This window comes from Callospermophilus lateralis, chromosome 2 (genome assembly GCF_048772815.1).
Source record: "Callospermophilus lateralis isolate mCalLat2 chromosome 2, mCalLat2.hap1, whole genome shotgun sequence".
NCBI classification, from domain to species: Eukaryota; Metazoa; Chordata; class Mammalia; order Rodentia; family Sciuridae; genus Callospermophilus; species Callospermophilus lateralis.
This window is the reverse complement of record NC_135306.1, coordinates 37,688,447-37,750,950: the sequence shown is the minus strand read 5'-3', so window position 1 is coordinate 37,750,950 and position 62,504 is coordinate 37,688,447. Positions and strand designations below refer to the sequence as shown.

The 62,504-nt window shown below is 40.7% G+C and overlaps 1 protein-coding gene across 1 annotated transcript; it reads right to left on the bottom strand.

Annotated features, from left to right (window-relative positions):
* Positions 1-6,025: 6,025 nt before the first annotated feature.
* Dcaf12 (DDB1 and CUL4 associated factor 12) lies at positions 6,026-40,446 on the bottom strand. The gene is made up of 9 exons (XM_076845900.2): positions 40,056-40,446; positions 38,707-38,961; positions 19,841-20,047; positions 18,868-18,928; positions 15,389-15,582; positions 13,611-13,676; positions 12,311-12,473; positions 8,610-8,788; positions 6,026-8,079 (listed from the first exon to the last, which is right to left on the bottom strand). The coding sequence occupies exons 1-9, from the start codon at positions 40,131-40,133 to the stop codon at positions 7,921-7,923; spliced, it is 1,362 nt and encodes a 453-aa protein (XP_076702015.1). The 5' UTR covers positions 40,134-40,446; the 3' UTR covers positions 6,026-7,920.
* Between the last annotated feature and the right edge of the window lie 22,058 nt (positions 40,447-62,504).

The following is a 62,504-nucleotide window of genomic DNA, read 5'->3' as shown; positions in this document are numbered from 1 at the left end:
TCCTTGAACTTGAAATCCTTCTGCCTTGGCCTCTTGAGTCGTTGAGATTACAGCCATTTGCCACTTGCCTAGCACCCACACATTTTTGAGAAAGTGTATATGTGTGTAAATCAAACTCACACATAAATTCTTAAGGAGGCTTTGTTCAAGTACTACTACTCTGAAAACTTCATTAAAGGAAAAACCAAACCAAACAAACAACAAAAACTTCTTCAAAGATTCATACCACAGCTCTGCCTGCCACCCCCTACATCAAATAAAAATATGCTGTATGGGATGAGGGTGTAGCTCATTGGGAGAGCACTTGTCTGCACGTATAAGGTCCTGGGTTCAATCCCCATTGAGAGAGAGAGAGAGAGAGAGAGAGAGAGAGAGAGAGAGAGAGAGAGAGAGAGAAGTGTTTTGTGTACATTTTTGTTTTTTTGCATTCCATTTGGAGATTTTGATGCGTGTCAGGTGGGGTACCACCAGTTTGGCAACTAAGTGGCTCCCCCTACTGGGTATATAATGGATTAGTCATCTCTATGACAGGCTCTCCCAACAACCCTGCCTGGCCTGTTTGGAAAGCACCTGGAAGGCAGGGCTTCCTGAGGAGACATGTTGCCATCCATGTAAGACTTTCCAGAAGAGTTGGAACCTAAACTACACCTTGAAAGATTTTGACAGTGATACCAGGAAGGAATGACTTCACCACTACTTGTGCTCCACTAAAGTTCAGGGACATATTGGAGATGGAAAAGCAGGATTTACTCAGGGCCACTTTACCACTGAGCTACATCTCCATACTTTCATTTATTGATTGATTTAAGCACTGAGGACTGAGCCCAGGGAAGCTCTACCACTGAATTATATCTCCAGTCCCTTTTGAGACAGGTTCTCTCTAAATTGCTGAGGCTGCACTTCTCCTGCCTCAACTTCCCAAGTTGTTGTTTTTCTTTTGGGTCCTGGGGATTCAACCCAGAGCCCTGGACATGCTAGGCCCACGCTTTACCACTGACACATGCCCCCAGCTCTGATGGTTACATTCTGAATTTATGGGGGGATGTGAATTTGGGAGGAAACACATTCAAACTACTACAATTCCCAATGTTTTCTTGGAAGGGAAAATAAGATTCACATAAAAATTTTAACAAGTCCTATTATAATGTTTATCTGAGGACAGGGATCATTTCCTATTTTTAGATTTCCCTGCACCAACTGGACACCACTGTGCCCATCTGTAATCTCAGTGACTCAGGAGGATAGAGGATAGCAAGGCCAGCCTCAGCAACTTAGTGAGACCCTAGATGAAGATAAAAAGGACTGGATTTGTGTCTGAATGGTAAAATACCCCTGGGTTCAATTCTGGGGGATTGATTGGAAAAACAAAACAATAACAACAAAACATGTTGCTTAAAGCTAGTCTCAACCTTGCAATCCTTTGGCCTCAGCTCCTGAATTGTTGCTTCAGTATTGTTAAAAACCACCTTCAACTGAAAACAACAATACAACAACAACAACAACAAAAACAAACAAACAAACAAACAAAAACAAGATCTAACAGTGGAATCCTAAGTATGGTGATTGTGGGCAATTATTTTGTATTCTTAGCATAACCATCTAAAAGGTCAAAGGGCTTGGTGTAAAGATGAATGTTTTTTCAGGCAAGCAACATGCTAGTGCTCAAACCTCCACACATTATGTCAAGGTACCCAATTTTTTTGGGGGGTGGGTCTTTGTTGTTGACAAATGCCTTGACCCTGAAATGCTAGTCAGCTTTCATTTGCCATGACAAAATATCAGAGATAAAATGTAAAGGAGGAAAGGTTTATTTAGCTCACAGTTTCAGAGGATTCAGTCCAAGGTTGGCTTGGCTCATTGCTTTTGGGCTTGTGATAGAACATCATGATGGGGAGTGCATGGCAGGAGCAAAGCTGCTTACCTCATTGCAGCCAGGAATCAAAGACAGAGAAAAGGGTTGGATCCCAATATGTCCTTCAAGTGCATGCCCCTGATGACCCAATTACCTCCTAGTAGGCCCCCTCCTAAACAATTCTATTAGCTCCCAATAATACCATTAGTTGTGGACCAAGCTTGTAACCCATGAGTATTTGGAAGATACTTAAGATCCAAACCATACATCTGGAGAACAAAGAGTCCTCACTGCTATTTTCAGTCTTCTGTCCATATTGCCACTAGCTTAAAAAAAGAAAACTGGGTGTGGTGGCAGCACACCTGTAATCCCAGAGAAAAGGAAGGCTGAGGCAGGTGGATCCCAAGTTCAAGGCCACCCTCAGCAATTTATCAAGGTCCTAAGCAACTTTTTTTTTTTGGTATCAGGGATTGAACCAAGGGGCACTTAACTGCTGAGCCATATACCCAGTCCTTCCTGTTTTATTTTGAGGTCTCCCTACTTTCTTCAGGGAGTCATTAAATTGCTGAGCCTGCTTTGAACTCAAAATCCTCCTGCCTCAGCCTCCCAAATCACTGGGATTACAGGCTTGTGCCACCATGCCCAGTGGCCCTAGGCAATTTAACAAGACCCTGTTTCAAAATAAAAGGGCTGGGGATGTGGCTTAGTGGTAAAGTAAGTGCCCCTGGGTTAAATATCCAGTGTATCTCTCTCTCTCTCTCTCACACACAAACACACACACACACACACACACACACACACACACACACACACACACAATATCCAGTGTATCTCTCTCTCTCTCTCACACACACACACACACACACACAAAAAAAAAAAAGTTAGAAGTGAAGGAAGTTTAAGACAGTAGTTGATCATTTTCTTCCTGTCCATAACATGCTAATTACAGTGCTCTGAGTATAGTTAACAAGAACAGTAAACAAGTGACTCTGAGCTCAGTTAATGAATATCATTATCCTTTAAAAATTCTGACTTCAGCAATTACACATTAATCAAAGGGAGTGGTTACATGTGAGGCCCTACCCTGGGAGAATTTGAGAGGACAGCTCACACTTGCAAAGCTGAATCATTTTTGAGTTCAACTTATACTTTTATCTCTGTGGTAGTGTTCTTCTCATAATTTTTCCTTGAGACAGGATCTTGATCTTCCACATCCCATTGCACCCAGCTTCTGTATTATTATTGTGTGTGTGTGTGTGTATAAAACTGGGGATTGAACCCAGGGGAGCTCAACCACTAAGCCACATCCCTAGCTTTTTTTATACTTTAGAGACAGGGTTTCTTTTGGTTGCTTAGGGCCTTGCCAAATTGCTGATGCTAGCTTTGAATCTGTCATCCTCTTGCCACAGCCTCCCAAACTGCTGGGATTATAGGCCTGTACCACCATGCCCAGCTCTGCATTATTCTTCTTTGGAAGAGTAGAGGTAAGGGGAAATCCCTGGTACTGAACCCAGGTGCTTAATGGCTGAGACACATCGCCAGTCCTTTATTATATTATTTTGGGTATCAGGGATTGAACTCAGGGGTACTTGGCCACTAAGCCACATCCTCATCCTTATTTGATATTTTTATTTAAAGACAGGGTTCTCACCTAGTTGCTTAGTGCCTTGCTTTTGCTGAGACTGGCTTTGAACCTGTGATCCTTTTGCCTCAGCCTCTGGGGTCCCTGGGGTTACAGATGTGCACCACGGCACCCAGCCCTTTTTATTTTTTAAAACAGGGTCTCATTAATTTATTATGGTCTTGCTAAATTGCTGAGGCTAGCCTCAAACTTGCTCTCCTCCTTCTTCAGCCTTCTGAATCATTGGGACTACAAGTGTGTGCTATCATGCATGGAGAGCATGGAGTCTTTTTGACATGCAGCCTCACTGTGTTGCTTGGACTGGGCTTGAACTTGCGATCTTCCACCTGTCAGTGTCCTGAATAGCTGTGATTATAGGTGTGTCACTGTGTTCCCCATAAAGTGAACCAGCATGAAACAAATAGCTTTGAGTAATCCCTCTTTGTCTACCCTTTCTTCTATTGTTGTCTTCCAGATGTGATCCAACTGAAAGGTATACAAATACTGGTATCACAGGTTGACTCCTATGAGACTGACCCTCAATACTAATTCAAGGGTCTTGACATCCTGACTTGCTATTTCTGGGTACCTGCATTAGGAATTGTCTGATGATAGCTGGGTCCACGAGGCTTGGACTGGGAGTAGTCTTTAGTTTTACTAGGAAGGAGAAACAGATCAATGATCACCTCTTAAGAGTGGCAAGGAGTTATTGCCACCCAATTTATGGATTCTGGGCTATTACTATATAGAAGTGCATGTTCAATTTTTTATTTTCCAAAGAAAACAGAACCAAAGCGTATGCATTACAATATTTTATCATTATTCATGTTACTTAATCCAATAATCTGTTTAACTACGTGAGCTTTTTTTGGAAGGGGGGAAGGTTACCGGGGATTGAACTCAGGGGCACTCAACCACTGAGCCACATCCCCAGTCCTATTTTGAATTTTATTTAGAGACAGGGTCTCACTGAATTGCTTAGAGCTTTGCTTTTACCGAGGCTGACTTTGAACTGAGATCCTCCTGTCTCAGCCTCCCACGTGGCTGGGATTACAGGTGTGTGCCATTGTATCCAGCTTAGACCCAGCTATTCTAGAGGGTGAGGCAGTGGGATCATGTGCCCATGAGTTCAAGATCAGTGTGAGGAACACAGCTAAACCTGCAAACAAAGAATGGTAGGGAACCTAAAACATAAATGAGGCTTGAAGTGTTAGGAATTCACTTCTGTTCCACAGCCCTCTGTAAAAAGACTCAAAGAATGATGGGAGGAGTTATTTGAAATGAAGCATGTGGTATGTGACTTGACAATGAACAAGAAAGTTCTTTCATGGCCTCCATAAAGGGACTGCTGGCAGGAGGGGACACTATAAAGTTCACAAAGCCATTCTGTGATACATGTTTTGCTGGAAAATGGGAGCAGAGCCGAGATTCCATGGAGGCCAGAAACCCTACCAGGTCCACCCCACATACTCTATAGCAATTTTTTGAGTATGTCCCATGTAACATGAGTTCCATAATAACATATCAAAAACCCGAGAGTAGGGCTGGGGATGTGGCTCAAGCGGTAGCGCGCTCGCCTGGCATGCGTGCGGCCCGGGTTTGATCCTCAGTACCACATACAAAGATGTTGTGTCCGCCAAATACTAAAAATTAATATTAAAAAATTCTCTCTCTCTCTTTAAAAAAAAAAAAAAGAAAAGAAAACCTGAGAGTAAAGGTAATTTTTGTTTTTGCATTTCCCCCAAATCATTAGGATTTGGTATTCTATACTCATTTTAGGAAAGGCTAGTTTCAGTCCCTGTCCAACTGTAACTCTTCTCCTCCTCTAGGAAGCCCTCTTTGACTCAAGTCATTTCCCCTTCCTGTAATCTTTGATCATAGAGGTCCCCACGTAAGTCATGTTTTGAATCAGTCTCTATGGCAGGAGTGAAAAGCAGCTGTAGTCAGCTTGTTCTGGAAAGGAACAAGTGCCATGTGGCAGAGGAATAGGCACTTCCTTGCCAGGTTCAGTGACCCAGTCCTGGTGGGCTGTATGGGGAAGGTGGTGTAACTCAGCAGCCTGCTTTTCTCTCAGCTACAGGGTCATATAGGCTCTGAGAAGCTCTTCACTCAGTGTGGTTACCCTATTCTCTCCAAATAAAGAATAGCAAGGATCTGTGAGTTCAACTGCAAAAAAAGTGCCAGGCTCTTCCTAGGGCATTGTGCAGCCTTTCATGGTCAACCTCTGTGAACCAACCAATAAGGCAGACAGGACCTGTCACTAACCCTGATTTAAAAGGAGCTTGTCACCATGCTCAGATCCACAATCACAATAAAAACTAACATCCTCCGCCCCCTCCCCCCATCTTCAGCCAGCAGCTTTTTTATGCACTACACTACTTTCCCTGGACACAGCCACCCTCAAATGGACCTCAGAGCAACCAATCTTGGGTCAGAAACAACCAGATCTTAGTATTTGTATCCCTGCCACTAACTTGAGGCACATCTTCCAACAAATCATAATGCCTTTTCCCTGCATCTTTTGACTATACATACTCACTCAAAACACTCTGCACTGGAATAATATTTATTTTTTCCTTGGCAAAAAGTGCTACATTTTTAAAAACAGAAAATCTCAAACAATCAAACGTATTACCCGTCACAGAAGAGGGTCTGGCAACAGTACAAAACATCCTACTTAAGATTTTTTTTCTTAAATACACAAGTCAGTTTAAAATGATAGAAGTTCTGTGAGAACTAAGAAATCTACAGCCTGTAGTTTAATAGAAAAAAAAATTAAGACAAAAGATTTATAGCATCCAGCATTTTGCTTAATTCCCTGTAATATAGCACCTATTTCTCTAGGTTAGAAGATGAGAATTATAGAACCCGTGGTGTATGCTGCATACCACCAAGACATGGTAGACTTTGTTTCTTTTCATAGCACCCCCACCATTATGAGGAGGTACTCGTTCCAATCTCCCCACTTATACCCAGAGAAGAAGGGGATAAGAAATTGGGGTGCAGGAATAAATGTGACTTTTCCTTTCCCCAGGATGGGATTTTTGACAGAGAAGCATTGTATGTGCCAGAGAAAGAATCTGTGGGTGAGAACAGCGGTTACTTTCGACATGATGCGTAAAAAGCAGGAACAACTGGACATCACAGTCAGTTGCCTGCAAGTTTAAAAACCTTAGACTAAACAGACAGTTCAAGGGAGGAACAGATAAATTACTAATCACATCGATGCTGTTACATGCACAATGATGCTGGCTACAGGCCATCCCATCACCATCCCAGGGCTGAGCCAACTGAGCAAAAAACGTGGCTTTAATCCTAAATTCCACTGCACTGACAAAACAAATATTCCACACATGAAGCACTCATTACACACAGATAAACCTACTGCTGACCCTTACCCTCCTGGACTGAACCTAATTTAGAAAACAGCAGGAAAATCCACTGGGGAGACTGGAAGAACGACAAAGGAGAAGTTTCTTTCAAAGCCAAAGGGACTATGTATGGGAACCTTAGCAGACTTGTGAGCCCCAGCCCTAGGTTCCTAAAATATCAGATGAGGTTTTGTTTGAGAATAAGGAAAGGGAGGTTGGGATGCAGTTCCCTTTACCAAGTCCTATGATGTTTTAGGAAAGTTGCCACTAGCTAAATAGATGGGAGGTTGGGAAGCGGCAGTGACACATGCACCAGTATTCTCACTTGGGGGACATGAAGGTGAAAAGAAAGGTAAGGCTGGATTACTTTGGAGTCCTGGCATAGAAGGACCCAAGCTATTTGAAATCTCAACTCAAAAGATGTTCCCTGTGGTAATTTTCTTTGTGTTTTTACTTCCTACAATCATGTTGTTAGACTTTAAAAAACAAGATACAGACCAGTTCCAAAGCTGGACTCTGTGAATAAAGTTTTTTTTTTTTTTATAAATATTTTAATTAAAAGTAATCCTCACTTCAGGTAATTTCAGCGACACACACTACCTACAGGCACACAAGTTCACATGCATTCACACATACATACGGCTCCCAAACTTTCACAGAAAGTCTGACAGCTACCACATAAACATAAAGGAGCCCTACCTCTGAAAAGTGAAGGGTGAGAATGACTATGTCATTTCAGCCTAAAGAAGCCAGAGAGGGAAAGAGTGTGTGCCACTTTAAGAAAAAATACAAATAGGGATTTGCAACAATGTTTGGTTGAGAAGCTAGAGAAAGAGAAAAAAAGATAGTAAAATTCTGATTACCAAAAAACAAAGAAAATAAAAAACAAAACAAAAACACCCTTTGATTTCTATACAGAGCTTCTTCCTATTAAGTGCCTAAACCATGGGCAAACTGGTATTCCCATGAAAATAGGAGAGCTTCACACAATTGGGGGAGGAAAAAAATCAAAAGAAGAAACAAGGAAACTGAAAGTGGAAGTTAGTGTAAATCTGCATTTTGGGAGAGAGTTGTCATTAACTCCAGAGCCCAGCATAGTTCCCATGGAGCCCTGAAGGGAGGGGACCTCCTGCCACAAAGAGTTTCGTTCCGGACGAGTCGTAGCAGTGGGTGTAAACAGCATTAGGGAAGAAATCAATGTCCGAAAAGTAATTCCTCCAGGTTTCATCATGATTCTACAGGAAAACAAAGAGACTGTTAGCACATTTAAGTCAGAAGGCAGAAAAGGGAGGAGGACAGGAATGCTTTCTGGTCTCTGTAAGAGGAAGGTGGTCCTATACCTTAGCCTTATGTCAGGAAACATGTTTTCATAGCAATTGGACCCATATTTCCAACTAAACATTAGAGAAGAATTGAGTAGGATGAAGAATTGATATACAAAGCTCAGGTCTTTTCAAGAGGACAGTTGAAACCAAATTACATAATTCACTGGTAGTTGCAGCAGAAGGTTCCTTATTCTTCCTGCTCTCTTCTCATTTGTGGGAGAATCCCCAGTCAACCAGTGTATTTTACTCGGCCTCTGTTTTCCCAGAGGCAATATACAGAACAAAAGCAAACCCAGGAGAAAGTACTTCTCTTCATGCCAAGGATTGCCTCTTACTAGGTAAAAAAGTTTGAGCAGGTCTTGTGTCAGCAGGGGTTGGGGTGAGGGAAGATAATCTTTCTGTCACTGTCCAACAACCATTTCATGTGGGGGCTTACTTACCAGCCAGCCTTTGCCAGTAGTTAGTTTCAGATTTTCCCCTGCTAGCCTGGGTTTGGACCCGTAACAAGCTGAAAGCCTCTCTTCCAGAAATCTCTGAGCTCGGATGTCATAGAACAGCAGGGAGCCCTGCCCTGTGCCCACAGTGATTATGTGTTCATAGAAGCTCACTGACCGGATCCCTGAAAGAGAAAAGTAAATGGCAATGAGAAGAGAGAGTACATGCTTAGCAGTCTGCTAGGCTGAATTTCTTCAATATTGAGTTTTCGCTGCATCCCGTAATATTAGAAAATACTACTCTAAGGCAAACATAGCTCATATTCACTAACAGGAACCCTCTGATCATCCTCTCATAAAGCCAGATTTCTGATGATGCTTAAGATGATTCTGGCCAAAGAACATGTGTTTGGGATCTTCTTTGCCCCCCTGAGTCACTCTGGAGTCATCTTTCAAAAAGCTCTTTTCCACTATGATACCAACCTATACCGCAACTTAAGATAATGTGAATATTTACAAATCATTACATCAAAAAGAATTTTCGGGCTGGGGATGTGGCTGAAGCGGTAGCATGTTCGCCTGGCATGTGTAGGGCGCTGGGTTCTATCCTCAACACCACATAAAAATAAAAAATAAAGATATTGTGTCCATCTAAAAAAACCTATAAAACATAAATATTTAAAAAAAAAAATAAGAATTTTCTTGTACTTGACCTAAAACCATTAACATGGCACTGCAAGACAACCTTATCTGGTACTAAGTGTGTTATGAGGGGTGGCAATGAGTTCAGCACCACAAAGAGTACCGCCTTTCACTCACAGTGTGCATTTCAGACATGTTACCTACTCCCTCTGGGTATTAGGGAAAATATATCTACTGTATCTGTGGATCAAATATCAAATAAGTTCATGGGATATGAAGATATTTCTTGGGCCGGGTGCGGTGGTGGCACGTGCCTATAACCCGTACAGCGCGGGAGGCAATGGCAGGAGGATCTTGAGTTCAAGGCCGGCCTCAGAAATTTAGCGAGTAGCTAAGCAACTCAGTGAGACCCTGTTTCTAATAAAATATAAAATAGGGCTGGGGATATGGCTCAGTGGTCAAGTGCCCTTGAGTTCAATCTCTGGTGTATACATACACACGCACACACAAAGATATCTCTTGGCAGGGTAGATTGTAGCTCAGTGGTAGAATACTTGCCTAGCATGTGTGAGGCACTGAGTTCAATTCTCAGCCCCACATAAAAAAATAAAGATATTGTGTCCATCCATAGCTAAAAATACTAGAAAGAAAAATATCTTTTGGTATATATGAAGAACTCAATATTTGTGGAATCAGTATTCCCTTAATCTCTTAAAAATTTTCACTGCAGTTGGTCATGGTGGCGCATGTCTGTAATCCCAGTGGCTCGGGAGTCAGAGGCAGGAGGATAACAAATTCGAAGCCAGCCTCAGCAATGGTGAGGTACTAAGTATCTCAGTGAGACCCTGTCTCTAAATAAATAAAATACAAAAAAGGGCTGGGGAGTGGCTCAGTGGTCGAGTGCCCCCAAGTTCAGTCCCTGGTACCAAAAAAATAAATAAATCACCTCATACATTATTTCAGCTAAGCCTATTTACTCCTTCCCTCCTACTCCCATTATTATTGTTTTCTGACTTCTACTAATGAACATCTTACCTATATTAAAAACAAACTGCAAACAAAAGCAACTTTGGAAAAATTTAGAGGAATAAATGCTACTTGAAGGAAACAAGTTAAAACTGTAATCCATACTGTGCCTTTTAGGTTTTCAGAATTAAGTAGCCAATGTTTTTTTCTTTTTAAATTTTTTTTTTTAGTTGTCAATGGACCTTTATTTTATTTATTTAAATGCAGTGCTGAGAATCTTTGGCCCAATTAACCACTTTTTTTTTTTTTGCAAAAGAAAGGGGACAAAGTGAGAAGAAAATACTACATTACTTTGTTTCTGATCCCTGGCTCTTCCCACATCAAGCTGTGTGATGCTGGGCATTGCTTTTTAAAAATTTTTTATAGACCCAGGGTCTAGCACATGCAAGGCAAATGCTCTGACACTGAGCGATACCCCAGTCCCCTCCCACCTTCTTTGGTGTGTCTATGGTACTAGGGATTGAACTCAGAGGTGCCTAAGCACTCTGTACATCCCCATCCCTTTTTTAGACAGGGTCTCACTAAATTGCTAAGGCTCACCTCAAACTTGTGATTCTCATGCCTCAGTCTCCCGAGTCTCTGGGATTTCAGAGACCACATCTGTTTCATTTTTTATTTTTGTACCAAGGATTGAATCCAGGGGTAGTGCTTAACCACTGAGCCACATCCCCAACTCTTTTTTGTATTTTACTTAGAGACAGGGTCTTGCCGAGTTGCTTAGGGCCTTGCTAATTTGCTGAGATGGCTTTGAACTCACAATTCTCCTACCTCAGCACCCGGCAGTATAGGCATGTGCCACCATGTCAGGCACCACACCTGGTTTGGGCAAGTTATTTAGCCACTCTGATCTCAGACTTATCTAAACAATGCTATTAACACTTAAAACTTTTAACACTCTTCTTTTATCTGCTTTCCATGAGGTACTTGGTAGAATGAAATATGCCAGAAAAGATATTCTGAAACAATGTATAGTATAAACCTAAGTCTTTTCCTCCAATACAGAACACAGGTGCTCTTAGAATATGCTAAAAAATATTGGAGGCTATATACTCTAACGTCATGTACATCTAAAAAGAACAAAGATTGGAGTCTGAAGATAAACTCAACTACTGGTTAGAATTCAAAAATTTTCTTTAGTTTCATTAAGGTGGAATTGTCACATAACATACAATAATATGTACAAATGCATATATTTGAAGTATACAATTTGAGAGTCTAATAATATTGTATATCCATAACACTATCATCACATTCAAAACAATGGACATATTTATTTATGCCCTTTGAAAACTTCTCCTTACCCCACCATGCCATTCCTTATTTTAAACTGGTGGTGCATGCCCATAGTCCTAGTGGCTCAGGAAACTAAGGTAGGAGAATCACAAGTTTAAAGCAGAGCTCAGCTACTTAGTGAAGCCTTGTCTCTAAATAAAAAAATAAAATGGGGGGCTGGGGATGTGGCTCAAGCGGTAGCGCACTTGTCTGGCATGTGTGCGGCCCGGGTTTGATCCTCAGCACCACATACAATGATGTTGTGTCCGCCGAAGAAAACTAAATAAAAAATAAATATTAAAATTCTCTCTCTAAAAAAAAATTAAAAAATAAAATGGGCAGGGGATGTGGCTCAATGGTTAAGCACCCCAGGGTTCAAGACTCGGCACAACAAACCAACCAACCAACCTGAAAATGGCCAGGTGTGTGAAGCACACCAGTAATCCCAGAGACTAAAAAGGCTGAGACAGGAGGAATTCAAGTTTTGAGACCAGCCTTAGCAACTTAGCAGAGACCTTAATTAAAAATAAAAAAGGGATGGAGATGTAGCTTACTGGTTGAGTGCATCTTGTGGGCTGGTTTAGAATGTGGGGACTGGACCGGCAAAACTGCTAAAATCCTGACTGGTGGTTTCTATCAAAGGGTTTAGTGGCCTCACATTTGTCTGTGGTGTTTGAAACTACTGTGATATGCAGGCATTTAAGTTCCTCTTTTTTTTTTCACCAATACTTCCATGTTTTGAGCCCAAAGGGCACACCAGGTCTTACCACTGCCTCGCTCCCTGGAGCAGACAGACTTGACGTTATATGATGGTTGTCGTGGATCCAAAAAGGAGACATGAGCTTGAGAGCCCACTGCATACACTGACCACTCACTACCATAGGCCAGACACACATTCTCACGGCAATATGGCAGTTTGGTAGAGAGGAGCTGAAAAGACAGAGGAGAGGTGCCACCACAGCACCATCAGAGAGCATAAGGTGTTGTTCTTCCATTCCCACCTAAGTGGGCTTCCCTCATACGCTAGCCACATAGTCAGAGATTAAGGCAAACCCTGATTAAGGAAATAATACTTTGGTTTGGTAAAACATTTAACCTGGAATTAAAATATCAGAAGTGGCAGGAAAGGCCAGGATGCATAGGTTGTTTCCAGAAATAATACCACAGCACTAAAATAAAGGTACCACCTTGTTCCGTCTCCAGAAAGAGCTACCACCCTTCCCACTGCTCTTTGAGAAAGGGGCTGACTTCTGACTCTTCAATTGAATGGGAATTGTACTCCACAGAAAGCACACCCTTAGGACTGGCTTAATCCCAGATAACCCAAATTGGCTTTAACCCTGGATCCTTATACTAGCAATTCTCAATGGGTGCCTACTGCATGTTAGACACCATGCAGAACAGAGGAGATCAAAGGAATCAATAATTCCCAGAGTTCTGCTTCCTCTTGAGAAAGAGCCTATTATAGAAATAATAAGCAGCAAACGCCTCTGGAACTTGACAAGGGCAAATAATCTACATGTTGGTTTAAAGTAATGATCAAGTTGCTTGCAAATACTGCAAATTAAGTCCATTTTCGCTTTATCTTACATGATTACTTCAGAGATGATTTATCTTAATTTAATCTTCAATTGCCAATGGTTCCTAACATTTAGATTTTTTTGCCTTTATTATATGCCAAGTAGTCTATAAACAACTGTTAATTGCATTGTGAACTGGAGAACTGGTGGTAAAAGAGCCTCTCAGGAAACCCCTGTAATCTCAAAAGAATCACCCCACACCTCCATCTTTTTTTTTTTCCTTCAATAGGCATGCCAGATGCTGACATGCATGTACTACGCAATAACATGCCCAGCGCATCAGAGAAAGAGTGCTTTAGACAAGAATGAAAAGGCTCAGGGAGAATTATAATTATTATTTATTATTTTGTGTGCTGGGGGTCAAACCTAGGGCCTTGGGCATATTAGGCAAGTACTCTACCACTGAGCTATATCCTCAGGTCCAAGAACTCGAGTATTTTAATCATAAGGTGAATTATTAGGTAAAACTAAGTTATGTTCATCACACCTTAGACAATGTATTTTCAGCTTTCCAGAGATGAAAGTAGCCATCCAGGGATACTGCTCCCAATTCCTACAACAGCAATGAAAAACAGATTACGGTACAATCTGTAGCAACAAAAGTATGATAGGCATGCAGGGAAAGACCCCCAAAGTCAGGGTCCTCTTGTTCTCTACCTTGATGATGCCAACAAGTGCCAATAATTAATTATCAGCCCATCACTTCACCCTATGAACTGCAACTAGACAACATGATAAACTGCAAGAAGCAAGTCCAGGTCCTGGCAATAACATAGGCACCTATAGTTCAAAGAGTCCTTCCTAATAAACATATGCCTAAAACATGATTGAAGATTTGGGCCAAAACTTTACAAATTTAAGAATGTTTTGCTAAAAGCAATTGGTACTGTTAATTAGCAGTTATTTTTTTGTTTTCCCCTGGATTGGTAAACCTTTCTGTCTGAATAGCAAAAGGTACTACTGGAAAAAATACACATAAAAAGTAGAGATTTTTAAAAACATTTTTATTTTTGCTTTAAAAATTAATGTATATTTCACCTTTTGGCTTTGGAGGACTTCAAGTTACCACGAACTTAAAAAAAAAAAAAAAATTGGATTTACTCCAACTTGAACACTAATATTTCTTTTGTCCACAAATCTCAGGAATGTCTTAGGCAGAAAACTGGTTTTACCCTGTTAATCCAAAAGAGTATGCTTTAGGATTTATTAAATAATAATATTCTTTTTTGAGGGGTGGGAACTGCGGACTAAATGCAGGGGCGCTTGGCCCCTGAGCCACTTCCCCAGCCCTATTTTGTATTTTATTTAGAGACAGGGTCTCACTCAGTTGCTTAGTGCCTCACCATTGCTGAGGCTGGCTTTGAACTCACAATCCTCCTGCCTCAGCCTCCCAAGCCGTTGGGATTACAGGCATGCCCGGCTATTAAATATGATTATTCTTGAAATCCTAACTTATCTATAGAATGAGTGGCCTCAAAGAGTTTGCCGAAGTGCACATGTGTTTTAAAAGTAAAATTAAAGGCCAGGTTCAGATTTTGTAGAAGTCTTTCTCCTTTTCTGGTTCTGGGTCTATATTCTTATGTGCATATGTGTTGTTTATTTTTATTAATTTTTTTAATGGTACTGGGGATTGAACCCATGTATATTTTACCACTAAACTATATCTCCAGCCTTTTCTAAAATTTTTGAGACAGGTTCTTGCTAAGTTGCCAGGCTTGTCTCAAACTTGTAATCTTCCTGCCTCAACCCTTCAGTAGCTGGAATTTCAAGCACATGCCACCACATATGGCTTTTGCGTGTACATTCTCACACTCTCCTTAAAACCTCAGTGCCAGGGGATCTGACACAATGACTAGGTAAGACCTGGTGGCAGCATGAAGGGAAATAAAGAAGTAAAAAATGAGAAGGAATTAAGTAATGGAGAAAAAAATTTATTGCTTTTAGAGGCGAGAATGAAAACCACAGCCAAAATAGAGTACCTATAAAAGGATGTGCAAATGAGGGACAGTCAAATCAGAGTGGCCCTAGGGAAAAACTTTGAGGCTCACCCACATGTATGGGCCACCCAGAAAAATAACATAGAGGTCAATCCAAGAGCAGATTTTCACAATCTCAGCTAAAATTTCTCACTAGCATCCCTCAGCATTTAAGAGGTGCTCTGTAGGTTCAGAACCAAGTTACAAAGCAAGCAGTGACATGGGGAGAGGAAAGTGGAATGCACTTTTAAGACGTGAGTCAAAAAGGAAGTGTCTGGTGATTTCATACCTTGTTCTTGTTGTTGAAGGCCAAAGCCCGGACCTTGCAGTTGTCAGGGTTTGTGTCTTCCTTGGGGATGTCCTTTAAGGCTTTGTGAGTGATGTGAGCATACACGGGGACCCTTGACATATTGTGCCTTGCATCACTTTTGGTCAACACATCATCTGTCACCTCCCAGAGTCCCATAGAACCATCTCGTGAGCCTGTATAAAAGAGACCACAGATGTCAGATATATTCAACTCTCCATGTGACAGACAATTCCACAGAAGCCAAGATGGGCTTTCTGAAATTCACAGCATCATCCTCATATTATAACTGATCTAGAGTGCCAGGTGGCCCATTTCAACAGCAAAACTGTAGACATTTCTTGCCTTTTGTTTCTTTTCTTTTTTTTTTTTTCTTCAGTGTTAGGGATTGAATCCAATGGTGTTATACATGCTAGGCAAGTACTCTACCACTGAGCTACTTTCACAGCCAGCAGTACACATTTTAATAAGCTATATTAAGAGGACAATCAATTAAGGCCTAGGAAGTAAAATATGACCTTTCAGCTTAACATGATTAGTGGAGTCAGATTGACTGAACCCAGAAGCACTCACCACTGAGCTACATAACCAGTTCTTTTTATTTTTAATTTTGAGACAGCATCTCACTAAGTTGCTTAGGACCTTGCTAAGCTTCTGAGGCTGGCCTTAAACTTATGATCCTCCTGCCTCAGCCTCCTGAGTTGCTAAGTGGGGATTTTTAAACACAGAATTTTAAACAATTTGATAAAACCCAGTAATTTTCCAGGCTAAATACTTAGGAAACTGGAACATATCTGCAGCCAACTTCTAGTGGCCACTAGGATTTGGAAATCTCCACTCTAGATCAGCAATGATTAACTTTAAATCTTGGATTCCTTTGAGAGATTAGGAATGGGGCTGGGGATGTGGCTCAAGCGGTAGCGCGCTCGCCTGGCATGCGTGTGGCTCGAGTTTGATCCTCAGCACCACATACAAAGAAAGACGTTGTGTCCGCCGAAAACTAAAAAATATTAAAATTCTCTCTCTCTCTTTAAATAAATAAATAAATAAATAGAGAGAGATTTGGAAAGTTACAGATCTCTTTCTTTAGATCCAATTTCAGGGAGGTCCATGGTCCTGTCCCACAAGGGAGCACTGTCCCCTTACTAAGAATATCTTTTCTATGGCTGGAGATGTAGATTAGTGATAGAAAACTTGCCTAGCACATGTGAGCTCTAGGTTCAATCCCTAGTACCATGGGGGAAAAAAAAAGAGTCTGTTTTAGTTGGGTGTGATGATGTACACCTGTAATCCTGTAAGTCTGAGGCAAGAAGATTACAGTTTAAGGCCTTCCTGAGCAACATAGCCAAATCCTGTCTCAAAAATAAAATTTAATAAAAAAAGATTAAGGATTAGCAACGTGCAAGCCCCAGGGTTCAATCCTCAGTACCACACAGTACCACACAGTTCCACACACACAAACAAAAAGAAACTGCCTAGCATGTGCAAGGACCAGGGTTCAATCCCAGCAACATAAAAAAAGAAGGAAAAAACAATAAAAATATTGAAAAACTTTTATAATGACCATTTCTATACCATATTCTATCCTTAACATCCTTTCTATTGGGGATTGTACCCAAGGTCCTCTACCACTGAGTTACATCTTCAGCTCTTTTTACTTGGAGAAAGGGCCTGCCAGTTGCAAAGGCTGACCCTGAACTTACTATTTTCCTGCCTCAGTCTCCCAAATTGCTGGGCTTGCAGGAGTGAGTGTGCCACTGTACCTGGCTGGAGCTAATGTTTTAAACTCCTCTATAATGTTCAGGAAATGTAGATGTGGGAGCTCTCAACTTAAGAACATAAGACAATGAGAGAGTACCTGAAAGAAGAGACAGAAGGTTCCTCAAACAAATTTAAGTCCTCAATAACCAAATTTAGTGCAAGCACCTAGCAAAAACATGGTTTCTCATAAAGGAGACATGACTCAGTTTCTGCCTTAAAGGAGCTCTCTCATTCCTTGACAAGGAATCTAAAATCAACCCCTTTCTGGGTAACTCTGACCTTTGATTATATTTATTAGATTTACATTCCCTTCTAGATGCTTTCTATTGCCTTACTAAGAACCCAAAGAAGGAATATTTGTGTTCCCTTTAGCTTTGTAAATAGCCAGTTCTAAGCATAGGCTTTAAAATAAGACAGACCTGGCCAGGTGTGGTGATGCATGCCTCTAATCCCAAAAGCCTGAGTGGCTGAGGCAGAAGTTCAAAGCCTGTCTCAGCAACTTAGCAAGGCCATAAGCACTCAGTGAGACCCTAACTCTAAACAAAAAAGGGCCACAGATGTGGCTCTGTGGTTAAGCATCCCTGGGTTCAATCCCTGGCACCAAAATAAATAAATAAATAAATAAATAAAAAAAAACAGACTTAAACCTGGGTGCAGTGGTGCACACTTATAACACCAGCTACTCAGAAGACTTGGGCAGGACAGTTTCAAGGCTCAGTAACTTAGCAAAATAAGAAATTAAAACTAAACAAGATGGGGACCTGGGGATGTAGCTCTGTGGTAGAGTGCCCCTGGGTTCAATTCCCAGACTGCAAACAATAACAACAACAAACCATAGACTTGAATTCAAATCATGCTCCACCCTTAGTATTTGTGTGGCCAATGATGTATCAGAAAGGATTTGTGATTCTCTAGGTTAATTTCATAGGCTCATTTCTCTCTTTTTTCGTTGCAGTACTAGAGATTGAATCCAGGTGCACTCTACCCTTGGGCTATATTCCCAGGCCCTTTTTATTTTGAGACATGGTTTCACTAACTAAGCTGCCCAGGCTGGCTTCCCACTTGGGATCCCCATGCCTCTGCTTCCTGAGTGGCTGGGATCAAAGAGGATTGCCACCAGACTGTGCATTTGTTTTTTTTTGTTGTTGTTGTTTTGGTAAATCTGGTTTTGTTCCAACCACTGAAAAAGAAATTGCCCAAAACCATAAACCTGTACAGAAAATAAAGGTGTCGGGGGGTGTTGGGGATGTAGCTCTGTGGTAGAGTACTTGCCTAGCATATGCAAGGCCTTGGGTTCAATCCCAAAACAGCAATGAAAAAAGTAATAATAATAATAGCCTATTGTACTCTGGAGACCACATCAACATTTCCAAAATACTTGCATAAACTTTATCTCAATAAGGCCCCATAAAAATATTATGGCTAAGATGTTACCCTACAGAGGCTGGGGTTGTGGCTCAGCGGTACAGCATCAGCCTAGCACGTGCAAGGTGCTGGGTTCGATCCTCGGCAACATATAAAAAGCCATTATTGGAAACATGATGTCCTAGAGGCTAACCTCAGCAACTTAGTGAGGCCCCATCTCAGAGCACTTGATAATGGTGTTTTTTACCAGGTTATTCATATTTCATAACTAACACTTTTCAACCCCTAGCCCTCTCTGGCCACATCAAAAGCTCCTTAAAAAAGGGTAAATTTACCAGACACTGCCATAGTATCACTGATCCATGCAATGGAAAAGATCCAGTCTTTGTGTCCATCCTTGGAAAGGAGAGAGTGATAGGTACAGGGAGAAAAACAAAGAAATTAGTGTATAAAGTATTATAATAAACTCTCCTGAAAAGCATACAGATCTGACTACAAATAGTTCTTGTGGTTTCTAATGAACTCAACCCAGTGGGCATGATCCCACCATCTTTCTTGAATATCAAAGCTGGGATAAAACTGGCACTACTGTTGGTAGAAACACATCCAAATGATGCACAACTCTAGCCTTCTACCTGGATATATTATCTGGGACTCCTCTTCTGTCTGAATGTACATGGCTTACACTTTATTTTCTTTAAGTCTCCCTGCTCAAATGTCATCTTCTCAATGAGGCTTTCTCTATCCTCTTAAACAGCATTTTCTCCCTCACTCAATCCCTTTAGCCTGCTATTATTCTTTTCCATGGTACACATCACACTGTGACATATTACTGGTAAACACTTATTGGCTTATATGACTTACATACTAGTTAATATGTCACCCTTCACCAGAATGCAGGCTTTAAGAGGGCAAGGGCTTTATCTGTTTCATCCATTCTACTGTGTCCTCCAGGGTCTAAAACAATGCCTGGCCAATAAAAGACTTATTAATAGTTGATGAATGAATGATTTAATATTCTTCTCTCTGACTCTGGGCAATGGGAAAATATGTGGGCACTGTGGATTGAAAGAGAAATCCACTGCTATTTGGTCCCCGAGTGTATTTCTTATTCATTTATCAAGTATACATCCTCTGTCAACATACTGATACACCCTATGGGAGTCCAGTCCCTAATCCACTATTATCACCCCACACTCATCCCCATTTCCCTAGAATAAGCAGAAGTCTAGAAGACAAAGGTCCATGTAATCTACCAGGCCAATTAAAAGAAAAAGTTATCTCACTACACCTATTATGAAAACTTACATCTCCCACACACACAGGATCTAGTGTAGGCAGTCGATAGATGGCAAGACTGTTGGGGTTGTCTCCTCCAGTGGCTAACAGTGTTCTAGAGGGATTCAGCTCAATCGCATGGATACCACAGCCCTGCTGGGTCACACCTCCAGGCTCTCGGTCTTTCAAAATAGGGATCTTGGTGATTTGGCTTGTCTGGACATCAACTACAAATAGCTATAAAACAAAAGCAATACATAAGCTGAACATATTTAATGTGGTTAATGCTGGGTATAAACATCCATTTGTTCGGTTATGCATCAAACATTTTTTGTTGTTGTTATTACAAGGATTGAACTTAGGGCCTCACACAGGCTAGCTAAGTGTTCTAACACTGAGCTATACCACCGTCCTCCAAACATTCAATTAAAGTTTACTACAAACTACATCCTGGGAATTATTTTTGTAGTACTACTGGGAAGGGACTGAGTCACACCCCTAGCCCTTGTTTATTTTTTGGTAAGGGAAGGGTATTGAGGATGGACTCCAGGGGTGCTTTAGCACTGAGATACATCTCTAGCCACCCCGCCCCCCGCCTTTTTTAAAACTTGAGACTGAGTCTCACTAAGTTTCTTAAGGTGGGCACTGCAGATTGAAAGAGCTGAGGCTGGACTTGAACTTGTGTTCTCCTTCTGCCTCGGTCTCCTGAGTTGCTGGGAATACAGGCACGAGTCACTATGCCTAGTTGATTCCGGAAATTATTAAAGGTATGGACAGACAAATAAAAAATGAAAACAAGCTGGGCGTGGAAGCACATGCCTGTAATCTCAGCAGCTCAGGAGGCTGAGGCAGCAGGATCATGAGTTCAAAGCTAGCCTCAGCAAAAAGCAAGATGCTAAACAACTCAGTGAGACCCGATCTCTAAATAAAATACAAAATAGGGCTAGGGAAGTGGCTCAGTGATCAAGTGCCCGAGTTCAAATCCCTGGTACCAAAAAAAGGAAAAACATAATGTTAGAGATAAGTAAAACACTACTGGAACACAGATATTAGGAATTAGTAAATTTTGTCCAGAATATGTGCAATGTTTCCAACAGTCCTTGCATCAGGTTATGGACATAAAAAGTCAGACCAATGTAAAGTTTTCTGGCCAGCTGTGATGGCGCACACCTGTAATCCCAGCAGCTCCGGAAGCTGAGACAGGAGGATCACAAGTCCAAACCAGCCTTAGCAACGTATCGAGGCCCTAAAGCAACTTACCAAGACCATGTCTCAAAATAAAAAATAAAAAGGGCTTGGGATGTGGCTCGGGGGTTAAATACTCCTGGGTTCAATCTCTGGCACCAAAAAAAGTTTTCTATCAGCATAAACATATTTTATATCTAATCCTCACATGCACAGAAACTTGTAAACAAAACATAATTCCCAGAGCATCTCACAGCCACTATTAAACCTATCAATTACTTTTACTTGGCTTCTGGTAACTCCAGATATATCTACTACACACACTATTCTGTTCTCTACCTTCTTGACTTTGCCCATGGTGTTGCCTCTGCCTAAAAAGCTCTCCTGTACCTTTCTTTCTTTTTTTCTTTTTAAGAGAGAGAGAGAGAGAGAGAGAGAATTTTAATATTTATTTATTTTTATTTTTTTTAGTTTTGGCAGACACAACATCTTTATTTGTATGTGGTGTTGAGGATCGAACCCAGGCCGCACACATGCCAGGCGAGCGCGCTACCGCGTGAGCCACATCCCCAGCCCCTTTCCTCTACCTTTCTTTTTTTTTTTGAAGTTTTTTTTTTTCTTTTTTCTTTTTTTTATTTTTTAGTTCTTGGCAGACACAACATCTTTGTTTTGTATGTGGTGCTGAGGATCGAACCTGGGCCGCATGCATGCCAGGCGAGCGCGCTACCGCTTGAGCCATATCCCCAGCCCTCTCCTCTACCTTTCTACCAACCTAAATCCTTTTTACATTTCAAGATTCAATTCAGAGAATGTTTTACCGAAAACAACAGTCTTAGAAGAAGAAACCAATCGAGTCTATTATTAAACTCTTCATTTGATTCAGTCCTTCATTCACTCACTCATTTGCTAGTACTGATCCAGGTGTTAATGTATTACCTCAGGAAGTTGAGGGCTAGCTCAAGGGTAGAGCAACTGCCTAGCACATGAGACCCTGGATTAGATCCCCAGAACTGGGTGGGGGGAGAGAAAGAATATAACCATGAATGAGAGGAACAATCTATGCTTTCATATACTTCACAGTTTAAGAAGATGAATTAAAATTCTATCAGGTTCAGGGTCTACATGCCTACAGTTCCAGTTACTTGGGAGAATTAGCACCACACTGACTGAAAATATTTCATTTACTTGTCTGTCTTTTATGAAGCAAATGACTCCCTCCTAATTCCAAGAGCATAGGATATAATTCCAAGAGCATAGGATATATCTTCTTGGTTCTTGCCCTGCAAAGCTAAGCTATTTAAGCATATATAGTATAGTCACCTTTTAGGCAATCTGTCCAACTTCTCAGGGAAGCTCCAACATCCCTGTAAGGGTGACACCCTGTAGCTGTTTACCTGATGTTAAGTGCTGATTCCCAGATCATAGTGTAGAGAGATCTTCTTGTTCAGGGAGAATCAATTTGAAGGCTAGATAAAACTGGGCCATCAAATTCTCTCAGGGAAGCTGAGGGTGTAGTTTTAGGGAGTTTGCCTAGCATGTGTGAGGCACTGGGCTCAATCCTCAGCACCACACAAAAATAAATAAATAAAGGTTTTATGTCTATCTACAATGAAAAAAAAATTTGAGGAATGTGGAACTGGCTGATGGCACTAGACCAAATTGTTAAGAGTGGCCATTTTTAACCAAAGCCAGTCCTCAGAGAAAAGAAAACATAGGAGAGTAAGTGTGAACACCCCTGGTTCTTACTGGCCTCCTAATTTCTGGTTCTGTTTTGTTCTGAGATCCAGGGCTACCTTCCTCTCTTGAGGTTAATGAATTAGTTCTTCCAGTAAAGATGAATTTCTTACTTTACTTATTTATTTAGATGGAGGTATCTTGCTGTATTGCCCAAGATGATCTTGAAGCCCCGGGCTCAACTGATCCTCTAATCTCATCTCCCAAGTAGCTCATACTACAAATCCACACCACCATATCTGGCACTGGTTCTTTCACTTTTTTTTTTTTTTAGAGAGAGAGAGAGAGAGAGAGAGAAATTTTTAATATTTATTTTTTAGTTTTTCAACAGACACAACATCTTTGTTGTATGTGGTGCTGAGGATGAACCCAGGCCGCACGCATGCCAGGGGAGCGCGCTACCACTTGAGCCACATCCCCAGTCCTGGTTCTTCCACTTTTAACTGCTTACTCATGTTTGTGTTGTATAGGATGATGCATTCACAACATTTTAGCTTTTAGACCAAACTGATCATCAAAACAACCTGGGGAAAATTCTTTAAAACAAACAAAAAATCCCTATGAAACAAAACAATTCCTAGACCTTACCCTAGAACAACTCTTACATTAGAAATCTCTTGAGTTTGCAGCCAAATTGTTTTGGTGATGCTTGAGATTGAATCCAGGGCCTTCTCACATGGCAGGCAAGCAGTCTACCACACAGTTACATCCCCAGCCCTCCCAAACTGAATTTTTTTAGGGCTGAGACTATAGCTCTGTGGTAGAGTACTTGCATAGCATGCTCAAAACCCTGATTTGATACTCAACACTGCAAAATGAAAACAAATTTTTTTTTTTTTTTTTTTAAGAAAGAGTGAGAGAGTGAGAGAGAATTTCAATATTTATTTTTTTAGTTCTCGGCGGACACAACATCTTTGTTTGTATGTGGTGCTGAGGATCGAACCCGGGCCGCACGCATGCCAGGCGAGCGCGCTACGGCTTGAGCCACATCCCCAGACCACAAATTTGCTTTTTGAAGGATCTCCAGATGAATCTTACGACTTCCCAAGTTTGACAGCTATTGATGTAGACCTTTGGTGCTCAAAAGAACACAGGAAGGGCTGGGATTGTAGCTCAGATTGGTAGAGTGCTTGCCTAGCACGTGTGAGGGACTGGGTTCAATTCTCAGCACCACATATAAATAAATAATAAAATAAAGGTCCATCAACAACTAAAAAAAAAAAAAAGAACACATGAAGCTGGATGTGGTGGTCCTTGATGACTAGAGTCCCAGCTACTCAGGAGGTTGAGGTAGGAGGATCAGGGGTCAAACTGGGCAAAACAGCCCCCTATCTCAAAAAGGAAAAAAGAAACATTTGAGAACTCGTTAGAAATTCAGACTCTCAGGCCTCCCCAGATCTATGTAAATCAGAATCTGTAGCTTAATAGGGTTGCTAGGCACAGTGAAGTTTGAGCACTGACTTTAAAAAGAGAATCTGCTCTGTAACACAGAAGACAGTGGGTGAGTGTAATAAAACTCAAGTAAAGGGACTGGAGTTGTAACTCAATGGTACAGCACCTGCCTGGCTTGTGTGAAGCACTGGGTTCGATCCTCTGCACCACATATATTTTAAAAAGTATTGCGTTCATCTACAACTAAAAAATATAATAACAACAACAACAAAAGACTCAAATGTAAACTGTAACTTACAACCTGGAAAAAATATAAATTTCTCCTGTAGAATCTGAGGAATGGCTAAAACTTTAGAACTATTTTTGTCCATTTCTTTTACTTTAATGTGGACTCAATTTCTGCTATCCACAATGGGTGAGGAGAAAAGGTTATTTATTCCAAGAAAGTTCTAAGTTCAATCAGTTCAATTCTGAAGCTGGGAGAGATCTAGGTTCGTTTTTGTTTTGGTATGGGGATTAAACCAGCTTTTAAAATTTATTTTGGGGCTGGGGATGTGGCTCAAGTGGTAGCGCGCTCGCCTGGCATGCGTGCGGCCCGGGTTCAATTCTCAGCACCACGTACAAACAAAGATGTTGTGTCCGCTGATAACTAAAAAATAAATATTAAAAAAAAATTCTCTCTCTCTCCTCTCTCACTCTCTCTTTAAAAAAAAAAAAATTTATTTTGACATAGTCTCACTAAATTGCTGAGGCTGGCACTCCTACATCCCAAGTAGTTAGAATTATAGGCATACAGATCTCCTGGATGAGATCTAGGCTGGAATTTTAGACTGGTTACCAATTAGTTATGTCATCTTGGGCAATCCCTTAACCAACCTTTCTGAATCTCATTTTGTATCTGTAAAATTTAGTAACAATATATTGTATGAGACTAGGTATAGCTCAGTGGTAGTGCTTCCCTAGGATGTATGAGTTCTGGATTCAATGCCCAACACTACAAAATTAAAATTAAAAAAATAAAATTTACAAGTTGCTAAAGAGGCCTTAAAAAATTATAAAGGATTGGGCTGGGATTGTGGCTCAGAGGTAGAGTGCTCGCCTAGCACGGGCAGGACCTGGGTTGGACCTCAGCACCACATAAAAATAAAGACATTGTATTGTATCCATCTACACCTAAAAAATAAATATTAAAAAAAAAATTATATTGGGCTGGGGATGTGGCTCAAGCGGTAACGCGCTCACCTGGCATGCGCAGGGCACTGGGTTTGACCCTTAACCCCACATAAAAATAAAAAATATAATGTGTCCACCTAAGTAAAAAAAAACTAAAATATTTTAAAAAAATTATTGGGGCTGGGGATGTGGCTTAAGCGGTAGCGCGCTCGCCTGGCATGCGTGCGGCCCGGGTTCGATCCTCAGCACCACATACAAACAAAGATGTTGTGTCTGCCGAAAACTAAAAAATAAATATTAAAAAATTCTTTAAAAAAAAAATTATAAAGACTTGGCTAGACATGATGGCACACCTATAATACCAGCAACTTAAAAGGATCTCAAATTTGAGCCTCAGCAACTTAGCTAGATCTTATCTCAAAATAAAAAAATAAAAGGGTTAGGAATGCACTCAGTGGTAGAGCAACCCTGGGTTCTATCCCTAGTAACCAGACAAAAAAAAAAAAAAAAAGCAAAGAAAAAAAAAACACAAAAAGAAAGAAGAAAAGAAAAACAGAGAATAGTTGGGTCTTCAGATGGATCAGGAAAATAAGAATTTATCCCCTCTCGGAATTACAGAGGAATGAGCAAGTATCATGTGAATAGAGCCTTCCTACTTTTTCAAGGAACAGAAATACAGTTGAAATGCTACAGAAATCACTTTTTTAAAAAAAAACTTTAATTTATTTATTTTTATGTGGTGCTGAGGATCGAACCCAGGGCCTCACACGTGCTAGGGAGTGCTCTACCGCTGAGCCACAATCCCAGCCCCAGAATCACTCTTTATTCTGTGACAAGGAGCCAAGGCCTTATGCAGCTACTTTAACATGTTCCAGAATTGGGCTGCTCTACATTAACCTATTGGGAACCCTGCCAGAAATTTGTAGCATGGCAGGTAAGCCTGAGACTCAGACTCCTTGTATTTACATTCTAGGACAGGGAAAAATCAACCAAAGACTGTTTGCTCAGGAAGATATAAGGATAATGAGTACATCTCTGCATGCATGTATAGGTATGAATACACATGTAAATGCTATCCTCAAAGCCAAAATAGCTTTAAAAAAAAAAGGTGGGGGGGCGGGAGGGAGGCAGGTACAGTCATGGACACCTGTAATCCCAGCAATGTGGGGGGCTGACAAAGGAGGATCCCAAGTTCAAGGCCAACTTCAGCAATTCAGTGAGACCCTTAGCATCTTATAAGACCCTGTCTCAAAATAAATAAAATAAAAGGTCTAGTAATAACGGCTCAGTGAAATAGTGTACCTGGGCTCAATCTACAGTAAAACAAAACAAAACAAATGAATGAAAAAAAATAAGAATGGCAGCCAGGTTTGGTGGTACACACCTGTAATCTCAGTTTTCAGGAGACTTAAGCAGGAAAATTACACATTTGGGGCTAGTCTGAACAACTTATTGAGATGCTGTCTCAAAAAAAAATTTTAAAAATGTCTCAGATGTAGCTTGGGAGTTGAGTGCTTGCCTAGGATGCAGGAAGCCCTGGGTTCAACCCCCAGTACAGGGAAAAAAGAGAGCCTCACAAAGTTTCTAAAACTCAAGAGTATTTTAGAATGGAGCCTAACAGAGAAAGGAAAGCAAATCTGTGCAGCTCACTCAGACATTAAAATAAGTTATACTTCAGTCAGACAATAAAAGGCAGGTGGCCTTAATGTTAAAAGTTAGTGAAAGAAAAGACAACTATCATCAAAGTAGATGAATCCATGCCCCTTGCAAATGAAGAAAATGAGAACGAGCAGAAGGAGAGAGTCAAGACCAAGAAATACAAGAGAAAATGTTCAGATGATATGTATCAAAAATCAAAAATAAGCTGGGTGCAATGGGGCACACCTGTAATCCCAGCAACTTTAGAGGCTGAGGCAGGAGGATCCTGAATTCAAGACCAGCCTCAGCAATTCATCGAGGCCCTTAGCAATTTAGCAAGACCCTGTCTCAAAAAATTAAAAAAGGAGCCGGGCTCGGTGACGCACACCTGTAATCCTAGCAGTATGAGAGGCTGAGGCAGGAGGATTGCGAGTTCAGTTCAAAGTCACCTTCAGCAAAAGCAAGGCACTAAGCATCTTACTGAGATCCTGTCTCTAAATAAAACAAAACAGGACTGGGGATGTGGCTCAGTGATTGAGTGCCAAGTTCAACCCCCAAGCCACAGTACCAAAAATAAAAATAAAAAAATAAATTTAAAAAGGGCTGGGGTTGTGGCTCAGTGGTAGAGCGCTTGCCTAGCACATGCGAGGTCCTGGGTTCAATCCTCAGCACCACGTAAAAATAAATAAATAAAATCAAGGTTATGTGTCCAATTACAACTAAAAAATAAATATTAAAAAAGGGGGGGCTGAGGATATAGCTCAAAGGTAAAATACTCTTAGGTTAAATTTCCAGTACAAAAATAAATAAATAAAAAACCTTTATTTTGCAGTTCCTAAGGAAATAATGATGCAATGATGGGTAAGAATAAGTTTTCTTCCTTCCTTTTTTTTTTTTTCCCCCCCTTAAGAGAGAGGGTATCACTGTATTACCCAGGTTGGCCTTAAACCCCTGGGCTCGGGGCTGGGGATATGGCTCAAGAGGTAGCACGCTCGCCTGGCATGCGTGCAGCCCGGGTTCGATCCTCAGCACCACATACAAACAAAGATGTTGTGTCCGCCGAAAACTAAAAAAAATAAATAAGTATTAAAATTCTCTCTCTCTCTTAAAAAAAAAAAAAAAACAAAAAAAAAACCCTGGGCTCAAGTTATCCTCCTGCCTCAACCTCCAATGAAGCCAGAAGTTTAAGTATGCACCACTGTACCCAGCTGGGTAAACAGTTTTAACTACTGTGCAACATTGATGAACTAGTGGTATACTATAGGAGTTTGGATATGTCACACAACTATTTTACAAACTTTAAGAATGATGGTGTGAGCTGGCACAATGACACACCTGTAGTCGCAGAGACTCTGGAGGCTGAGGTCCTAAGTAACTTAGCGAAACCCTGTCTCAAAAGACAAAAAGGGCTGGATTCGATCGTTGGTAGCCCCCTGACAAAAGGCATAAAAAGAACATTTTTTTAGAAAGTTCCTTATGCTATAGTATTAAGAAAAACAAAAACAAAAAGAACTCTTTAAAACATAATTCCAGATGGCCATGGTGGGACACGTCTATATTCCTAGCTATTAGGCAGACTGAGGCAGGAAGACTGCAAGTTTGAGGCCAGCCTGGACAACTAATTTTAATTTGAGCCCATCTCAAAATATGGCCTGAGGACACAGCCTAGTGGTAGAGTGCTTCCCTAGTATGTGCAAGGATCTTGGTTCAATCCTCAGTATCACCAAACAACAACAACAAAAACAAAATAATAATAAAATACAAGAAAAAAATTCTCTTTAAAAAATTTTCATATGTCAAGGTTCCTGGTTTAGTGCTTAACTACATGCATATAGTAAAGCAGAGATAAAATTTTATATCTCATTTCATTTAATATGAAATGCCTTGCACAATAGAGTTGTTATGATTATTTTAATGCCTGCATAAAACCATGGGGACTTGATCTACCATAATTACTATATTGTTCAACAACTATCTTATTTAAAAAAAAAAAAAAAAGTAAGGCTGGGGATGATATGGCTCAAGTAGTAGCGTGCTCTCGTGGCATGCGTGAGGCACTGAGTTCAATCCTCAGCACCACATAAAAGTAAAATAAAGATACTGTGTTCACCTAAAACTAAAAAATAAATATTAAAAAAAAAAAAAAGTCTTCAAACTGGATGTGGACACACATGCCTATAATCCCAGGGATTTTGGAGGCTGTGACAAGAGGACTGTAAATTTGAGACCAGCCTTAGCAAGACCCTATTTTAAAAATAAATAAATAAGTAAAAATAACAAAAAGGTCTAGGGAATGTAACTCAGTGGTAAATCACTCTTGGTTTCAATCCCTAGTATCCCTGTACCTCCCTCCAAAAGACTCCTTAGTCAGGCAATATGGCACAAGCCTATAATCCTAAACTACTGGGAAAGCTAAGGTAGAAGGATCACAAATTCACACCAGGCACAGCAGTGCACACCTATAATCCCAGCAGCTTGGGAGGTTGATCCTGGAGGATTGCCAAAGCCAGCCTCAGCAATTTAGCAACACCCTGTCTCAAATAACAAACAAGTTCAAGGCCAGAATGGGCAATTTAGAAGACCCTGCCTGAAAAATATAATAAAAAAGGGCTGGGATATAGCAAGCTTGAGGCTCTGGGTTTAATCACCAATATGCTCCTCCCTCTAAAAAATCAAAAAGTCAATTCCTAGGTCTCAAAGAAGGAAACCCTGCATCAGTACAGAGGTAGGGACCAGAAACTGCATCATTTCCCAATTTTTCCTGCAGATTTACATACATAAACATGTATATATGAATATTTTTCAAAGGATTTTTTTTTATAGTTCTGGGATCAAATTCTGGGTTTCACACATGCTAGGCAAGCATTGTACTACTGAGGTACAACCAGCCCCAGGAATCTGCCTTTTGTTTTGTTTTGCTTTTGGTGTTGGGGATTGAACCCAGGGGTACTTAACTACTGAGCCCCATTCCAAGCCCTTTTGTCTGTTTTTTTTTTTTTTTTTTGAATATTTATTTTTTAGTTGTACACACAATACCTTTGTTTATTTATTTTTATGTGGTGTTGAGGATCAAACCCAGGGCCTTGCACATGCCAGGAGAGCGCTCTACTGCTAAGCCATGACCCCAGCCCCTCTTTGTCTGTTTTTTTTTTTCTTTAAAGAGAGAGTGAGGGGGGGGGAGGGAGGGAGGGAGGGAGGGAGAGAGAGAGGGAGAGAGAGAGAGAGAGAGAGAGAGAGAGAGAGAGAGAGAGAGAGAGAAAATTATTAATATTTATTTTTTAGTTTTCGGCGGACACAACATCTTTGTTTGTATGTGGTGCTGAGGATCGAACGAACCTGGACCGCATGCATTCCAGGCAAGCGCCCTACCGCTTGAGCCACATCCCCAGCCCCCCCACTTTGTCTGTTTTTTAAAACAGGTTCTTATTAAGTTGTGAAGCTTTAGAACTTGTGATCCTCCTGCCTCAGCCTCCTTTAGCCACTGGGAATATAGGCATGTACCACTGTGCTTGATGCCCCTTTCTTTTTATTCAAACAGTCTATCTAGACTCAAACTTGCCATTCTATGCCTCAACTTTCCAAGTTCCTGCAATTATAGGTGTGCACCACCATGCTCAGCTGGGTAATGAAGATTAAATCCAGAAGTATTCTACCTTTGAGATACATCCCTAACCCTTTTTGTTTTTTAAATTTTGAGACAGGGTCTCACTAAGTTGTGCAGACTTGCCTCGAACTTATGATCCTCAAGCCTCAGCCTCTGGGTGGCTGGGAGTACAGGCACCAGCTGCGGTGCTTGGGCTAGGAGTCTGCATTTTAAACACACACCTCAAGTGTTTATGATGCTAGGGATTCGTGAGTTATGCTTGGGAAACAGAGGTATTTACCCTTGGAAATCAAAGATACATTAATTTAAAATGTAGGTAAAAGGAGCCATGTTTATTACCTCCTAGAACTTTTTTTCCTTTGATGATATGGCATTTCAAGTAACTGGGCCTGGAGGGTATAGTGCAGGACACTGGTCCAAAGGAAGCAGGATCCAACTCAAGTAAATATTAACTGTCTCATTAACTTTCCCCAACTTAGGCTAGGGGTGAACTCAGTCTGAGTAGAGTGCTTGCTTAGCATGTGAAAGACTGTTGATATAATCCCCAGTATAAAACACACAAAACAGTAACAAAACTTTCTACAGGTTCTATTAAAGTACCTCCCAACAAAGCTCTGATCTTATTTTTGCTCATCCCCCAAAGTTTCAGGGCTGTGCAGGAATAGACCCTAAATTCATCAAGCATCATACTGTCAAGCATGTAAAGAATAGAGATTAATAGGATTATTTATTAATAAAAGCTAGAATGAATCAAAGGCAAAAAAGTCGGGGGGAACCTCAAGAGTGATTCAGACCAGATACAGTGGTATGTGCTTATAATCCTAGTTACCTTAGTGACTGAGAAAAAAGGGTCACAGGTTACAGGCCAGCCTGGACAATGTAGGGAGAACTTGTCTCAAAATAAATTTAAAAAAGGATTTGAGATATCGTTCAATGATAGAGCGCTTGCCCAGCATGAGCAAAGTCCTGGTTTCCACAAAATAACTGAAAGATTTAATTAGCCCTTGCCATCCAATTCCCAGTTACATTCTCTTTTTCCCTACAGATTTTGCCCTGCATCAGTCAAGTCCATTCAGAGTCCCATAACATTTCTGGTAGTTTCCATGGACCACCTGTTTCCTTCTAACCAACCATTTTCCTCCCTAGGAGATCAACTCTGAATACTTCACCAATGAATGAATCCTTCTTCCTAGAAGCACTCATGGTTTGTAGAAGTGATAAAGCCATTTACATCATAATTAAATTTGTATGTGGCTATGTATTATATTCCAGGTAAGCTAAGCAGAAGACAAGACCCATATAGTACATATGATGTAGTTCTAGGCCTTGTAAAGGAAAAACTGGCACTTCCTCTCCTTTTTTGGGGGCATTGGAGATTTAACCCGGAGGCAATTTACTACTGAGCTACAACCCCAGCCCTTTCCATTTTTTATTCTGAGATAGGATTTCACTAAGTTGCTTACGGCCTTGCTAAATTGCTGAGGTTGGCTCTGTCTCAGCCTCACAAGTTGCTGGGAATACAGGTGTATGCTTTGGCTGTACCTCATCATCTTGCAGAATTAATTTAAACAGGAGATTAAAGAATATTTTCAGGGGCTGGGGTTGTAGCTCAGTGGTTGAGCACTTGCCTCGAATGCATGAAGTGCTGGGTGCGATCCTCATTACCATATAATAAATAAATAAACAAAGATATTGTGTCCATCTACAACTAAAAAAAATAAAAAAATATTTTCAAACTCCAACACAGTTTTGTTCTTTTTGTTTATTTGTTTTTTATGCAATGTTGCACATTAAATTCAGGGCTTTGTGCATGCCAGGGAATCTCTCTACCACTGAGCTACATCCCAACCCTTTCTGAATCAGAGTCTTGCTTGCCAAGTTGCCCAGGTTGGCCTTAAACTTGCAATACTCCTGCCTCAGCCTTCTAAGTCACTGGGATCAGAGGAGTATACTACCACATCTAGCTCAACCCCTGCCCCCAATGCTGGGAATTGAAACCCAGAGATTATACATGCTAAGCAGCTGTGTTTTATCTGAGCTACACTTCAAGACCCTAAACTCTCATATTGTACCAGATCTAGGTTCTGATCTCATTCCCATAGAAAACAGTTCTTCTGGTAGCTTGAGAAATAAAACCTGTCTTCTCTAACTGTAATGCCTATCAAAGATCCAGCTAGGAAAAAAAGTTACAAGTACAAGGTTCATGTTCCTCCTCTGCTCACTGCCCAGTGTTGCAAGCTTCAAACAGACTTGACCTGACTATAGATCTGATCACTCAGATCATTTCAAATTCTACACTGGTCGTTACCTGGAAGCGTAAATGTTTTAAAATGCATGCATGTTTACTTGTGTGTATGTATGCATGCCTGTCACAATAACGGGGGATGTGCATATTTCTCAACTCTACAGAGCAGAAGTTAGGTATGTGAAACATCCTGCAATATGGTTAAGTTCCAGACAAGAACATGTGTCCCAAACACCATCAACATTCTTGTTTAGAAAAGCTGACCTAAATAAAATCTTCAATCAACTCTATGCTAGGGTTGCTCAGGCCCTAACATTCCCCACTTTTCTGCCCCAGTATTTTTTTTTTTTTAAGAGAGAGTGAGAGAGAGAGGGAGAGAGGGAGAGAGGGAGAGAGAGAGAGAGAGAGAGAGAGAGAGAGAGAATTTTAATATTTATTTTTTAGTATTTGGCAGTCACAACATCTTTGTATGTATGTGGTGCTGAGGATCGAACCGGGCCGCACGCATGCCAGGCAAGTGCGCTACCGCTTGAGCCACATCCCCAGCCCCTCTGCCCCAGTATTGGGGATTGAAACCAGAGGCCCTTTACCACTGAGCCACACTACCAGTCCTTTCATTATTTTGAGACAGGGTCTTACTAAATTGCTGATGCTGACCTCAAATTTACAATCCTTCTGTCTCAGCCTATAGAGTTGCTGGGATTACAAGCATGGGCCACTGCACCTGGCAGGCCCTAACATCCTCAACCATTAATTTCCTCATATATAGAAAGAGGGTAACCCAAATTCTGTCAAGCACTACCCTAAACAGGATTTCTCAGGTCCACTGTGCTAATCCACTAATCCAAGCAATGCCCTCTCAAAGACAGAGACAAAAAAAAGGAGCAGGAAAAAACAAGTATAATCACAAATAAGAGGCATAAAATCATTCTTACTCCTGCTCTTCCTAAAGCTTAACTACATGAATTAACTTTGCACAGAACCTTAAGGTTTATGAAATACTGCCAGTTATTTCCACCTTAGAAACACTTCTGCATATGTGCCCCAGCAAAAGGAACTTGCCAACATGGGCAATTCAATTACTTTCACCTATGAAATTCTTCCTCTCAATATAGTCAAATACTCTGAATATACGATAAAGATTAATTCTGGGATAAACCTGAGCATCTCTTCTAGACAGAAAATAAAAGGGCTGAAGATGTGGTTCAGTGGTAAAGCACCCCAGGGTTCAATCCCAGGTACGTATGTATGTAGGAAGCAAGGAAGGAGGAAGGGAGGGAGGGAGGGAGGAGGGAAAAGAGGAAGAAAAAAATCCTTCTGGGAAAATAAAATAGTAAGACAAGGTGAAATGAGTAAAATCTGGCCAGAACACAATTAATCTCCTACATGTAATCATACTTTGCTTTCCTGAGTATCAAGGTGAGTTTTATATTCTGCCTTTAGGATTTCAGGAATCTGAATATGTAAATTCAAGGACATAATATTATAATAGAAAAAAGCAGGGCTGGGGATATAGCTCAGTTGGTAGAGTGCTTGCCTCACATGCACAAGGCCCTGAGTTCACTCCCCAGCACCACACACACACACAAAAAGAAAGCAGCCCTGACACCAGAGAGTTAGTCTGATACTTTTAGCTAGGATTTCATGTCATGGTGAAAATAAAGAATTTCACAAACACCAGCACCAGAGAAGATGACCCTATCTTTCTATTTTTTAGGTACCAGGGATTAAACCCAAGCGCACTTAACCATTGAGTCACACCCCCAACCCTTTTTGAGACAGGGTCTTGATAAATTGCTGAGAGCCTTGCTAAGCTGCTAATGCTTTGTCTGAACCTGTGATCTTCCTGCCTCAGCCTCCGGAGTTACTGAAATTACGGGTGTGCACCACCATGCCAGGCTCTCCCCGCTCACCTTTTTTTTTTCTCTTTTTTTCTTTTTTTGCAGTACTGGGGATCAAACCCAGGGTCTCATGAATGCTAGGTGATCACTCAATCACTGAACAACTACCTCGGCTCTCATATAAGGTCACTTGTACCAAATCTGAACAGAGATTGAAACATGAACATTGTGTAAACCATAGAATGGTCAAATCTGGCTAATAAAAATGACTGCTTCATCATTACCAATTCCAGCTTTAACCACCCTCTAGACAAGATTAAGATTCAAACAAAGGAATCTTGTCCCTGCCAAAGCACTTCCTAACAGTATCTGATCTGGAGCCAAGAGTTTTATTTCCTCAAGACTTCCCCCACACACCTACATAAGTCCCAAGTTTAAGTTCTTTCTAACAACCTCTGAAAGTCCCCTTCCTTTCCTTATGGTTTAGGTTTCTCTCTCTCTGGAAAGAGCAAATATATCTTATTCTACAACAGGAGGGTCCCTGGAATCTTTGGCTAGAGGGCATTTATGATGGAAAATTCATATCTAAAGCTAAATACCACATGGGAAAATAAATAAATAAAAATAAAGCTAAATACCTCACCAGGGTGTGGTGACACACACCTGTAATTCTGCTACCAAAGAGGCTAAGGCAGGAGATCCAAAGTTTGAAGCCAACCTCAACAACTTAGTGAGATCTTCAGCAACTTAGCAAGACCTTTTCTCTAAATAAAAAATAAAAAGGTATGGGGCTGGGAATGTGGCTCAGTGGTCAAGTACTTGTGTCATATGTATGAAGCCCGGGGTTCAATGTTCAGCAACAACACCACTTAAAAAAAAAAAAAAAAGGCTGGGGATCTGGGGGATGTAGCTGAGTGGCAATACACCCCTGGTTCAACCCCCAGTATAAAAGAAATAAATAATTACATTCAATTAAATAATTTAAACTATATATGCCATACCCTTCATAAGCCAAGACCCCTGCAAACATCCTCCTTTCTTATTCTTTTCCGTACTCTGTTTTCCTGAGTTCCCTGTTTCTTTTGTAGCAGTTCTGTTTTTGTCCTGTAAATGTAGGTGTTCCCTAAGATTCTGTATCTAGCTCCTCTTTCCTTATCAAAGGCTCTTAATCATTTCTGACTCAGTCCTCCCTTTGAAAATCTAATAAAAATTAAGACTTGCTTCCCAAACCAGCCCCCATAATCCTGCCCAGAAAATATACACATAATAAAAATTTTGCAATTTAAGAAAGTATATGGGACTGAAGTATTAAGAGTGCCTTCTCCCCTATAATAATTTCAATAATCCCTGCTATATGATGAACGACTCCCAAACCACTAACTTCCTACCCTTTCTCAAATTTCAACTAATAGACAGAAAGCATAAAACCAAACTCCACCTTCTCTCAATCTGCTCCTTAATACTCACCCTGCCATCTTTCCAGTTCCCCAGGTTCAATACATCAGTATTAATTTTGACTTCTTCCTCCAGATTGTCTGAGCACATCATCACCTACAGATTTAACCTCTTAAATCTCTCCTCCCCATCCTCTCCTTGTCACTTGCCTAATTTGGCCCTTCATTACCTCTCATGGTATACACCATGGCACTAAGCCTCCTGTTTTTGCTCTCCTGGATGCATTACTCCAACTCCATCACTCCCCACTAGAAATCACTGAGCCACTGCCTCCCCACTCCAAAAGGAGTAAAATCTTAGCTAGATATTCAAGGGCTTCTATAACCTGATTCAGTCCAACTCTCTTATAGACAACTAAAACTTGTCATAATAGAACCTCAATCTCTCTCATAAATAGTGATACCTTTCACTAGATACTCTAGAAAAGCAGTGTTGCTGGTTCTCTTCTTTGGTTCTGGAAGCTATGCAAAGAAAAATACTAGAGGTAGGTATTAAGTTAAATTATCACTTAACAGGCTCACCTTCAAAACAGTGTCAATAAATTCAAGAAACAAGAGATTTTGATGTTAACTCAGATTACAATTCAGCAATACTGCTGGGAAAAACACTATGGTGCATGTGTAAGGAGTAGAAAGAACCCTTCCAAGCAGGAAATTCTTTTTCCACTCCAAGTGACAATGATGACAATTCTCAAGCCATCAGTGGGCAAGCTGAGAAACTAAGAAATGGGAAGCTTTGTGGAGGCTTGCTACTACTATTTAGTTTTGGAGGGCTTCTGTATAAGACAAGCATCTTTCAACAGAAAAGGAAATGAAAACTTGGCCCCAACCACCATGGTATTACTTCCTTCCTCAAAACTGTTTAAATTTAGTTGGGTGCAGTGGTGCGCGCCTACAATCCCAGCAGCTCGGGCAGTTGAGGCAGGAGGTTCATTAGTTCAAAGCCAGCCTCAGCAAAATTGAGGTGCTAAGAAACTTAGTGAGACCCTGTCTCTAAATAAGATACAAAATAGGGCTGGAGACATGTCTCAGTGATCGAGTCCCCCTGAGTTCAATCCCCAGTTAAAAAAAAATAAATTAATGGGCTGGGGATGTGGCTCAAGCGGTAACGCGCTCGTCTGGCATGCGAGGGCCGCTGGGTTCGATCCTCGGCACCACATACAAATAAAATAAAGATGTTGTGTCAACCAAAAACTGAAAAATAAATATTTAAAAAAAAAAAATAAATAAATAAATAAATAAATTAATATTTTGCCTTTTATAAACAAATACTTCACCTAAAACTTAAGATTTTCTTGATCTACAGGATCCTTCTCTCTTTCGATTGACCCCATATGTGTTTAGCTTTAGTGTAAATTTACTCAGCCATTATGACACTACATGCCTATTCACACAGGGTGAAGTGAAAATGGAGGGAGCGGCTGGTCCTAGTCATTACCCACCTCCAGGTCCTCCCTCTTCTCACTTGCCATTCCTCTGACATTGTGCCATTTGTAGTCTTCGGTTCCAATCGTATTCACTATTTGATTTATTTTATCCTTGCTAAAATTGTGTTGGTTACATAGCTTACTGATAAATTTTCCCCTTCATTTGTAACTGTCTATCTCTCTCTCTCTCTTTCTTTCTTTTTTTTTTTTTTTTTTTTTTGTTACCACAAATTGAACCCAGGGGCACTCAACCACTGAGCCACATTCCCAGCCCTCTTTTTTAAATTTTAAGACAGGGTCTCACTAGATTGTCTACAGCATCTCAAAGTTGCTGAGGCTGGCTTCAAACCTGTGATCCTCCTGCTTCAGCCACTGGGATTACAGGAGTGCACCACCATGCCTACCTTATAACTGTCACTCTCTTTAAAATTACTCCCCTTGGATATGTGTGATGGCACATACCTATAATCCCAGACACTCAGGAAGCTGATGCAGGAGGATCACAAGTTTGAGGCCAGCCTCAGAAACCTAGTGAGACCCTATCTCAAAACAAAAAAATAAAAAAGATTGGAATATAGCTTGTGTGCCCCTGGTTCAATCCCCAGTACCAAAATCAAAACCAAAACCTCAACTCTAGAAGATGCATTATATATAGAGGATTAGGAAGCTTAAAGAAGTGTTATTTTGGGGCTGGGGCTCAGTGGTAGCAAGGCGCTGGGTTTGATCCTCAGCACCACATAAAAAAATAACTGAATAAGATATCGTGTCCAACTACAACTAAAAAAAAAAAAAATTAAAAAAAAAAAAAAAGGGCTGGCGTTGTGGCTCAATGGTAGAGCACTCACCTACAAGTGTGAGGCTCTAGGTTCGATCCTCAGCACCACATAAAAATAAATAAAATAAAAGTATTGTATCCAACTCCAACTGAAAAAAAAAAAAAAAAAATATATATATATATATATATATATATATATATATATATATAAAAACAGCCGTATTATTTTGAAGACGTCAGAAGATGCAGAAGTTCCGAGAAAAAGAGCAGAAAGAGAGGAAGTGGTCAACAGGAGGGCATGGAAAGGAGAGTTAAGGGAGTTCCTTTCCAAAAGAAACTAATGGGGAAAATGAGCAGTGAGAGGTTCTGGAGCATGCAGAGATATATATTCAAGAACTAGGATAAAGTTTTCCCCTCCAGACACTTACCGTGTTGCATTTTGTGCCACACACCACTTGCCTATGATTCAACCATTGAGATGCAAACACTTTATTGAGGGTCCCAAGGTGAAACTCTCTCTCCTTCAGGAGACTGGGAAGTTGCTGTGCTGCATATCCATGCAACACTCTAGAGTAGTTGGTTTCATTCTGTAGCCTGACTTCCCGGTTCTTCAGGTAGTACACCAATGATCTCTTCACTGGGGGAAGTCTTTTCCTCTTGTGAATCGAGTGATCCCAGCCAAACTATGAAAAGTAACATTAGAAATCAGGACTTTGTCTACCTTTCTTCTGAACAAGAGATCCTATTGTATTAGAGCAAAATAACCAAAAACTCATCCTGCAGAATTTACATACAACAGAAAAACGAATATAAAAGAACAAGGACCTCAGTTCAGAAAGTTCAGTTTAACTCTTACAGCAGCGAAATGATGTTGCTCATAGTTAAACCTATAATGGAAGTAGAAAAGAACTGAAAAAAAAAAAAAAAAAGGTTTACTAGACCTTCTGGGAGTGAAGGATTCAAATATTCTTTACCTATCCTTGAGAGCAAAGGAGAGGACTAGTGGTTCCCATACCCACCTGGACTGCATCTCTACCCAGCCCCCTTCTCCCTCTTAGCCTGTATTCCCCACGGAACATGGAGGGTGTAGCTCAAGTAGCCAGACTGGGTCCCAGGTCTTCCAGGGATGTGCTATCAATGGCGGCTCCTCTATCATTACGCCCGCGCTCCAGGCAGTTGTAGAATTCGAAAAATCAAATTACCAACGGGGTAGGCGGATGGGGAAATTAGAGTCCGAATCCAAGTTCAAGAAGCACCCCCCCCCCCCGCCCCTCGCCAAGAGTACGGTGTTGGGATGACACCAGGTAACTACTGTTTCTTCTAGGGGTCCAAGTGCCAGAAGCCCAGCTCAGGCGTGGATATCCTTAGTGACACTATTTCCTCAATGAAGGTAGCAATCGGCCTGCTTCACTATGCCGCTGGAAGGTGGACTTCCCTCTCCCTCTCATTAATTTCTGGGAGTTTGATTTTGTTTCCGATTCCTCATGACTTATATTTTCTCTTCCTCCAGAATCATGATTCCGGTTTCTCCTCAGGCCCTATTCCTGGCTCCTGCCTCCTAAGGAAGGTCCCACTTCTGAGTTCCCCCTTGCCTCTAGACTATTTGCTCTCCAATGAGGTCCTGAGGGACTGGCCATGACCGCAGGTCCAGGCCCAGGTCTTGTCCCGCCTCGGACTACGGACCTTGGACCCAGATTCCTGTCCTTGGATCTGCAGACCCTAATCACGTCTTGGTGCCTCAGTCTCAACGCCCAGATCCCGGTTTCAAAACCCTCACCTGCGGACCCTGAGCGTCGCTCCCAGCTCCTGGAGAGACAGGTGCTTTCCGCTTCCTGCTAACTGCTTTCCGAGCCATAGTGGGCAGCGCCGCCGCGGCCCCGCAGCCACATGGGGCGGGGGAAGCGAGGGGTAGCAGGAGAGCCGGTCATATACTGGGCCCCGGGGCCGCGCGCTGTAGTGCGCCCGGCCCGGAAAATGGCCCGGACCCGGGGCGGCAGTAGAAAAAAGGGAGGCGGACAGAAGGAAAGGAGGAAGGGAGATTCGGGGTTGGGAAGGGGAATAGGAAGGGGGAAGGAAAGGTAAAAAACAGATTTCAGACGACCGACTCTGGAAAGGACGGCGAGCGGCAAGAACCAAAACACCCCCTCCCCCCTTCGCCCGCGCTCCGTCACCCTTGCGCAGCCGCACTTGGCGGCGCGTCGCCGCAGAGACGCTGCACGCACGAGAGGGGCGGGATTTAGGGCTCCGTGGAAAATTCGTAGCTGTTGCCGAGCTTCCGCCTTCCCCTTTCCAACGGTTGTTTGGCGGTCTTGGGCGATGGACCAGCTGGGGCCAAAGGAATCTGGCTTTTGGCCGCGGACCTCGGACCCCAGCCCGCCCATCAGTCCGCATCCGGAAATGAAGACCACCAGCCCTGCTCAGGGACGGAATCCCTCCCAGCACACGTCCTTACCGTTACTCAGGTTACCTCCCACCTAGCACCTAGCACCCAGCACCGCACGTTTCTCCCAAACTGTCACACTGCGGGACGCCTAGGATTGGATATTGAAGGGCAGGTGCACACCCCATCCCACCCACTTCCTCATGGTGGGACTTGCCTTGGAAGCCAAGACAGCGTGGCTAGACTTTCCCACCGCCGAGAACCTGCACTGCACAATCAGCCTTGGCCACCCTGCATAACTCTAGATAGCCCTCTCCCCACCACTGTGGAGCCTTAAGGCGCTATTCACTCCTGGCCTCACTCACTCCGTTGCCCTTTCCCCTCCTGTTTCTTTCCTGTCCCTCGGTCAACTGACCCTTACCATGCCCCCGTTAAGATCCCGTGACCTGCCATCAAAGCCACACTGTCTTTTGCGGTTTAGAAAATAGGCCTAGGCCTCACGGTGTGATTTATCTGTCACTGCTTGCCTCTCTTGGTCCTGTCTTCGCCTTAGGAAGTTTGAATGAAGTTCCTAATCACGGAAGAGTTGCCATTTTTAGCACTTTGGTTAAGTTGGTCACTAAAAAGAGGTTTTGTTTTTGTTATTTTGGGATGCTGGGGATAGAACCCAGGCCCTAAAGCAGCCTAGACAAGCAACTTTACCACTGAGCTACACCCCCAGTCCCCTAAGGGGTTTTTTTCAGGATCACCCTTGCCTCCATTTTCTGAAGATCCTGAAGGAATTTGAGTGCCAGCTTCCTCGGGCAAAGAAACCCTTGGAGGAATCAGGATGCTCTTTCTTGAGACTGACTGGCCTCTGGCTTTGGTGCCCAGTTACCTGCTGGTCCCTTCAAACTTCAGGCCTCATACCTCCAGGGAGCTCTGTTGGCCCATCTGAAGTTCTGCCTACAAGGAGATTTGGATTTGTTTTTCAAGCTGAATCAAAGACCAGACTGAGACAGGGTCCTCCGCCATCCCAAGTTGGCACTGCCACTAACCCCTAAAGCCACCTTGGGAAAGGCAGCCCCATCTTTCTTGGTTAGGTCTGTTCCTTCAGAGACATGCACACAGTGAATGGGTCAGGAGTGGCCCAGTTTCCTTTTTGAGTCTGTTGTTCTAGTTCTGTCTTGCCTCACAATGCTTTGGATGACCCAGGAGACCATTGGGCAAGAGTCTGGAATCCTTTGAGAATCTCTAGGCTCAGGCTGGAAAGGGCTTGTCTTCTGGTCTCCTCTGGCTATATCCCAGGGACACACTGGGTGCTGCAGGCTCATTTTTGAAGTTAGTGTATTTCATCTTATCCCAGGAACCATCTGCAGATGTACCTCACAGCAGAGCTCACCATTTCTGTGGAAATGAAGCAGAAAGAAGGCCCATTCAGAAATTCAAAAGTTTACATTTTTTATTATTTGTTTGTTTGTTTGTTTGAAAATGCTGGGGAGTTGAACCCAGGGCCTTGCACACGCTAGGCGGGTGCTCTACCAATGTGCTACATCCCCAGCCCCGTGAATGGTTTTTCAATGGCTGATAACACCAAGAATTGCTGAGGAGGTATAATGTCTGAAACTCTCATACATCGTTAGTGGGCCTGTAATTTAGAAAAACCAAATAGAAAAAAATCTGTGGTTGTTGCCTGCCAAAATGAAGGTTAACTTTTTTTGTTTGTTTTAGTATTAAGGATTGATCCCAAGGCCTTGGGCAAGCACTGAACCCTCAGTCCTAAACGTGTGTGCCTTTTGATTCAGAGGTTCTACTTCTGGGTTATACACCCAGCAGAAATGAGTATTTATGGCCTCCAACATCATTGATAAGAAAGGTCAGCAATTTTATTCATAATAACTCCAAACTGGAAATAATGTCAATAGCAAAAAAGGTAAATGTGGTTTAATCATACAATGGGATATTACACAGCAGTGCTACACATGGACATTGTGTGGATGAATCTGTGGAAAAAAATCAAACATGAAGCAGTAATTCCTAACTGTAAAATTAGTAAATGTAGGGAGCTGTAAGTGTAGCTCAGTGGTAGAGCACTTGCCTAGCACATGTGAGGCCCTGGATTCAATTCCTTGCTGCAAGCAATAAATAGTAAGTAAGTAAATAAATAAATAAATAAAATCCTTAATCTGGCCTTTATGAGCCTGCATTGTCTGACTTCAAATTTGACTCCAGCCACATCTTGTATTTCCTCTTAGCTTCAGCTGCAGTAGCTCTCTTCCAATAAAACTGCTTCCTAATCAAAATGCTTTAATCTCTCACAGAACCTGGGCACAGCTTTATCTCTGCTTGGTATACTCTTTCCATCTCTTTCTGCTATTGGGATATCTAGTTATCCCTATGATTTCATTTACTGGGTTGGGGTTGTGGCTCAGCGGTAGAGAGCTCGCCTAGCATGTGCGGGGCCCTGGGTTTGATCCTCAGCACCACATAAAAATAAAGAGATAAAGATATTAAAAAAAAAAAAAAAACTTCAGTTACTACTTCCTTTTTTAATATCTTTTATTATTTTTTTATTTTATGTGGTGTTGAGGATTGAACCAGTGCCTCACACATGCTAGGCGAGCGCTCTACCACTGAGCCACAGCCCCAACCCAGTTACTACTACTTCAGGGAACTGTTCCCTGGCATAATTATAATTCCCCTCCACGTTAGGTTACATAGCGCTATAAGTTTCTCCTTCATAGCACTTACCACAATTAGAATTTTATATTAATTAGTTTTTATTTAACACCTGTCTCCCCTACTAGACTATAAACTTCAGAACAGAGACTATAACTGTTTTTGCTGCCATTGTATCTCTATTGTATGTGCTTGCACTAAATAAACTTTTGTTGAATAAATGGATAAATAAATGAATGGATTTTCTCCCAAAGTTAAGAAATGTCCTTTGTTCACTCATTCCAGCATCTAGTAAAAAAAATTTTAGGGGATACTGGGGATTGAACCCAGGGATGCTTAACATCCCTAGCCCTTTTTATTTTTTGAGACAAAGAGTCTCAGTTGCTTAGGGCTTGGCTAAATTGCTGAGTATGGCTTTCAACTTCTGATCCTCCTGCCTCAGCCTCCCAAGTTGCTGGGAATACAGGCATGTGCCACCACACCTGGCTTAAAATAAATTTGGGGACCCAAGTATCATCTACTCTATAAGCTAGTCCACCCATTTTTTGGCCTAAGATGCTTTTCTTCTGTGCTCCCATGGAACTTTTCATGGTATATTATAGTTGTCTATTTTCACATTTGTCTATCCCACTAACTTGGGAGCTTCCCCCCCTTCCTTTTTTTTAGTTGTAGATGGACACAATATCTTTATTTTTATGTGGTGCTGAAGATCAAACCCAGGGTCTCACACCTGCGAGGCTCTACCACTGAGCTACAGCCCCAGCCCTCCTTTTTTTTTTTTTTTTTTTTAAGGCAGGGATTAAACACAGGGGCACTTTACCACTGCCATACCTGCAGCTCTTTTTGTTTTGAAACAGGGTCTTGCTAAATAGTCAAGGGTGGTCTCAAACTTGCAATCCTCCTGCACCACTCCACCTGGTGTTTAGAAGTTGCTTGAAGGTAGAGGGCATCCCTTATTTATCTCTTAAGTCCTTTGCACCTGGGAAGGCATCTAGTTTATTTTACACAGGTGCGAAATGTTGAATGAGTGAAGATTAAGTCAGATGTGTGTTTTACAAAATACTCTAGGTATGTTAAGACTGGGTTAATGACCTGGGGCGTGGCACAGAGGTGGAGCGCTCCCCAGCATGCTTGAGGCAGTGCGTTTGATCATCAGCACCACATAAAAATAAAGGTATTGTGTCCACCTACAAATAAAATAAACGTTTAAAAAAAAAAAGACTGTGTTAACTAAAATATAGGGAAGAGATTGAGTAATGAGAATAATGCTCCAATAACCTGTTTCCAGAATCATGATTAGGTTGATTATTTATTTATTTGATACTGGGACTGAACTCAAGTTACTTTGCCACTGAGTTATATCCCTATTCTTTTTTTTTTTTTTTTTTTTTTTTAGTTGATGATAGACCTTTATTTTATTTATTTATTTTTATGTGGTGCTGAGAATTGAAACCAGTTGTTTCACACATGCCAGACAAGTGTGCTACTGCTAAGGCACAACCCTAGCCCATCCCTATTCTTTTTTAATTTTTAGATTTTATTAATTTATTGGTACTTGGGGATAGAGCCCAGGGGTGATTTACCATTGAGTTATATCCCCAGCCCTTTTCATTTTTTACTTTGAGACAGTGTCTCACTAAGTTGCTTGGGGTCTTGCTAAATTTCTGAGTCTGGCCTCTAATTTGGTCTTCCTGTCTCAGCCTCCCACCAGGATTACAGGTATGTGCTGCTCTGCCCAATTTATTTACTCACATATTATTATTGTTGTTGTTATTGTGTTGTTTTTAGCTTTTTTTTTTTTTTTTTTTTTTCAGTACTGGGTATGAAACCCAGGAGAACTCTACCACTGATCTCCATCCCCAGCCCTTTTCATTTTTTATTTTGAGACAGGATCTCCTTAAATTGCTGAAGCTGGCCTTGAACTTGTGATCCTCCTGCCTCAACTTCCTGAATTGCTCAGATCACAGGCAAGTGCTGTCATGCCCAACTTGCTTACTTAATTAAAATAGACTTTTTCCCTAGTTACAAAATAAATATGTGTTCAAAGTAGAAACTTGGAAAGAAAACACATAAAAATTATCACAAATCCACTCTCAGCAATTACCTTTGCTTACAATGTCAAGTAGGATTTTCCAGTTTTTTTTTTTTTTTTTTTTAATGTATCTGTGTCAGTATCTAGATAGCCATATCTAAACCTTTTAAAAATAATTTCAAATACTAGTTGTAGTTTTGGGGGTTCCCCCACCACCACCTTTTTTTGAGACAGAGTCTCACTGTGATGCCCAGGCTGAGTTTGAACTCCTGGACTCAAATGATTGTATTCCTGCTTCTCAGCCTCCTAAACAACTGGAACTACAGGCATATGTCACCACATGTTGCCTATAACTTTAAATTTAAAACCAATAGTTCTGTTATGGAAAGCTCAGTCCTTGTCCCCTATGCCAACCCAGTAATGAAGATATAGTTGTTTTGAAAAAAATGAAAAATAAGGTTTATTGCTTTGCTAGCAAAGAAGAAACACAGGGAACTCCTTCCTGTCCCAGAGGCCGTGATTCTGCCCATCAACAGGAACAGCAGGTTTTTGAAGAGGCAATTCAAAGACTACAGTCCAACTCTGTTAGAGTTGTAATTCACTTGTTAATTTGGGAGATAGTCATTTCTAAAATCTTCTGGTACCATCCCCAAAGTCTGGATTACTTCTTTCCTATGGTGGGTTTGTAATTAAGGACAGATAAATCTGCCTAAAATCAGAAAGAAAGGTAATCCTGTTTCCCCTGAGATTAGGGAAGGGGAGAGATTAGGAAGGAACAGGGAGAGAGGAAGAGAAAGAAACAAGTCTATTTTTAAAATAAATTGCAGTGGCAGAGCAGCAAGGATTATATTCAAAGCATAAAATGGACCACTGTTACAGTTCAAATCCCTTCCACCCTTGCTCCTCAAATTCAGTCCTTGTCAACATTTCATTACAATTCAGTATGTTGCCAGAGGCCCATCAATGGGCTGGAGATTCAAGACCAAAGCCATTATTTTTGGTTTGGTCTTGCCAGGAAAAGTAAACAATAAATTTTATAAAACGCTTTGGACAAATTGAATTGTTATACTTGCTTAGTACTTTGCATAGTAACAGTAATTCCTCTTGTTTATTTGCATTGGTTCCCTGAAACAAACAAAGCAGATGTCACTACGATTCCCTGTAGGACTGTAGCCTTGATAAAGTGAAGATTATTAACTATCTTTACTAGCAAAGAGGCAAATAAGAGCTCAGGAGGTAAGTGTCTTTGTTAGGAAAAAAAAATTGGAATTTTAATTCAGACAAACATAATAAAATGTAGCAAGGAAAAAGACCTGGAGGATATAGAACATGAACTGTCACAGTTGGTTAAGCATTCAATAACTGCTCTCTGATGATGTTGAGATGTTAGAGGTCTCCAGGCAATGGGAATGGTCATTTCTTCACCCACTGTGGAAATATTTCTGAGATTTGAGGCATGGCATATTAAAGGTGGTAGATATTCTAAAAATCTATTTATTTATTTTGGTACTGGGAATTGAACTCAGGAATGCTCTACCCCTGAGCTACAGCCCCAGCCCTTTTATTTATTTATTTATATTGAACCCAGGGGCACTTTACCTGCATCTCACCCCCACCCCTACCTTTTTAAAGACAGCTCTCCCTAAATTGTTTAAGGCCTTGCTAAGTAGCTGAGGCTGGTCTTGAACTTTTGGTCCTCCTGCCTCAGCCTCCTGAGCTGCTGGGATGATAGGTGTCCACCATTTCACCTGGAGAATTCTTATGTTTATATTTAACCCCTAATGAATAATTTGAGGGGGAAAAAAAGGCAGAATGACATGATGAGATATACTTTTTTTCCATTTAGCTATTTTTTCCTCATTTGTTTTCAAAACAAATTATTTCAGTTTGCCCATGTATATGCCTTTAATCCCAGCAACTCAGGATGCTGTGGATCACAAATTTAGAGTCAACCTGGGTAACTTAGTGAAACCCTATCTCAAAAAAAAAAAAAAAAAAAAAAAAAAATAGGAAAAGAAAATAAAAGGGAAAAAACTAAAAAAAAAGTATTACCTATCAATTTTGTTGAGGACTCATCTACCTATTATATTTTTTGAGTCAACTGCAAGTTAGTCTTAGTATAAAAACAAGCAGGTAGGCTAGGCTTCAACTATTAATAAATAAAATGGCTTACAAAGTGGAACAAAGATTTTCTCATCATTAGATAATAACATTTTTACTCTGATAACATAAATAGCAAATGTCAGGAAATTTTTTTTTGCAGTGCTGGAGGACCAAACCCAGGCCTTCATGCATAATAGACAAAAGCTTTTACCACTGAGCTATACTCCAGCCCCCAGGAAATGTTTTTTAAAACCATTACTAAGAAATACATGCAATAAATATTGTGATTTTCATTCTGTTTGAGGATAAATTCCTTTTGTCTATGTGTATGTTTATTTTTTTAAATAAAATTAAACAAATTTTCCTTATTGCTTAAATATAACATATAACATAAGAATTCTACCCCTGCTCCCACACACACACTGTATCATACTATGTTGCCTAGGCTGGTTTTGAATTAGGTCTCAAGCAATCCTCCTATCTCAACCTTCCCAGAAGCTGGAAATACAGGTTTGTACCACCACAACAAGCTCCCTCATGTTATTCGTGTGTCTCCTGAAAACATAATTTTAACTGCTGCACATGCTAGTACATGCCTGTAATCCCAGTGACTCAGGAAGTTGAGGCAGGTGGATGGCAAGTTCAAGGCCAACCTCAGTAATTTAGCAAGATCATCAGAAATTTAGTGAGACCCAGTCTCAAAATAAAAAGGACTGGGAAATGTAGCTCAGTGAGAAAGTGCTGCTGAGTTAAATCCTCAGTACAACAAAGAAAAAAAGAACAGGAAAAAGAAAAAAAAAATGGTTTTAATACAGAAAAATACTTCAACAAATAAATGTACCATAATTTATTAACTAATTATTGTTGGACCCTCAGGCTATGAATTAAGATTCTCTAGAGAAGTGGAACAGCAAACATAGGTATGTGTATATAGAGATTTATTACAAATAATTAGCTTATGCAATTGTGGAGGCTGGCAGGTCCAAAAATCTGTAAGACAGACTGGAAAATCTCAGGCAAGAGCTAATTTGCTGTCTTGAAGCAGGATTTCTTTCTCAGGGAAACCTCAGTTTTGCTTTTACAGCTTTTCAGTTGCCTTCAGGAACTATCCCATCCACACAATCAAGGGTAATTGCCTTTACATACAATCAACTGATTGTGAAATGTTAACCACATCTACAAAAGACCTTCATAGGACACCTAGATTAGTGTCTGATGCAATAACTAGCATTATAGCCTAGCCAAGATGATATATAGAACTAATCATCCCAGTCTACCCCTTGTCAATTTGGCACCTACACACATCTCCTTAAACTATATATAATCTGCCAAATGGGGTGGCACACGCCTGTAATCCCAGCAGTTTGGGAGACTGAGGCAGGAGGATCATAAATTCAAAGTCAGTTTCAGCAATTCAGTAAGGCCCTAAGCAACTTAGTGAGACCCTGTCTCTAAATTAAATATAAAAAAGGACTGGAGATGTGGTTCAATGGTTAAGCACCCCTGGGTTCAATCCCTGGTACCAAAACAAAATAAAACAAAATGAAAATACACTTAATCTGCTGGGCACATTGATGCACACCTGTAATCCCAGCAACTCTGGGAGACTGAGACAAGAGAAATTCAAGTTGGTAACCAGTCTCACTAAGTTACTTAGGGCCTCACTCAGTTGTTGAGGCTGCCCTCAAAACTGTGATCCTCCGGAGTTGCTGGGAATACAGACCTGTACCACCATATCCTGTCTTTTGAACCAGGAGTGCTTAACCATTGAGCTACATCCCCAGTTCTTTTTTCTTTTTATTAGTGCATTATAGTTATACATAATAGTTGGGTTCGTTTTGACATAATCAGTTTCCTTCACTTCAATCCCAATACTCCACTCCTACCTTCCCCAACCTCCTTCCTCTACTTTATTGGTTTTCTTTCTATTTATTTATTTGTTTTATTTGGTACCTTATAGTTATATATAAAATTGGAATGAATTCTGATATATTCATACATGCACATAGCATAATTGGTCAATTTTGTTCTCCAATTCTTCCCCTTTATCTCCCCTCCTCCTTGCCCCTTGGTCCCCCACTTCAACTCTACTGATCTCCCTTCTATTTTCATAATCCCCTAGTCCTTTCCAGGTCTTTTTTCTTTTTCTTTTTTATACTAGGGATTGAATTTAGGGATGCTTTACTGTTTAGCTACATCTGCAGCCCATTTTGAGACAGGGTCTTGCTAAGTTGCTTAAGGCCTCCCTAAGTTGTTGAGGCTAGCTTTGAACTTTAGATCCTTCTGCCCCAGCCTCCTGAGTTGCTGGGATTACAGGTGTGCACCACCTGTTATGCCACATTCGTGGGACCCCAATAGACCTCCAGGAGCTGAATCCGATGCAATCACACAAGAGTCTTTATTGCAAGTTCGAGCCTGGAATCACAACCATTCCCAATGCAGCGATCCCAGGGAGTGAGTCCCTGTCCTTTGTTCAGTGAGATTTTATAGGTTTTGGGGGGATACTCTATGCGTCACAACAACACACAGCAAATCATTCCATACCGCGGGAAAATCAAACAACAACTCTTAACATTGATTAGCACATTCACTGGTGGGAACAAGTTAGATAGGGGTGATTGGCTAGTACAAGAGGGGGGTTTGTTTGAACTGATTGGTTTAGGCCATGAGGGGTTTACGTGCTAAACTACATGGTTTCCCAACATGTTATCAACCACCATAAACTACTTGGGGGTCATCTGGCATCCCAGGTATTTTCCCTGTCTTATGCTGATTGGTGGTTGCTAGGGGGGTTGCTATGGGTCTTCACCTAGCCTAACTGAGTCAGGGACACCTGGCACTACAGACCTCTCCTGTTATTTACAGACAAACAACTCAGCAGGGTGGATATGTACTTAGGAGTGCTCTATGGGTTTTTCCAAGGATAAGGGTATCGCCCCCTTCCTTAGGACAGGCCTTGGGGTAGAAGATGCTGATATTTATTTATTTTTAAAAATGGAGCCACATTAGTTTCTCATTACAGGTGTGCACCACCATGCCAGGCTATAAAAGTCAACCTTGATGACCCTATCTGGGAACCTTTTCAATTTGAACAGTCATTTGAAACCAAGTGAATTTTAACTAATCCATAGGGATAACATTTAGGCAGATGCTATGCCTTTCCAGATGTTTCTTTAAAAAAAAAAAACTTACTTATGCATACTACAAGGACACAGCCACATCAATGTTTACAGCAGCACAATTCACAATAGCTAAACTGTGGAACCAACTTAGATGCCCTTCAATAGATGAATGGATAAAAAAAAATGTGGCATATATACACAATGGAATATTACTCAGCAATAAAACAAAATAAAATCATGGCATTTGCAGGTAAATGGATGGAGTTAGAGAAGATAATGCTAAGTAAGTTAGCCAATCAAAAAAATCAAATGTCGACTGTTTTCTTTTATATAAGATTCATATAGTGGGATAGGAAGCGGAAGCATGGGAGGGATAGACAAACTCAAGATAGAGCAGAGGGGTTGGAGGGGAAGGGAGCGGGCATGAGGTTATTAATGAGGGTGGAATGTGATGATCGTTACTATCCAAAGTACATGTATGAAGACACAAATTGGTGTGAATATACTATGTATACAACCAGAGATATGAAAAATTGTGCTCTATATATGTAATAAGAATTGTAATGCATTTTGCTGTCATATATAAATAAAAAAATACATTAAAAAATTTCGTATTACTCCAGGCAGTAGTGATGGTTCCTTTTAGAAAGAAGTACCCTTTTTTTTTGTTCTCTGAATTTTGCTATACAGTAAGTCACCAACTGGGATTTAGAGTTTTTAATCCTTACACCAACCACTTACTAAAAATGAAACCCTGAACAAATCAGGGGAATAAAACTGAACCTCAACTTCCTTATCTGTCAAAAGTATACAGGAGAGACTGGGGATGTAGCTCAGAGATAGAGCGCTTTCTTAGTACGTGTGAGGCACTGGGTTTAATCCTCAGCACCACAAAAAAATAAATAAAGTTATTGTGTCAATCTACAACTAAACAAATATTGTTAAAAAGTATATAGGATTACAAATAAATCATTGAATTGTTCTATGGATTAAGTAAGATCACATATATAAATTTTAAAACACTTTAAGCATGTAAAGAATTATTATATGTTAAGGGTATAGCTCAGTGGTTGAGCACTTGCCTAGCATGTGCAGTCCTGGATTATTCAATCCCCAGAATTAACAAATAAATAAATAAATAAAATAAAGTACACATCCACATACATACATACATACATACATAAATATATAGAATTTCAGGATCTTTGGAGATCCTCTTCCTTTCATAGCCTGATTTTATTGTGAAATTTGGAGTGGAGTATAAAGATAGTGTCATCTTATCCACCAAGGAGATTCAAATTTACATTTTCCAGTTCCTAGCTAACACTGAGTACTACCAATTTTTAAAATATTATCTGAAATGTAGCAGGCACAGTCGTGCATGCCTGTAATACCAACAGTCTGGGAGGCTGAGGCAGGAGGATTGCAAGTTCAAAGCCAGCCTCAGCAATTTAACAAGGCTCTGTCTCAAAATAAATAAATAAGGCTGGGGATGTGGCTCAGTGATTAAGTGCCCCTGGGTTCAATCCCTGGTACCAAAAATAGAAAGGGGAAAAAAAAAGAAAAAGTATATAAATAATCTGAAAAAAATTAGCAATTATTTTTGCACTTTAACCTTTTGAATGTTGCTTTCAGGGTGGCAGCTGGAGGTATACTTTATTTTTTGGCACTGGGAATTGAACCCAGGGGCACTTAACCACTGAGCCATATTCCCAGTCTTTTTTAAAATTTTATTTAGAGACAGGGTCTCTCTGAGTTGCTTAGGGCCTTGCTAAATTGATGAGGCTGGTTTTGAACTCACAATTCTTCTGCCTCAGCTTCCTGAGCTGCTTGGATTACAGGTATGCACCACCAAGCTTGCATTAGAGGTGTATTTTAAGTCTTCCAAACCAACATCCTAAAACCTGCACAAAGAGAGCAGCAACTGGTTTTCTCCTATACTGACTTAAGTGATTATTCAGAATCATGGTTAGATAATAAAGTTGGCCAGAGGCCTTTACAAGCTATTGTGGCAACAAAAAAGGACAACTCCCTTCTGCCTAATTTGCTATGTGAAGGAAGGAAGGCATGCCCGGGATGATCCTGTGAATCATAGTCTAAGCTGGGTGTGGTGCATGCTTGTAATCCCAGGGCTCAGGAGGCTGAGACAGGAGGATGGATAGTTCAAAGCCAGCCTCAGCAAGGGCAAGGTGCTAAGTAACTCAGTGAGACCTTGTCTCTAAATAAAATACAAAATAGGGGTGGGGATGTGGCTCAGTGATTGAGTACCTCTGAGTTCAAGCTCCAGTACCACCTCCCCCAAAAAAGAAAACATAGTCCAATTATCTATATCTCTTCAAATCCATTTCCATCCACACTGCCTTTAGTGCCTTATAAAAGCATCTCATAATCCTGTTTAATTTCTGTTGATTGGGGGTAAGGGAACTATCAACACATTTAAAATATAAAAGAATGATTAGGGGATGTTGAATATGGAAAATGACAAACCCCAAAATAGTGTGGCCTGGGGAAAAGGAATAGGGGAGAAGGCAATACATTGATTCTTTTTTTTTATTATTATTATTTTTTTTTTAAAGAGAGAGAGAGAGAGAGAGAGAGAGAGAGAGAGAGAGAGGGAGAGAGAGGGAGAGAGAGGGAGAGAGAGAGAGAGAGTGTTTTTTAATATTTATTTTTTAGTTTTCGGCAGACACAACATCTTTGTTTGTATGTGGTGCTGAGGATCGAACCCGGGCCAGGCGAGCGCGCTACCGCTTGAGCCACATCCTCAGCCCAATACATTGATTCTTTCTGTACATTCTTTCTCAGTGACAAGACAGGCCCCAGGAGTAGATATCCATCAAGTCTGAAATGACAGTCTCTGGGAAGAGGCGGAAGCATTGATCCTTCCCCAAACAAATTCTTTCCCAGATACCTACAATGGACTCCATACCCTCTATCTGGCCCAGTAAAAGATAAATCCCACTGATAAATGACCACTGACCCCAGGCCCCCTTCCATTTTGCCCAGTAAAGCAGATCTCAAAATTCCTGAGTGCCCAAACTGACATGCTCATCAATTAAGTCACCTCTCACCTATATAAGCCCATATTTTCCCCACTTTGGCTGATGGTTCATTTTTTACCAGGAAAGTGGGTCCATCAGTGGCATCACTCAGGATTTTGGTGATCCATGAAGTTTGCATTTGGCCCAGTCCTTTTGTGCTAATAGGGGATAATATGGATAAAAACATATTCAATTCTATTTTAGAACCCTTAATGCTTTTCTTTCTTTTTTTCTTTTCTTTTGTACTGGGAATTGAACCCAGGTGTGCTTTACTGCTGAGCTACATCCCCAAGCCCTTTTCTAACTTTTTTTTTTTTTTTTTTTGGTGTGTGTGTATGTGTGTGGGGGGGTATTGGGGATTCAACCCAGGGCCTTGTGCATGTGAGGCAAGCACTCTACCAACTAAGCATGTCCCCAGCCCCTTTAATTTAGCTTTTTATTTTGAGACAGGGTTTCATTAAGTTGCTCATAGCCTTGCTAAATTGCTGGCCTTGAACTTGCAAAGTTCTTGCTCCGCATCCCCAGTTACTGGGATTACAAGTGTATGCCACCATGCCCAGCATCCCTTAATGCTTTTCAAAACACTACCACAACATTATTCTGCTTGAGTTTTTCAAAAATTTTGAGAAATAAACCGTTATCATTGCTATTCTACAGAGGAGGACTTTAAGCCAAAGAGAGATAAAGCAACCTGCAAAAGTCACACTGTGAATGTGGCAGAGGCAAGAGTAACAGCAAATCATTGCCTAATCCAATGGTCTTTCCTCTTTCTTTCCCTAAAATCCCTTTAGGGACATGTTTTACTCTCTGTCATGGTGGAATTAATGTTCATAAAGTCCCATTACATAGTAGGAGGTTCGTTCTAGGTATAGATAGCTCTATCAAAGTCATATATTCCTCTGGTCCTTTGTAATGCCCCTCTCAGACAAAGACCAGGAGATATTTCTGACACCAGGTCTTCTACACTTATTAACCTGAATGTTGATGTTAGTGTTAGTAATCAAAAGCTCCCTAACCCTTCAGAATTAAGGTTATGATCCAATCCCAGAGATTGGATCAGAATCAAGCAGTAATTACTACCCCAGTCTCCAAGGTCAAGTCTTAACATCATTGAATATGTTGATAATGGAGTTTTTCAATTATTGATGGGAATACAGTTTCAGTCATCAGCCAAGGGTCCATAAGAGAAAAATTTCTGACTCCAGCCAAGACATGTAACTTCAGCCAGTTCTCCTTAATATATGAGCCAGCCTGGGGTTGGGGCAAGAAGAGGCAAAAGATGAAACATGATTTAGGAAATTATAAAAGAGGGAGATGGATAGGGCTGGTAGAGTGCTAGCATGTTTGAGGCACTGGGTTCGATCATCAGCACCACATGAAAACAAACAAATAAATAAATAAATGTATTGTGTCCATCTACAACTAAAAGAGAGAGAGAGAGAGAGAGAGAGAGAGAGAGAGAGAGAGAGAGAGAGAGAGAGATAGGAGACTCTAGTACTTCTAGGAAGTTAGCCAGACCTTGAGATTCAAAGGATCTTTTATTCCTTCCATGTGTATTCCTTTCTTTGCTCTCTTCCTCCTTTCTCTCTCTCTCTCTCTCTCTCTCTCTCTCTCTCTCTCTTTTGCAGTGTGGCTATATGGGGATTAAAATATGATGGAGATTTAATTTCTCTAATTACTTGGAAGACCATCTGTGTCTGGCTTTGACACATGAGCCCCTGCTCTGGCCAGGGAACCATGCACGCACTGATCTGCCAGGCCTTTCTATCTCTAGCCTTCTTTATTCCCCATCCCCAACCATCTGTCTATGGGATCACTTTTGTCAGAGAGTAGAACAGGGAGATGTAGCTCAAGACCAAAACCCTGCCCATACAGCAATGTCCCTAATACCCTGGGACTGGCAATCATCATAGGATCGTTTGACATCAGCCATCCTTGGCTACCAACCAATATCCATTTGGGTGGAAACCTACCATGGCAAGAGGAGTGAAGTGTTTTCCTCCCCCATCAAGAATTTTGCAATTTTATCTCTACCTAGCAGACCTGACTTAAGTTCAAGGCTGAGTCATGAGGATGAGCATGGGAATATTTTTGTTATGCTTAAATACAAGTTAATAAAGTCATAGCAAAATTCTGGTAAATATAGCATTTTTTTTCTTTTTCTTTTTTCTTTTTTTTGGTGCTGGGGATTGACCCCAGGGCCTTGTGCATGCAAAGCAACCACTCTACCAACCGAGCTATCAAGATGACATTTTAATCCAGTTAAAATGTATTCTTTGTAATGAAAAATCATTAGCAAAAAATGGATTTTTTCAGATTTCTATTTACTCTCCAGAATGAACAGACTTTTATATAGGGTGTTTGGGAAGAAGAAAAAGTTGATTTAAATTTTGCATCTTTTTATTTTTTATTTTACTTTTTGCCATCAAGCAGCAGTTTCCCTTCATCTTTACCTACTCCACCCCATTTTCCCAGGAATATGAGGAAGAAATAGAATAGAGCTAAAGAAGAAAAAGGAGGAGGAGAAGAAGAAGGTTGCTTCAAAGGGTAGCCCATTGCTGGGCACAGTGGTGCATGCCTATATCCCAGCTGCTTGGGAGACTAAGGCAGATGGTGTGTGAGATTCTCTCTTTTTTTAAAAAAAATTTTTATTTTTTAGTTTTTGGTGAACACAACATCTTTATTTTATTTTTATGTGATGCTGAGGATCCAACCCAGCGCTCTGCGCATGCCAGGGGAGCGCACTATGGCTTGAGCCACATCCCCAGCCCTGAGATTCTCTTTTTTGTATATCACTATTCACTTTATGCAGGCATTTCTGTAGCTGATCTGCTGCAAGCTACCTTTCTGCCCCTAGGGTACCCTTTTCCCTCCATTTGCTGGCATTGAACTCAGGGCCTTTCACCTGCTAGGCAAATGCTCTACTATAGCTCTTTTTTATTTTATCTTGATAAAGGCCTTGCTAAATTGCCCAGACTGGCCTCAAAATTGTGATCCTCCTGCCTCAGCTTCCTTAGTAGCTGGGATAACAAGTGTGTACCACCATATCTGGCAGGGTGTCCATCTTTACTGGAATAAACCATATATCCCAGTTCAGAGCTGCCAGCTGGTTGGGGCACAAAGTCCAATAGATGAGGCTTTGCTTTCCTCTTTGATTAACACAGAGCTCAATTCTTTGTCTTGCCAGTGGAAACAGAAATTAGCAGTAGAGTGGTCTGCAGAGATAAACAGATCTGACTCCTTTATTATGTAGGTTAGAAAAATGAGAATATCTCTTCTCCCAAGGTTCTCCAAGATTATTGTCCTCTGGCTTCAGTGGCAAATGACAGGAGAGTTATAGATGTAGGTAGTGGGGTATCATTAGTAGAGTGCCTGGTTTTGAAGTTAGAACAGCTTGGGTTTGAAAACCAATCGTGCTAAGTAATAACTTAATCTCTACACCTTTTTCTTCACTGAAAATCAGGGATAATAGTATTGTCAGTTTTATGTGACTATTAAGAAAATTGAGCCGGATATGGTGGTGCCTGTAATCCCAGTGACGTGGGAGGCTGAGGCAGGAGGATTCCAAGTTCAAGGTCAGCCTCAGTAATTTAGCAATTTAGCAACTCAGTGAAACCTTGTCTCAAAATTAAAAAATTAAAAAGAATGGGGCTGGGGTTATGGCTCAGAGGTAGAGCACTTGCCTACCATGCATGAGGCATTGGGTTCGATCCTCAGCACCACATAAAAATAAAATAAAGATATTGTGTTCACCTATAACTAAAAAATAAATATTAAGAAAAAAAATTAAGAAAAAAGCCTGAGGAGGTAGCTCAGTGGTAAAGCACTGCCGGATTCAATCCCTGATACCAAAAAAAAAAAAAAAAAGAAAAGAAAAAAAGAAAGAAAAGAAAAGGAAAGAAAGAAAGGAAGGAAGGAAGGAAGGAAGAAAGAAAAAGAAAAAGAAAAAAATTGAACGCAAAGAAAAGCCTTACTGGCCGCAGTAGTGCATGACTCTATGACTGTAGTGTCCGTTATTCAGATGGCTTAGGTACGAGGATCACATGATCCCAAGAGTTTGAAATCAGCTTGGGTAACATAATGAGATCTCTTCTCAAAACAAAAAGCCCATCTTGGAAGGGTTTTTGTTTGTTTGTTTGTTTGTTTAAGACACAAATTGGTCTCAAGCTCCTGTGTTTAAGAAAATAAATTTGTTAATATTATTCTTTTTCTTCTTCCTGTTTTTTTTTTTTTTTTTTTTTTGCTCAGGGTCTTGCTGTTTTACTCAGGCTGGCTCAAGTGCTCCTCCTTGCCTCAGTCCTCCGAGTAGCTGGGACTATAGGTGTGCACTAATGTACTATTGTACCTGGCAAAAAATTTGAATATTGTGTGTTTCCACATATCATCCCCTTTTTAAAAAAAAATTATAATAAATGACAGAAGAAATAAAGGAAATAGGAAGTTACTCACTTCTAAGGGAGCCCTGGCTGTTCTGTAAACCTAAGTTGGTAAGCTAAATTACTCAGAAGACCCAGAGCAAGCTATTACTTCTTTCTATTGATGGGAAACTGAGTGATAGTAGAAATTTAATCTTCCGCCCTATGTAACAGTATGGTATAAAATAAGAAACACACACACAGATTCACCTCAATTTATGATGGAGTTACATCCAGAAAAACCCCTCATAAGTTGAAAATATAGTAAGCAAAAAATGCACTCAATACATGTACCTACGTAACATCACAGCTTAGCAAAATAGTATTTTTTTTAAGAGAATTTTTTTTTAATATTTATTTTTCAGTTCTTGGCGGACACAACATCTTTGTTTGTGTGTGGTGCTGAGGATCGAACCTGGGCCAAACGCATGCCAGGCGAGCACGCTACCGCTTGAGCCACATCCCCAGCCCAGCAAAATAGTATTATGTAGAGAATTAGTTGTTTATCCTTATGATCATGTAGCTGACTGGGAGCTGCAGCTTGCTGCCATTTCCCAGAATCACAAGAAAGAATTGTATTCAATATTCACTAGTTCTGGGAAAAAATTGAAATTCAAAGTACTGTTCTTGGGCTGGGGATGTGGCTCAAGTTATAGAGCACTCACCTGGCATGCGTGGGGCGCTGGGTTTGAAACTCAGCGCCACATAAAAATAAAATAAAAATGTTGTGTCCACCGAAAACTAAAATATAAATATTAAAAAAAAATTCTCTCTTAAAAAAAAAGTACTGTCACTTTTTTTAAAATACATATATATATATATATATATATATATATATATATATATATATATATATATTAGTTGTAGTTGGACGCAATACCTTGATTTCACTTATTTATTTTTATGTGGTGCTGAGGGTCGAACCCAGGGTCTCACACATTCGAGGCGAGTGCTCTACCACTGAGCCACAACCCCAGTCCCAAAGTACTGTTTCTGCTGAACAAATATTGCTTTCACACTGCTGTAAAGTCAAAAAATTGTAGGTAGGGCTGGGGATGTGGCTCAAGTGGTAGCGCGCTCGCCTGGCATGTGTGCGGCCTGGGTTCGATCCTCAACACCACATATAAACAAAGATGTTGTGTCTGCCAATAATTAAAAAATAAATATTAAAAAATTCTAAAAAAGAAGTATTTTTAAAAAAATTGTAGGTGTAAATAATACAAGTAAGGGCCCATCTGTATTGTTCTTTGGCCTGGTTTCTGACACCGAGTTCCTAAGACTTTCGTATTTCCTGAATGATAGGAGCTTCCAACAGAGTGTTCCTAAGTCTTTTGGAATTTTGTCGATGATAGGAGTACCTTTTGTTCTAATGAGGTAGATTTTGGTGGGCCCCTGATTGGCATTAGTCATCAGAAAGATCAGACCATAATAAAAAGTTTGGAACTTTTAGCTCTCCCTCCCATTTTTGAGAAATGGGGTTAATAATCAATTAATTACACCTACATGATGAAGCTTCTCCATAAAAATCCCAAATGCATAGGTTTGAAGAGCTTTTAGGTTGGGGAACTCATCCATGGGCTAGAAGGGTGGTGCATACCAATTCCACAGGGACAGAAGCTCCTGTGCTGGGACCCTTCCAGACCTTGCCTATGCATCTCTTCATCTAGCTATTCATCTGTGCCCTTGTAATATCCTTTATAATAAACTGTTGTGTGTAAGTAAACTTATTCTCTGGGTTCTGTGAGCCACTCCAGCAAATGAATCAAATCTAGCTGGGTGTGGTGGCACATACTTGTAATCCCAGTGACTTAGGAAGCTGAGACAAGAAAAATCACAAATTCAAGGCCAGCCTCAGCAACTTAGTGAGACCTTGTGTCACAACATAAAAAGGGCTGGGGATGTACCTCAGTGGTAAAGCACCACTGGGTTTAGTACTAAAATAATAATCAAACCTGATGGGTGTGTGTGTGACAAGAACCCTCAATTTGTAACCAGTGAGTCAGGAGTTCTGTTTGCTTAGACTTGTGATCAATATTTAAAACAGATATCAGTCTTATGGAATTGAACCCTTAACCTCTGGGATCTGATTCTGACTCCATAGTGTCAGAATTGAATTAAATTATAAAATACCCAGTTGACAGGCATTGGAGCAATCACTAAGTGTGTGACAAAGGATTTCCACACATCTGGTCACAGGAGTGTTCTGTGATGTATGGAGTGTGTAGCAGGAGAAAACAATCTTTTTAATTTGTTTTTCTTAGTATACACATGATGTAACAGAAAGAGTGTGGGGTTGAAAGCAGGATTTTTAAAAAATCATTTATTTATTCTAATTTGTTATATATGATGGCAGAATGTAATTCATTTCATATTGCACACATAGAGCACAATTTTTCAAGTCTCTGGTTGGACACAAAATATTTTCACACCATTCGTGGCTTCATACATGTACTTAGAGTAGAAAGCAGGATTTTAACCTGAATTCAAATGCTGGCTAGACTGCCTAGTTGATGTGTCATCTTGGGCAAATTATATAACCTCTCTAAACTTTTTTTGAAGATGTTAATGCATACTACATAAGATTATTGTGAGGAGTAAATGAAATGATGTATGTATTTTGCGCCAAACACATGGTAGGTTGTGGTGAAATCTATTGTGTTTTCCTGTTCTAACATCTAATTTCCCCTTTTCTGGTAGCAAACTTTGCTCCTCCCTCTCTTTGGCTTTCCCTCTTTGCATACTCTAATGGTGAAGTTGTCCGGATGCCTGGCTAACCTTGAAGAGAGGCATATGACCCAAGTTAGCCCAGCTAGGCCCTTGTTTCTGGTAATTTAAATCCTTTTCAGAGGAAAATAGAGCTAGAAAATGGTTTCAGCTGATTCATCCCAGGGGTGACCCCAAACAGATTATCCAATATCCTTTATTTTTGATACCAGGGATTGAATCTGGGGCACTTAACCACTGAGCCACATCTCTAGCCCCTTTTTAAATTTTTTAAATTTTGAGACAGAGTCTCATTAAGTTGCTTAGTGCCTTGCTAAATTGCTGAAGCTGACCTTGAACTTATAATCTTCCTGCCTCAGCCTCCCGAGCCACTGGGATTACAGGTATACATGACCATTCCCAATTTATGCAGTAGTTCTTATATTTATTTACTTATTTAAAATATCTTTATTGTTTAGTTGTAGATGTACAATACTTTTATTTACCTTTATGTGGTGCTGAGGCTGGAACCCAGTGCTTCACATATGCTAGGCAAGTACTCTAACACTGAGCCACAGTCCCATCCCCTATTTATTTTATTTATTTATTTATTTATTTTTTTGTGGTGCTGGGGATTGAACCAGGGCCTTGTGCATGCAAGGCAAGCAGTCTGCCAACTAGGTTATACCCCCCAGCGCTTATCTTTATTTCTTTATATTTTTTTGTGATAAGGAGGATCAAACCCAGGGCCTTATTCTTGCTAGGCAAGTGCCCTACCAGTGAGCTATATTCCATTCCAGCCCAGTTTTTTTTTTTTTTTTTTTTTTTTTTTTAATATTAGGAATTGAACCCAGGGGCACTTTATCATTCGGTTTCATCTCCAGTCCTTTTCATATTTTATTTTGAGACAGGTCTCATTATGTTCCTGAGGGTCTCACTGAGTTACTCGGGCCAGTCTCAAACTTATGATCCTCTAGCCTCGGCCTCTGGACACTGGAATAATAGATATATGCCTCTGTGCCCACTTAGCCCAGTTCTTATTATTTTCTAAGGCCTGCTGGTTCATCTGAGCACCTCCACATTCTTTCAAAGAATCCCTTTTTTTCCTATATCACATTAGCCAAAGTCAGATCCTATGACTTGTGAAGTTGGTGGTACTATACCATCTTCAAATATACCACTTTGGCATATGAATTATTTTGAGCTGGAGGCAAATGAGAATCAACAAATGCAGAAAGAAGCTAACTAAAAGAATACATTTCTGGGGCTGGAGTTGTGGCTCAGCAGTAGAGCACTTGCCTGGCATGTGTGAGGCACTGGGTTTGATTCTCAGCACCACATATAAATAAATAAAACAAAGGTCCATTGACAACTAAAAAATATAAAAAATAAAATAAAAGAAGACACTTCTGAGAAATGAGAACTATCATAAAATTATTCTGGGGGGGGAGGAGTTTAAGGCTATGAAGAAGACTGAAAGTTGATAATGAGATGTATCTACAAACATATAACTCTGTCAGAACTAAAATGATTGATAATTTACAATGTTAGCAACAATACAGCTAATAATAAAATAGGTACCTTAATACACTTTGGTTCTAGTGTAAATTGATGAAATTCCTTTGAGGTGCAATTTGAGGAAATGAGAAGCTTTGGTAAGTGGGAACCCATAGTGTTGGATCTATGAAAAGCCTATGTTTCTGCCAATATGGCTACTTTGTTTATGTACCTATTGTGCCTGCTCTGGGGTGTTTAATGACAGAGGCTGACTA

Coding starts and splice junctions, on each gene's coding strand:
- Dcaf12 (XM_076845900.2), bottom strand. CDS start 40,133: ATGGCTCGGAAAGCAGTTAGCAGGAAGCGGAAAGCACCTGTCTCTCCA. Junction 38,962..40,055: donor GCGACGCTCAGGGTCCGCAG/GTGAGGGTTTTG, acceptor TACTTTTCATAG/TTTGGCTGGGATCACTCGAT. Junction 15,583..18,867: donor TGATACTATGGCAGTGTCTG/GTAAATTTACCC, acceptor TCTTTTATACAG/GCTCACGAGATGGTTCTATG.